General features: G+C 36.3%; 1 protein-coding gene across 3 annotated transcripts; it reads left to right on the forward strand.

Moving 5' to 3' along the window:
- The first annotated feature begins 689 nt into the window (after positions 1-689).
- On the forward strand, positions 690-48,036 carry LOC149784458 (uncharacterized). 3 transcript variants are annotated; one of them, XM_089932540.1, is made up of 8 exons: positions 690-899; positions 11,641-11,819; positions 16,911-17,004; positions 18,140-18,246; positions 20,025-21,343; positions 29,633-29,751; positions 34,193-34,295; positions 40,057-48,036. In XM_089932540.1, the coding sequence occupies exons 2-8, from the start codon at positions 11,710-11,712 to the stop codon at positions 40,767-40,769; spliced, it is 2,565 nt and encodes an 854-aa protein (XP_089788666.1). In that variant the 5' UTR covers positions 690-899; positions 11,641-11,709; the 3' UTR covers positions 40,770-48,036. The 3 variants fall into 3 exon arrangements, with proteins under 3 accessions (XP_089788666.1, XP_089788668.1, XP_089788667.1); XM_089932542.1 differs by having other exon boundaries at positions 18,143-18,246; XM_089932541.1 differs by lacking the exon at positions 690-899 and adding an exon at positions 6,148-6,444.
- The last annotated feature ends 18,465 nt before the right edge of the window (positions 48,037-66,501 follow it).

The raw sequence follows: 66,501 nt of genomic DNA on the forward strand, positions 1-66,501 counted from the left end.
ATTAAAAAATAACGACAATATAAACGGCGAATTACTTAGCATGAACAAAATTTTCTTTACTACTACTACTACTGTTTACTTTTCTTACGCAAGTAACACATTAAATTTTTTTTTTTACTCTTCTCGTCACAACGTATTTTCTTATGCTCATTTTCTATTTTGTCACTGAATTTTTAAAATGTTCACCTCCATCTCCGAGCAAATTTGCAACCCCATTACGTAGAGTAGACACGGCCTATGTGGGTGTGTGAGAAAGCTTGCCAGTAGCTTCTCGTGGGTCGGTGGTTCTTTCCGGAGTTTTCCCGGGTTCTTCCACCACCATTAATCCTGACCGCCATGTATAGCCTCTCTTGTGCTGAAAAACTGCGTTAAACCCCACAACAAGAACAACAGCAACAACAACAACGTTTAGTACACATTGGTCACTACCTTTTGTCTTTTGACACTATCCCAGGTGGAAATGTCTCATTCTGAGAGTTATTTCCCTTACACATAAACGGTTTGACACTTAGCCGGTATACTTCTTCGATTTTGCAGCAGCTTTCCATGGCAAAGAGTTACTGTAACTTAAATTAGTAAATATTAAATGTAGAAAATAAAGGTGTTCTATGACATGCGATTTCCAACATTTACTTTGAGAATTGGACATATCTTTTTGTTAGAGATTACATCAAGAGTTAACACTTCCGCTTTATGAATGATAACAATACATTGACGTACATAAATTAGTTCATATATTTGCTGTATTGATGTATGCAGTATCACGAATGTTTAATTAAGTTGTCACTATAATTTATTCAAAAGGGGAGAGTTCTTTGTTTGTGGATTTTATGACCCCGCCAAGTGTTCTATGACTTTTGTACAGTACAGTGCAGGTTGGATTAAAGAGCTATTTTGAGGTATGTAGGACTTGGAAGACTATTTGCTGTAGTAGCTAGCTAGTCACTTTTCAGAAAATGCCTGTTTCGGTGTTACATAGGCAAATGCTTGAACTTTGTTTTGGTTCTTCGCAAATCGTTGTATTTCTTTTTAAAGAAATACATTAATGCTGTATATAAACGAGCGTGTTTGAAATAACAATGTTATTAATATTTCAGATAATCGGAATGTACTTCTTTGTGGTCATGTAGGTTTAATATACTCAAATATTAATTGTTGTTCTAAGATTTAACACCAATAACGTTTAACCAACGTCAATTCAGTCCTGATTGTTGAATGCTTTGCACCTTAAGTATCATCAACAACAAAAAGTGATTGCTTACTACAGGCATTTACACTGGTGGCCAGGTACTAAACTGTATCAAGAAAAGAAGATATTAAGTCTAGCAAAACGAATCAGTTGGGGTTTCTGAGTGGATGAGTGGTCTAAAGCATGCACAATTACGAATCACTGCCATCTCACCTCTGTCTGTGTGGGTTTGAGTCTCGCGTTCAGCCAATGTGGGTATGTGAGAGAGCTTGCCAGTAGCTTCTCATGGGTCGGTGGTTCTTTCCGCAGTTTAATTGGGTTCTTCCTCCACCAATTATACTGGCCACCATGTATAGACTATCTTATGCAAAAAAGTGTCATTATACCCTACAACAACAATAATAGCAACAACAAATTAGTCAGGGTAGTATGAATTTGTGCAACTTTCATTTTGATATCACAAAGTGTGATATTCAATACAGTTCGTACCGGAGCACACCTTTAGATTGACCTCATCCAAAAATGTTCACATACTTTATCCCTGATTTTGCTGTATGTATTCCTATGTGCAAGTAAGTACCTTTCAAAGTAAAAATGTTAACAGTCAGGATGAATTATGTTAGAACAGTGTCATCTTTTTAGTGTTATCTTCATTTTGACATAATCATCTCACTGATGTAATTACTGTCTGGGGCCCTGAGTGGCCAAGTGGTCTAAAGCACTCTCTGTTATGGATCACTGCCATCTCACCTCTGTCTGCGTGGGTTCGAATCTCGGATTCAGCCAATGTAGGTATGTGAGAAAGCTTGCCAGTAGCTTCTCGTGGGTCGGTGGTTCTTTCCGGGGTTTTCCCCGGTTCTTCCTCCATCATTAATACTGGCCGCCATGTATAGCCTATCATGTGCTGAAAAATGGCATTAAACCCTACAACAACAACAAAAAAGTAATTACTGTCTAAAGGGATGCAATCAGAACATCTGCTTGAAATAAACAAACCACAAAGGGGTATAGTTTTTGCTATATATGGGCAGACTACTCAACAAATATCTATGGGCACATCTTCTACAGATCCAAATCCTGCACATTGACCAGTGGTTCACAATCAGTATCTCGTAGGTTAAAGGTCATTAGGAATATCAGGGTTGCATCTAGGCTATGCAGCTCAGATTGAAAATGGCTTCCAAAATTGTATAATTTGTGCCGATATAATCACACAAAAATAAGGGTTGAGCCATGTGAGTTTTATTTCCAAGAAATGTATTCAGAATATAACCAACGTCAAAATGTTTGTTTCAAAAGTGAGAGTTACCTGTTATGTGCAGTGTATTTTAGTCAATATCTAATATATTATAAATGGAATATAATTTGTAATAATGTTTTATTGGTAACAGAATGAGTTCAGTTAGAAATATATCTTCATCATAGATCAAGAAAACCAAAACAAACACAAGCTTCTTGGTTTCAGCTTTAATGTTGTGTATGCTTATTTTTCAGTCCAACATAAGCCAGTCAACTGTATACTTGCATTTACCGTAAATAACATGTGGGGCAGGGTGGGGGGAGCACACCCATCTCTGACCATTATAAGAGTTATTCATATTAACAACCCTTATGTGTGCCAACTCTATTTTATAACAGGTATGATGAGTATATTCAGGTTGATTTATGGTTATGATTAGACTTGAGAACTATTAGATTTTTTATTACACTTTGAATCATAATACATCACATACTTTTTGAAGAAGGCAAAAGTTACTGAGAATCACCTTAAATGTGTGTGGTACTATTTTTTTTGTATAAGCAAACTTCTTTTCCTGACCCACATTATACCATGGTAAAGTATTACTCATTTGTTTAATTGTTTTGATTCCAGCAATATTGATAGTGGTGATATATAAAATGCTGCGTTATTGAAAATTGATGAATAATTAATGATTTATTGATACGAAATAATTTGCTTGCAAATTTTCATGAACTTGAAAGCTCTTATCAAATGTAATAACTCTAAGGTGGTAATAATAGTTACTATTATCAGGTTATTAACAGCAATATGTGTGGAGGAAGAAATTCCAGAAAACATATCAGTATAAGGGAAAGTTAAAATGAGGAGTCAAGAAATCAATGGCATGATTTGGAAGAGGGGTCATACTCTCCTAAAATGCCGGCTCAGCATTTAGTAACTGAGTTTCTCTGTAGGCCCTGCCCTTCATTTCCACTTACCACAAGACATACCATTACCCACTCTTACATACAGAATATGATTAGGTAACCATTACAATTTGATGGGCTGGCCAACCTGGTTACTAAATGCTTTACCAGCCTTTTTACCATCAAATATTTATACTGATCATCTGAATGAAGCTCAAGTAGTTCTGATTTTCAGAAAAAAAAACAATCCTCCTGATAAAAGTAACAATAGATCTGTCAGTATTATATCCAAACTGCTTGAGAAATTGTTTGAGACCCACTTAGCATCATTTTTAACAATTATTTGGGTGCTTTTCTTGAGGGTAATGGATGCCAGACCATGCTGTTAAGTTTTCATGAAGAATGGAATAAGGCTCTTGATCAAAATAGCTGCAGGGATTTAATGAAGGCTTTTGACTCTATCCCTCATGGCATTCAAAGGACATATGGAACATGTATACATGTCAGAGGCTCACTAGGACTCGTACTGAGCTATATTTCAAATCGAAGCAGAAAATTAAGATGCAACGTGTCTTGAGTAACTGGACTGATATTCAAAAAGTGACCATTACTTCTATTGTTTTTATCGATGATTTGTTATTATATTAAACATGGCTCTTCATGATATTTATGTTGATGATAACACTTTCCAGACTTTGATTAACATACTTCATACAGGGTTCAACATTCTGATTAACTGATTAGCTGTGAACAAAATGCAAGCCACCCCTGACAAGTCCTGATTTCTTGAAGCCCATTTTAATCATATCCATTGTGATCCTTATGTGAAGATAATCCATGCCATGTTAAAAGGCTTAGGGAGATATATTTTTCAAGTCAATTCAGACCTTATCTGATAGAATCAGTGTGACCACTATCCTCCTGATTAATTCATTCATTAATCAGCAGGGACTATTTCCAAAGGCATAATTTGAGTTTTCTTTTTGGACAATTTTTTTAGATCAACCTGTGTCTGGAACAAAGGTATGATGTTATTTCCCTTAAATTAGGCAGCAGCCTCTCCCTGCCATGAGCTTTGAAAACATCAGAGAGTTGTATTGCCTTCCCTTCATACTGACTAATCAATAGTAGATGAGATCAGCATCATCTTTGATTCATATCACATATTTATACCACGCTTTATTAATTTGCCTTAAGCCTGTTGGATCAGAAATATATGGAACTGAATAGATGAATGATAGTATAACATTCAGAGATATATATAGAATCCAGGGATAGCACTTTCCATTCTTTCTGGTGTATGTATACATGTATTCACAATTCTCTATAATTAATCCTATATACCTCGATTTCTTTCATAGGAATCCGGAATGATGTTTTCTCCACTATACAAAATCACATTGCACCACTGAGTGCAAATATGTATAAGTTGGAAGAACTTCTTTGTGCCATGGATGTAAAATATAAAGCATGTAAAAAAATTCTGAAATTCTAGGTGTTGGAAATGGGTTAAGGAGGGAGCCTCATTGGATTTCCTGGGAAATCACAGTGTTTCACTGGTTAATGTTCCATTCTTGATAGCAGCAGAGTGTGGGTTGGAATCCTTTCCAGATCTTCATGGTCCATCTCTGGGCAAGGCACTTGATACCAGCAGAGTGTGGGTTTGAATCCTTTCCAGACCTTCATGGTCCATCTCTGGGCAAGGCACTTGATACCAGCAGAGTGTGGGTTTGAATCCTTTCCAGACCTTCATGGTCCATCTCTGGGCAAGGCACTTGATACCAGCAGAGTGTGGGTTTGAATCCTTTCCAGACCTTCATGGTCCATCTCTGGGCAAGGCACTTGATACCAGCAGAGTGTGGGTTTGAATCCTTTCCAGACCTTCATGGTCCATCTCTGGGCAAGGCATTTTACCACAATTGCCTTAGTATGATATAACCCTTTCATTTGTTGATGTGCCATTAAACACCAAATCAGTTATCATTAGGTTTCCTTTCACACCTGACCATTTCGGTGGCCTAAATGGTTAGAGCATCCACCTTGAATGCTGGAGGTTGCTGGTTCTAACCCCGACCAAGCCATACCAGAGACTTATTCAAATAAAACTAACAGCAGCCTACCTTGGCACTCAGCATTAAGAGGTTCATGTTAGGATTGGACGGCCTGGTGTGAGGATAATAGGACTGGGTGGGACAGGATGCTACATATCTGTGGCATGATGCCCAGTGCTAAAAACCACTATAAACTGCCACACTGTAGACATAGCAATATGACTGGAAAATTGTTAAATCTACTTTAAAAATTCAAAACACACACTACATTTGTAAATTACAAAGGTAAATACATTGCATTTTTTATCACTGCACTTTTTGATAAAATGGCAGGAATTGTGTCTTGCTCCTTGTCTGTACTTCCACTAGTAATGTGGATTATCTCCTGCTACATAGATGAATATACATATACATACTTGAGACTTTGGAATATAATGGGGCAGGGTGTCTGTAGATGTACACAACTGTTTAATATCATTTTTAAAAATGTAAATCTCATGTAAGTATTCTAAGTGTAGATCTGAAACCAGGAACTTTCATTAAGGCCAATGCAATAAAATATGCTACATGTTTTTGGGATTACTCTCTGTTTCAGGGATTTAATTCCTCATATGGACCCCTCGGTATATTAAGATTGAGTTTCTAGACTTGATTACAGTAAGAGTGGTGCACTTATATATGTTTACATGAGATGAACTAGTTTGATCTTCCTGGTTAAAAAATGTACGACATTGACCAGGAAGATAATGTCTAATGTTTACAAGTATATCTTGATTCAGATGTGTTTCACTCCAGTAGTAATACATCATACAGATATTCTGTAAAGAGTGACCCATGCTTGTAACGTGGTTTCTACAGGATGGCTGTAGTTTACACTACTTTTCATGTTAGAAATAATTCTGCTACTGTTGTACATATAAAACCAGGAAATTGTCATCATTAAGGCCAATGCAGTAAAATATGCAACATGTTTTTGGGATTGCTGTCTTTATCAGGGATTTAATTCCCCATATGGACCCCTCTGGATCTATCGTGGTTTAATAGGAAGTGTTCCAGGTAAGAATTTCTTACAGAGGAAAAGGGAAGGTGGGTACTTTGAATGAGGGGCACTTTTGTTGAAGGAAGGGACACTTTTTGGAGTGTTTTCCCATTGTTTGTATGACAAAAGGAATTGTAGTGGATGATTACATTTTAAATGTCATCTTTTTGGGAGTAGCAACTGACAAAAGAACAAATATATGTTTACCCTAAAGTAAATAACAGAAAAGTTTGTGGAGAAAAAAAATGTTAGAAACTGTTAGGAGGGATCTGAGGGCAGAGGGGAGGAAACTGAGGGCAGAGAGAGGAAGCGCCTTTCAGTTTCTGTCTGGCTGGATCACAATCTGATGTTACAAGTCTATGCTCATAAAATAAAAGAGTGAAGACAAGCTTTACAAAATTTAACAAATAATTTATTTCCATAGAATACAAAAAGTGAATTCAGCCAATGTGGGCATGTGAGAAAGCTTGCCAGTAGCTTCTCGTGGGTCGGTGGTTCTTTCCGGGGTTTTCCGGGTTCTTCCTCCACTATTAATACTGGCCGCCATGTATAGCGTATCGTGCTGAAAAATGGCGTTAAACCCCACAACAACAACAACAACAACAAGTGAAAAATGAGAAAAAAGAACTTACGGTATTGCAAATTAAATCTGAAAATAATCCAAGAATTAAAGACACAAGTCCTAGTAATAAATGTCTTGAATGAAACTCAGTTCAGGTCCTGAAGAGACTCAAAATTGAAGCCAATGACGTGTCTGTTATAGCCTACAGAGTGATGATGTATCAAGTCTCTTGTTGAATCACAGAAATATTATTCCAGGTTTGAATTCATTAAAATTCAAAACAAACTGGTCACGACATAATACAGCTTTAAAGTGCGAGGTGTTAAAGCACTTCTGGCAAAATCCTTACAGTCACAAGATAATATAGTTCTCATCTTGACCTCATGTCACATTAGTATTTTCTATTTTAAAAAAACATTACCTAATAAAAAATGCCCTTCTAGAATGATCAAATGAGCCTTGTTTACTTACAACACAATAACCTATAAAATTCACATGGGAATCTCCAAAAGCCTTGATCAACATATTTACCACTTCTTGTTTACTTGAATATGATAATTTGGTTAATAAGCTCATACACATAGAGAATAATAAAGCCATTATTAGTTGTTTACATAAATGAAATATAAATAAATGAAGTCAATCAGGTCAAGCAGAAATGAACTCAATTTTGGACAAGGTAAAGTCCTGTAAACATTGTTACATTACAATAACATGTAATGAAATACAATTTTTAAAAAAACTAACAGGCAAACAATTAAATATACATAACACTGATTAAAATCAGTTCTCCAGTATCCAGTGTGAAAATCTAAGGTGTCTAGATGATGATTGTTAAGTAAAGGGATAAAACAGGTGTTTACAAATCCTTCAGTTGTGAGTATCAATAAATCATTGGGGCCCGAGCCGAGTGGTCTAAAGCACTCACCATTACAGATCACTGCCATCTCGCTTCTGTCTGTATGTGTTCGAGTCTCAGGTTCGGCCGATGTGGGTATGTAAGAAAGCTTGCCAGTAGCTTCTTGTGTGTCAGTGGTGCTTTCCCAGGTTCTTCCTCCACCATTTATACTGGCTGCCATGTATAGCCTATCTTGAGCTGAAAAATGGCATTAAACCCAACAACAACAGCAATGACAAACATTACAAACAGTCTAGCTTTCATTATTATTGATGTAGTTCATGAGCTGAGTCTGCTATGTTATCTAGATAAAAGAAAGGAAACTTGATGAAGTATTTTACTCAAGTCAACCATTTTAAAGCAAAAATAACCAATATGAATCATGATGCTGTTAAACATGCAAGAAAGTTACTATCATGGCACATTGATTAGTATTCCTGGATAGAATAATGTTACTGTTGTGTAATTTTTGTTCATTTTAAGGTTTATTAACTAAACATACTAGTATATATATATGTATGTATACCCATAAAAGAAAGAAATTATCACGTGTTGTTTTCTCTTTCTCTCATCTGCCTTTAAACTTTTGTCATCATAAAATCTAAATACATGTACATGTATTTCAGACATGTGTTTGGATAACATTGGTATATGGTTTTAATATGCCACAAAAAATAAAAAGAAAACAAAACTTACAATAAATGCAATATACTTTCTTTAAAATACCCAAGGTTTTTATTTTATCTTGATTTCACACGTATTTATTTATTATGTTTGGGGCAAGCTCATATCTACATAATGGCTAGTTCAGGTTTTCAGTCAATTTGCTCTGGCCTGCAAGCTGACCTTTATTAGATTTTTAAGTCCATCCATCCATCCCCACATACATACATACATATATATGCACGCACGCACATGCAGACATGCATACATACATACATACATGCACATACATACACAGTGTTCATGTCGGTAATTGCATGTAGTATGTATGCAGTGTGCATGTGGGTAGTTGCATGTAGTATGTATAGTGTGCATGTGGGTAGTTGCATGTAGTATGTATACAGTGTGCATGTGGGTAGTTGCATGTAGTATGTATACAGTGTGCATTTGAGTAGATACATGGATATTTTCAATGTGCATGTGGGTAGATACATGTATATTTACAATGTGCATGTGGGTAGATATATGCTTATTTACAATATGCATATGGGTGTATATTTTCAGTTTGCATGTGTTTAGATACATGTTTATTTACAATGTGCAAATGGGTATATATTTTCAATATGGATGTGGATTGGTACATGTTTATTTACAATGTGCATGTGGGTAGATACCTGTTTATTTACAATGTGCATATGGGTGTATATTTTCAGTGTGCATGTATGTAGATACATGTATATTTACAATGTGCATGTGGGTAGATACATGTACATGTATATTTACAATGTACATGTGGGTAGATACATCTATATTTTCAATGTACGTGTGGTAGATACATGTATACCTGGTTTACAAAGTGCATGTGGGTAGATGCATATTGTATGCATATAGTGTTTGTGCATGTTGGTAGATGCATGTATTATATATACAATGTGCATATTGGAAGATGCATGCAGTATACACACATTGTTGGTACACACGTGCATCTGTTTTATCTTTCTATAATTAACTTCATCTTGAGATTTAGGGTGTAATTACAAGTTACTTTATTATTCTGTCTGTTACCAGAATTAGATACATGTATAAGACATTAAATTTTGTTAATTATTCATAGTGTTTCTATATTCTAGGTCAAGATTTAAAAATAAATGGTAGGTCAAGAAAAGTTATGATATCACAGGGCTCGAATTTAACACAAATTTCTTTGTAGCCAGAAGGACTAGTATATAGAGAAATGTACTAGTCCTGCCAAATCTTTACTAGTCCTGTTCACAAAACAATGTCACACAGCTTTCATGTACGTTTACCGATTCAATTTTAAACTGGATGTTTTCTGTTTGTTTTTGCGAATTGCATACACCAGTTACACCACATAACGTTCCTTTCCTTGTCATAATTCAGCCATTCCCTGTCTCTTGTCCATTTGTTCTGAAATTTTCCATTAGGTTTTTCTCTATCATAAGAATTATTCCTCATCATTCTCATTCAACTTTTGCTCTTTTTTTCCCAGTGGCTTAACACCTTCTATCAAATGCCACATTTTGCCTGTCTTATAATGAAGGAATTGTGCCTTGTTTTGAAATACGAAATGTTACAGTATAGCTGACGCGAATTATTTAAAGCAAGAAAAGGAATGGCACAGTGTCCTTTATATAAGAAAGTCAGAGCAAGAAACACGTTTGAAAACACGTGTCTTTGCCCCCTCCCACAATTAAATGGACTCTCCCTAACAAAGACTTAACTTCAGCAGATGTTCTGCATCATCAAAGCAGCGGCTATTGTAAACACTGCTATAAAATATTAGCATCAGAAGATAGTGTTAGTTTCAGTTGATATATGATTGGGTGGGGTCTAAAAATGCAAACTTTGTTTAATTTAGATTTATGCCCAGTGGGATGAGGATTGGAGACACTAATACACATATGACCCAGAGTGGCCAAGTGGTCTAAAGCACTCACCATTATGGATCAAGGCCATCTCACCTCTGTCTGCATAGGTTCGAGTCTCAGGTTACATGAGAAAGCTTGCCAGTAGCTTCTCGTGGGTTGGTGATTCTTTTGGGGGTTTCCCCAGGTTCTAAATCCACCATTTATACTGAGTGCCATGTATAGCCTATCTTGTGCTGAAAAATGGCTTAAGCACAACAACAACAAAGCGTCCACATCGGATGTGGAAGATGATGGGTTTGATCCTTAGCCAAGTCTTACCAAAGACTTACAAAAATGGTACTAACAGCTGCCTCGCTTTGTGCTCAGCATTAAGAGGTTAGTGTTACGACTGATCGGCTTGGTGTCAGGATAATGTGACTGGGTGGGACATCATGCTACATGTCTGTGGCATGATGCCCCACAGACTAGACATCACTACACACTGTCACACCGCAGACATCATAGCGATATGACTGAAAAATTGTTAAAGCTTTGTTAAAAATGCAGATCACACACACAACAACAACAACAACAATACACATATACTGGTATATGTAATGGTGGTACAAGAGTAGTGGAATCCGATAATGCTGGTTTGCTGTAGACTTCTTGTTGCAATGGTTTTGTTTGCTTTTTTGTAAAATTTTGGTGTCTTCAGTTTTTACCATTAGGTTGTGATCTGACTTTTCATATATTAATGAATCAGTTTGCTATTTCTGCCCAGAGTTCCTAACATTCCATCAACATCTCACATACAATAGACAACAGGCACATGGGTGCTTTTATAAATTACCAGTGGACATGGTTATTTTGTTAATTGTAGAAACTGTGTACATGTCTGGCACAGCAATTACTGATTCACAGTGTATGATATTGGGAAACTATTTTTCTTGCTGAAATTAATAAATCCACATCATATGCAGCATGAATCATGTTTTTGACTCATGACTTGTGGGTTTGACTCATGACCTGGGGCTCCTCAGCACATAACCAGCATAGTTAAACAAGTTGACATAAATACTGCCACTTAGATATAGAATTATATGAACAGACACTAATCTACAAAGAAATACCCTGAATATTTAGTCATAGATACATTTGAATTATTAATAATTGTAATTGGAAATGATAGATTAATAAATCCATTTTTCTTTTTATTTAGACCTGGGAAGCATACATTGTGACCATGAGTTAGTGCTGAATTAGAGTCAATTTCCAATGAGATGATGCCATGACAGCAGCATTAGAGTCAGCAGAGTTGTTTCCCCTGGCAGCCTTTGTGGCAGTCTTTGGAATCTTCTTGATGGTCTATGTTCTTTTCACCTGTGTCTGTGGATCCAAGTAAGCTCAATATTTGTCAGATTTGTTTTGGAAATATTTTATGTATTTCATATTTTGCTCTAATCGTCACAGGCTGGACAAATCCACTTGTACAATACCTAGCACGGCTCCCATTTGACTCAGGCAAGATTCTTGTCAGCTGACAAGTCACAAAAACAGAGAGCAAGATTGTTTTCATTTCATAATGCTTTATGTTCTGCAAGTTTTATCCTCCGGCAGGGTTTTCAATAGACATGTGCCATGGTGTTCTGATGCTTGGAATTTAAATTTCAGCCATTTTTGATGCATGGAAATACAGCCTTTCATGATGCACATTGATTTGAGTCAGAGCATCCATCTTAATATAACCTTGAACTGCCTCTTGCATAATTTCCTACTGAGGGTATGTGCCCATGATCACGTTTATTTGACTGTTCTTTCTACCATATCTGCCAAAAATTTCACATCTATGCAAAATCAGTATAGATGCTTCCCAATAAGGTCACTAGCAGATGATATTCTGTCCATTTTACCTGGACAATGGGCAGTTTCTTCTATATGATGCGATCATAAGATTTTACCATTTTTAACAAGGCATACTGAAGCAAAGTCAGCTTATAAATATTTAAGTACAGTTTATATGTTTTAGTTAAATTCATGTCAAAATACAGAAACTTCACCTTTTTCCCACTACTAAATAAATAATTAGGTAATTATAACATTAAATTTTTTAGTACCTCTTGTGTTCAACTTAGAAACATGTTCCTCAGGATGAACATAGCTTGGATGAGTATTGAAGAGCAGTCAGTAACCATAAAAATCCAGACACATGAAAACTAAAGTTTGAACTTTCTTGCCAATTGGCAAGGTTGTTTTGCCATTGCCATATTCATATGATTCAGAGAATACACTCTCATTTCATCATAAAATAATGTGATTCAGGGGGAAACCAGGACTAGAAAGCCTTAAGAGTATGAAACTTAATAATTACAGTCAGTGTCATCAGTGTTCTCAGTCAGTGATCTTGTTAAATAATAATGTTTGTAAATTGTATAAAATAAATAAATAAAAGATCCTTGTAATGAACTACAAAATATACACCTCTTCCTTTTTCACTGAATTGTCACTTTGTGGTCATGACTCAGAATCAGGTGACTTGAGATTTTAGTGTTGACTCTTGAGATTTTAGTGTTCACTCTTGAGATTTTAGTGTTGACTCTTGAGATTTTAGTGTTCACTCTTGAGATTTTAGTGTTGACTCTTGAGATTTTAGTGTTCACTCTTGAGATTTTAGTGTTCACTCTTGAGATTTTAGTGTTCACTCTTGATATTTTCATTTTGATTCTTGAGATTTGGGTATACAATGACCCATCAGTTTTTAAGTATGTTGAGAACCCAGCCCTGATACTTCACACAGTAAATATATCAGCACCTTTATTTAGCATTTATAAATACTGCAGGCATCTGTTAGTTTCATACATTGATTTATCCTTGATTACATGATACGGTCTTTGGTCCTTACTTATTGTATGGTAAATAATTTCTTTGATTCAGGTTTGTACATAAATAAATATAAAATCATTCTCATTTCCAAGGCAAATGCAGTTGTAGAGGTTAGTTAGTCTGTAGTGTGTCTGGGCTGATTAAAGATTCTTGACATAGTTTCCACAAAGAACCTGTTGCAATGAAAAACATCAAACATGGTATTACAAGCCGTGCAAGAAAGTTGCAGTCATCATAGATTAATGATCAACCCAAATGACATCACAGCTCTGCTGTAATGAACAGCAAAATTGTAACATATCTTTTATTATGTCATCAAAAAGAATGTTTTAGTATTATTCTTTCCTTTAGAGTCAGACAATTTCATTGTTTTTCATGCAGTAATAACTCTTGTAAATATTGTGGAGTAAACCATCATCAACTCTGAATGAGCCACATAAACTTATTATGTAGAGCCTGTAAGCAAAACTAGGTAAGCAAAAATAGGACAGGAAATCCACTTGATAGCTTTAAAGTTATTTGAAGGATGAAACTTGGTATGCTTATGCATCATCATTAGAAGAAATGTCAGTAATTTGAATTTTCCTTTAATTACCACTATACAAATTTGCTATTTGAGATTACAGGATGAAATTTTGTACACTTATTCATTATCTTTAGAACGTGTGTCATTGAGGGTTCTAGCTTCAATGGTTTAGGGTCATAAGTCATTAGTTCTAGTTTTCCATCACACTTTTCATTCAGCTTTATAACTTTGCTAGCTGTCAAGGGATGGAATTTGATATACTTTGACATCATTATTAGACATTTAAAAAAAAATGTATTTCATGTTTTCCATCATACTGTTCTTTAAATTTAGAGCCCTTTCAGTTTTATGGATTGAACTTGAAATATTTGGATCTTCAAGGTCAAAGTCACTTGTCAGGTCAGAACTTTAAATTTTCCAAAACACTTTACTTTCCAACCAGTTAATTCAAGCCATTTGATACTAATGGATGAAACTTATCATCAGAATATGCATAATGGAAATACTACCTACAAGGTCAAGGTCATGGGTCAGCAGTTTAAGTTTTCCATCTCATTTGTATCCCAAATGATCAGTGAGTACACATTGACTATTGGTAGTTTTCTATCATAATGAATATTTTTTATTGGTACTTGATTTTACTTAAATAATACACAGCTTCATTGGTACATATATTTGTGAACTTACATGTGCCAGATTAGGTGATTGTGACCTAATTTTATTGCTTGAGTGGTTTTTGAACACTACACATTTTGTTACTTGACAATGCAACATGCTATAGCTGGTGTAGATAAATGTTGAGTAGTTCAGTGAAATTTACTGGACCATTGTAATTCAGGCAGATCATAGTTCTTCTTCCATTGAATACTAATTTCATTCAGGATTATAGACTCAGATTGAGGTTTACCTAACAGTTACCTGATTACCTTGTGTATATGAGTCTGTCTTCATTGGCCAAAGAGCAGTTGTTTACCCATCGTGTCATAAATCTCACAGCACAGTGAAGCCCTGCCTGGCTGAATGTATAACACCCAGAAGTTACACTGTGAAGTGGAAGTTGTTGTTATTGTTGTAGGGTTTAATGCTGTTTTTAAGCACATGATAGGCTAAACATGGCGGCCAGTATAAATGGTGAAGGAAGAACCTGGGAAAACCCCGGAAAGAACCACCAGCCCACGAGAAGCTATTGGCAAGCTTTCTCACATACCCACATTGGCCAAACTGTGAAGTGGAAGTAAATTAAGCGACTCCTGAGCCAGTACAAGTGAAAGATGGCCATTATACTCAGTGTGTACTGTATTTTCAGCTCTCTGTTCATTACAGCCTCAATATCTAGGACTCTATTTTACCTACAATTATGACAATTTGTTATATTAATACATACAGAGGAGAGTAACTCGGCCATACCAAATGTAGGTAAATCTGACAAAATTTTATGCTTGAGTGATATTTATTCTGTCATCAGATCATTCACTATACCTTCAATATCTTGGACCCTCTTTCACCTACATTCATGAAAATTGATACCTGTATATGGATTCATCTCAAAAGATTAACTCAGACATACCAAAACTACTGGTAGGTCACTATGGATGCTTCTCAAAGAAGGTGCTAGTCATACCAAAGCTAGGTCACTGTAATCAAATTTTTATGCTTGCTTTTGTGTTTTAAGCTATTTGTAACATCTTCAGTTCCTTTAAACATATTATATCAGTGCTAATCAATCTTTTATTTGATCCCACTCAAATGGAATCATGTTCACATCCATCTTAATGGCTAGTGTATAACAGTAATATAGTTTATAACAGTAATATTTCTTCCATACATGGTTGCTCATTTGCTTAGAATAGATTCAGACCCACTGGATAGGGTTATGGAATTGGTTGGAATTCAGTTAAAACCAACCTGGGTAAGCTGTCATGGTGTATCTCTTGATAGGATATAATGCTTATTGCCTTGGCATTAATCCTTGATACTATTATATATATATATATATATATATATATATATATATATATATAGTCAGCTACTATTCATTCATGTGTTGAATTATAAACCCTGATTTTAAAACATTCATGATTTGTAGTAACCAAGAATAAAAGTGATTTGACAATAACTCTCCAGTGTGGGGCCCTGAGTGGTATAATGCGCTCTCCATCACGGATCACTGCCATCTCACCTCTGTCTGCATGGGTTTGAGTCTAGGATTCAGCCAGTGTTGGTATGTGAGAAAGCTTGCCAGTAGCTTCTTGAGGGTAGTTGGTTCTTTCCGGGGTTTTCCCAGGCTCTTCCTCCACCATTAATACTGGCTGCCATGTATAGCCTATCGAGTGCTGAAAAATGGCGTTAAACACTACCACCACAACAACAACTCTTCAGTATAACTAGATATTCTTATATATATATATATATATATATATATATATATATATATATATATATATATATATATATATATATATATATACACATACATACATACATACATACATGTATGTATCCTTTGTGGATACATTTATAAGCAGCTTTTGAGAAGATGTTGAACAAGTCATATCATGTAGTGACCCGCTTGAGTACATGAATGTAACACGAATGGATGATTGCTTTGACAAAATATTCTATTAGCCTCTCTTAGTCCCTGATATAAGACTTAAGTACGTCATAGCTTAGACACAATATCTGTTAGGCCCTCTGATAAAACATGAATAGATGATTGTTTAGACACAATATTTTTAGTCCCTGATACAAGACTTAAATGCATGATATTTAAACATAATATTATGTTAGTCCCTGTAATAAGACAAACAATATGATAGCTTAGACACAATTTTGTAGTAGTTCCTGGGATACGACAAGATTTTATCTCACCATAATATAATCTCAGACTTCAGCTGACATTTTAAAGTTATCGTGAAACTCATCAAATCTATGTAACCCAGTTGCTACAGACAGTTTGCGACTTGCTACAAGCAGCATGTGTCATATGCAGTTATTTAATTTGTGTCATAAATTTCAAATGTAATGAACACCTATGTTACATGTTAGAGTAGTAACCTTTATTAAATGGTTGATGTAATTCTCAGATCTTCTGACAAGGATGCAGATTTAATAAATGTCACAGCACACAACCCAGATGCCATTGTTACTCAAGCCTCATCCAGTCCTCAGAATGATCAGGTAATGTATGTTGTTAATTTTTGTTTTTCATTAAAAGGTCAATCACTGGAGCCACTGTTCACCCAGATCTGTTATTTTATTATGTGCAGGGAAATCAGGGTTCTGTAAATTAGGAATGTTTTGCATTGGATTAACTAATAAATATGCAAACATTTAACACACACACACACACACACACTTTTTTATTGTTATTGTCAATGCATGGACAAGTTAACAATTGTGCTGGTCAAACAAAATGTTATGCCACCTGCCCAGGATTTTATGTGGAATATGTAATGAAAATCAAATCTGGGCAAATGGTAATTTCAGGATTTTTTCATTGGTTTGTGAATTTGAGTTCTGCTACAAATAACATAAATGGTCATTGGTCATGAGTTTTAAATTATGCTAAATGTACAAGTTTTTTACATTCTTGCTAGATAGGGTCTAACAGTCAGTTTGTTAATATTTAAAATTGTATGCAGTTAGGAAGGTTTAACAGTGATTATGAGTGCAGACAGAGCTTAAATTAAATAGAGAAGCCATCACTTGCTTGAAACAGGTCATTGCTCTGAAAGTGAAAAAAATCAGATAATAGCATTTTGTGTGTGTGATTTTAATTTTAACATATCTTTAACAGTTTTTCAGTCATATTGCTACGATGTCTGCATTGTGGCGGTTTATAGTGATATCTAGCACTGCATCATCATGCCGCAGGCATGTGACATCCTGTCCCACCCAGTCACATTATCCTGACACCAGACCGACCAGTCTTAAACTTACATCTTAATGATGAGTGCCTAGGGAGGCAGCTGTTAATACCATTTTTATAAGACTTATGATTTGACCAGGGTTTGAACCCGTGACCTCCTACGTCTGAGGCAGACACTCTAACCACTTAGGCCACCAGAGTGGTCAATAATATTTTGTACATAATATTATCAGAAATCATATTGTTGCACAGTCATTGGGACAAGTAACTTGATTGCCTTTTTATCACTTAATTGTGACAGAGTTTTTTTAATTTCTTGTATTTGTTTTAAGTCAGAGGATAATTAAGAAGACAATAAAACTGATTTAATGGGAGAAAAACTTTGTATTAAGGCCATGCAGCAATTGGCCTTGTTCCATTCACCTTTTGCTTTTCTTGTTTCAGCAGCTAGGAACTTCTTCAGATGAAGTAGATCTCAACCTAACAAACCATAACCACAACATTCAGAATGGACGCATCAGCAAGGGAGAGAATCATGCTACAGACACAAAGTAATATATACTTTTTATCAGTATTTTCTTGATCCCCATGCTTTATTACAGTGAGAAAAAAGGAACTGATATTGTGGTAACCTTCATCAGTCCATTCAGCGGTATATATGTCTGTCCTTTAAACTATTACTTTATTTGATTACAGTCATTTCAGTTTAGTGCAGTATAGTTCATTTCATTTCAACTGAGTGAATGTAGTTCTCTTTATTTTAGTACAATATACCACTAGAACAGTTCTTTTTGGTTTAGTAGAGTGTAGTTCTGTTCATGTCAGTTTAGTACAGTGTAACACTGGTACAGTGTAACACTGGAACAATTCTTTACAGTTTGGTACAATGTAGTTCTTTTCATTTCAGTTTAGTAGAATGTAACACTGGAACAGTTCTTTTCAGTTTAGTACACTGTAGTTAGGTTCATTCCAGTGCAGTGTAGTTCTGTTCATTGAGGTGCAGTGTAGTTCTGTTCATTTCAGTGCATTGTAGTTCTGTACATTTCAGTTCACTGTTCTGTTCATTTAATTTAGTGCAGTGTATTTCTGTTCGTTTCAGTGCAATGTAGTTCTGTTCATTTCAGTTCACCGTAGTTCTGTTCATTTCAGTGCAATGTAGTTCATTTCATTTTAATACAATGTCGTTCTGTTCATTTCAGTTTAATACAATCTAGTTCTGTTCATTTCTTGTCAGTGCAGTGTGTTCATTTCAGCTCGGTGCTGAATTTATAACAACGGAACTTTTTGGTTTCTTTGTTTTTGTTAGCCATGTGCAGGAGAGGTATTTTTAGCTCTCTTCCCTGGGGTTCATTGTTTGGGTCAAATGGTACTTAAGTAACACTAACTGTTTCATATGCATTTTTGACAAATGATTTTAGTATGGAATTTGGAAGGACTTTTTATGACTCCACAGCAGTATCACTGTTCCATGGGTATCCAAGTTAGTTGTGGATTTAGGAAGGGATTGGTCTTGTCTGCACAGAAGTATCATTGTTCTGTGGCTATCCAGACTTGGTATGGATTGGGGAAAGGGTCTTGTTGTATGCAAGAGAGTAGAATTAATCCTAGAATCTCCATATTTGGTACAGATTTGGGCAGGGGTCATGTTGTCTCCATAGAATTATCACTGTCCCATCAGTGTCTGAAATTGGTAACACTTTAGGAAGGGGTATTGTTGTTAACCTTTTTCCGTGGGTGTCTAAATTTGTAGTTTGTAGCAAATATGAAATCCATGAAAAATCGATGCTCATAAAAGATATTGAATTCATAGCTTCATCAACCCTTGGTTTCATGATGTACAATTACTGTTCAGAAGACTTATACTAAAAACATAATTTAAAAATGCACCATTGGCTTGTCATAGCCCTTAAATTTTAAGGGGGTGGAGATGGGGTGAGGTATGAAGGGAGAGGGACAGTGCAAGAAAATAGGTGAGGTAAATGGTGTGTTAGATGCTGAAAATAATGTTTAATTATTTTGAGAAAACTTGACTTTTCTACATTTTAAAAAGAGAACCACAACAATTAATTATTAAATACTGTGATATAAAATGCATACAGAATATAATTAAACCTGGAAGGATAGAGAAGTATGAATGCTGCTGTTAATTTTCAAGATCCTGGACATCTTTGTAAGGAGTTTGTCCATAACAAGTGGATTGGTTACTATAAATTATGTTCTTGTCATTTGAGAAATATTTGCAAAATACTAAAAGTTTAAAAAAATTGAATTAGACTAAATAAGGATACACTTCTTTGTGTTAACTCGAATCTAACATATCTGTACCTAGGACTGAGAGAAATGGCAATACCAGTTCTGGCTCATCACCTTGCTCAACAGGTGTTCGTGGATTACCAGAACCTCCAAAAAGTCAATCATCAAAGGAAAAGGGTCGCATTGGGCAGTTGCCAGAAATTCCTGTTGATTCCAAGACCTCTCCTCGTAGATCATTAGAGAGTTCCAGGGGGAGTAACTCTGGAGGAAGCTCAGTTGTCAGAACCCATTCATCAGATCCAGCATCAGTCAAGGTAGAGAAGCATGATCAGAAGCCAAAGGTCAGCAATACTGATACAGACTATGACCACATTGAGGATGATGTCACCAAGAAAATGGTCAAAAGACAATCAAATTATGACCATGTTGTTCTTGTAGGAGATACACCAAAGGTTATTCTAGCAAAAACCTCAAGGAAGGTTGATGACCAAAATCTGGAAAACATCTATGCAGGAGTGGATGATGATGTTGAAGTTGTCAAAGCCTCACCTAATACTCAAGAACGTCACCATGTAATTACAGGAGCCAAAACTGATAAATACAAACAGCTTGAGACAGATCTGTATGATAAAGTTGAAAATGATACATATTGTAAAGTAAATGACATTGACCAATATAACAAGGACACGGATCCATACAACAAGGTCATTGAAGTTGATGCCTGCAAGAAAGTTGAGGAGAACAAAGATTATAATGAAGTAAAACCTGTCATGGCTGATGTTGAAGATGACTATGCTCATCTGGTTGAGGAACCTATGACTGATGAAAGAAATGTATCCAATCAGAGTGATCCATATGCCAGAGTAAAGGATGACTCTCCTTATGCCAGGGTGAAGGATGACCCATTAATTAAAGATATTGAAGACGATCCCTATAATAAATTGCAGGATTCCAATGAGGAAGGAGATGTTGGAATGGTAGTGCCAGAGTCAGCTGCTGATTATGCAAAAGAGAAAAAAGGGTGTGATGAATATCAGACAGTGAAGAAAGGGTGTGATGAGTATCAAACAGTGAAGAAAAACAGATTAGGACCAACCTTTGGGATTGCTAGTCCAGGGCCCCAGTTGCAGCCATCTGCTACTGAGCTAAGTAGTGAATATGCTGTTGTATCCAAGGTTCGGAAACCAAGTGATACAACTGCTCCTGACAGAAATAGTGGGGCAAGTCCCAGGAGTTCTGTTGAGATTGCCAGCTCACCATTGGCCCCTCCAGAGCCACCTAGAGACTATGATGATGGTGCAAGAGAAGATAACTTAGTGGATTTGGAAGGAGACACTCCTATAACCTATATTGATGCAACTACTGGACATGTTGTAGAAGGTACACAGGCAGAAGGTAATACACACAAACACACACACACACACACTTTGCTGGCATTGCTTAATTGACTTACTGGCTTTATCATTTTCAGCAGAAAACCTTTTTATTAGCTGTACATGTCAGAAACTCAAAACATCCACAGTCTTGAACTAAAATTATGGACCTACAGTGCTAAGAATTTTGAAAATATGACAGTAAAAACATTTACATTATTCAGTAGAGTACTTATTATCTTGATGACCAGTTGTCCAGATTGTTCACTTGTATGGAATCCCACAATGTCCCCAAAAATAAAACCAGTTTTACCAGTTCATTTGATTGGGTATCATGATGACCTTGTGAACTTGTGGAGATTTGTATCCTTATCAGTCAAACATTTAAATTCCCATTTATTTGGTAATAATTTGCCATATGAATGATCCTGCACTTGGTTAACTTGTATTAAGTCTGCCAAATATTGCATCCCCATTTATTTGATATTGATTAACCTGACAAATGATCCTCCAGATTTGTTCACTTGTATAACTCTCACACTGTCCCCCAAACATTCAAATATCCATTTGTTTAATATATATTAGTTTGATGACAAAATCTTTGACTCATACTGTGTCTGGATAACCTTCAGTTTACTGTATACAGCATGACTGTGTCTGGGTAATCTGCAGTTTACTGTATACAGCATGACTGTGTCTGGGTAATCAGCAGTTTATTGTATATAGCATGACTGTCTGGGTAATCAGCAGTTTATTGTATACAGCATGACTGTCTGGGTAATCAGCAGTTTACTGTATACAGCATAAATGTGTCTGGGTAATCAGCAGTTTACTGTATACAGCATGACTGTCTGGGTATTTATTGTATACAGCATGACTGTGTCTGGGTAATCAGCAGTTTATTGTTTATGGCATGACTGTGTCAGGATAATCAGCAATTTACTGTATACAGCATGACTGTGTCTGGATAATAGCAATTTATTGTACACAGCATGACTGTGTCTGGGTAATCAGCAGTTTATTGTACATGGCATGACTGTGTCAGGATAATCAGCAATTTACTATATATACAGCATGACTGTGTCTGGGTAATCAGCAGTTTACTGTATACAGCATGACTGTGTCTGGATAATCAACAGTTTACTGTATACAGCATGACTATGTCTGGATAATCAGCAGTTTACAGTATATAGCATGACTGTGTCTGGATAACCTTCATTTTACTGTATTTGGCGTGACTGTCTGGATAATCAGCAATCTACTTTATTCAGCTGGACTGTGTCTAGAATCATCAGTTTACTTGATACAGCCTATCTGTCTATATATAATCAGCAATTTACTGTGTACAGCATGACTGTCTGGATAATCAGCAATTTACTGTATACTTCATGATTGATATCAAAGCTTTGAAACAATGAGAGAAGAAAAACAAATGAAAAACTTATTCAGCAAAAACAAAAAATGCTGACATTCAGGTTTAATTACAGATTTTGAAACAATTTTTATGAAACTTTCAGTTTCTTAATGTAAATAACAACATTTGGTAATTAAGATATTTATTTTCTCACCTTTTTTTCATGTGTAGATGGTCTCTATATGAGTAGGACTGTATGAATGCCTTAAAATTATGTGAATTTGTTGAAGGTTCCATATATACTTTTAAGGCAGTCCTGTTTTCTGATTGGTATCTTGTTTCATTGTCCCTTTTGTGCCTCACTATCTCACCCATCCATCTATTTGTCCATCCTGAGTGCAGTTTTTCATTGGTGTTTTGCCTTTGTGGATCATCTGTTATTAATACTTGTTTTTCTTTCAGATTAATTGGAATATTTTTATATTTAATTTACGGGCAGGGGACAATTTTTATGCACAAATTTAATGCTGCTTTCACCTGCCTAGTATAAAAAAAATCACAAAAAATAAAATACACAAGTGAGGTGAAAAAGTTCCCTATTTTTGATAGTTTGTGCACACCATCCCCAAATTTAACCCGGCATTTTTCACATCTGAAGGTAAATGTTGACACCATATGGTGCTCACAGTGTAAACACAAGCCCTTTTTCTAGATGATAATTCTGCAAAATAGTGTGTACTAAACAGGTTGATGCAATTGAAAATAGTTGTCATTCAAGCCATTTATGAGATATTCTACTTGCCCCAAACCCATGTATTTACTGCTATGTGAGGCTAGCTCTTCTTTCTAGCCAACTATTGGTATTTTACTATCAACGTACTGCAGAGTAACTATGGAAGATGTATATGCCTGACATCAGTTTCCAGAACAACACAAGCCCAAAACACCTAAATATATCCATATCTTTAATTAGTAAACAATAATAGCTGAAAAAGTCGCACCATAGCCTTAAGTTAAGAAATTTGACATGGTCCAATTTGTGAAACTATCCCCTGCCACCTTAGTTCAAAGACCAGTCAGATTATGTATAAATGAACAAACTGAAATTATAATCTCTGGAAGATTAATCAGAGTTGTTACCGACCTTGTTATAAGTGATAGTTTCTCTGCTTGCACTGTACATTTTTATACTGTCTGGTTATTCATTGGGTTTGATTTTTAAAGAAATTGAAATTTCTCAGGTTGTCTTCGCTGCATGCATGCATGTATGCCTCTCTGTTTATGAAAGATCTGGTATATCTTGGGTATTGTTAAAAGAACTTTTCATTTCCTTTATTTTGTTGTATGATTGATAGGTGTAATTTTGGTTATAGTGTCTACAGCTTGGCTTTATCTGTCATAGTGTATGATTTTCTCAATAAAACGGTACATGAATACTGATGTTATGTTTGAAAGTAAGCTAATTATACATATTTTGCTGCCATTTATACAGTATGCCAGTATTGTGTATGAAATGGCCTTAATTATGGGGAAACCAAAAGTCCTAGAACACAGAAGTAAAATCAGCTTGAATTAATACTGTTGGATTAAGGGAAAGAAAAATACAGCAAAAATATTTACTTTCGTTCATTTGTAATACAGTTAAATCTGTCTTGAGAGACCACCCCTTCTGTCCCAAAAATGGTCTCTCAAGTCAGGTGAGCTATCATAACAGGTTTTTTCTGAAAGACCAGTTTCTATATCAGATATCAACACGATATTATAAATAATAACCACAATCACAAATATTGTATGAATTTATCTGAAAACAAAATTATTTAACAATGAAGATATACAAATGTCATGAAAAATGAATGACATGTATAATTTAAGATCACAAGTACATGTATTAGCATATGAAACCATTTCTAATTTACTCCTTGTCCTTTATAACACCCTACATTTATTTTACTAACATTTAAACCAATATTTTGCATCTGTTCTCTTTTTTTTCTTCTCACTTCTTTTAATTACAATAATTATTTTGTCCAGTGCTAAAAATTTTCTCTTTTTGTTGGCAGTTCTTTTATCGTTATTAAGGTGATAGGTGACCATTATATACTTGTAGCAGCCATGACAATGGAAAAGCCCTTGTCCTTGTCAGTAAGCACCACAGATAATGTCTTCCATGTTGCAAGAGGAACCAGTTTTGTAGAGTACATATTCTATAACCCGATACCAACAAAATGAATTTGACAAAGTTATGGAGGATACATCACTATGAGACTGACATCTGAATTGGACCACATGAGATCCATAATAGTTGGACCACATGAGATCCATAACAAAACTGAACCAGACTATTATGTTGAGTTATGGACCAGCTTACATTGATCAACATGCTGTATGCCATCCTTGCATCCAACTGACCCCATGACCAGTTGTGCCACAGTATCTACTTGATATGGGCACTTATCGAGGGAAACTGTCCTGAAATTAAAAGCCAGGGTTTTTGAGAATCAATGTGAATAAAAGCACAAGAAGGGGATCCTTCTATCATAATTTCTCTCTATGCTGCCCATCAGATATAGATCAGACAGTCAGCCCAATATGGCTGAGGGGACTGTTTACAGTGATCTAACATTACATGTACTTATTTCGTCCCCATATCTGCAGACAGACCAACAGTAGGGAAAGACATCCAGTTCGTGGAGACATACTCATATAGTACCATGATGGTTCCATGCCACTCCAACATCAGTTAGTGCCTTGTGCCTAGTTCCTGTTTTGGACCCAGAGCTGCTGATAACTTAAATTCTTTCAAAGAACCTTCTCTCAGCTTGAGAGTCCCTAGCCACTAGGGTTTACTCTATGCAACATCATTTGACATCGCTGTCCTAGGTTTTTATACATTGATACTGTTGTCCTAGTGGAATCTGAAACTTTGCTACTCAAAACAGAGTTCCTAACTCAGGAATGGAAAATCCTCATTTGGATTATGTTGGAAGGTTCTGTTCAAGTTCAACCTACAAGTTGACAGTTGATACAGATGTGAGCACAATGGGCTGGGATGCACATCTCTTTCTATCATTCCAAGAGGCCTGTGGACAGGACTCACCCAGGATTGTCTTTTACATATCAATATCCTAGAGATGTAAGCCTTATGGTAAGTATTCAACTGATGGCAGGAGAATCTACATGGAAGGGTATTCTCATTCTGTGGTGAATTATATTAGAAGGCAAGGTGAATTAAGTTTCCAGGGAATTCTAACCTGATGTCATCAACAACAGATCCATGCACAAGTTCATATTCCAGACTGGCATCGGGTATTAGCAGACTTGCTGTCCAAGAAGAATCAACTAAGACAAGCAGAATGGTCACTTCATGCCTCATCTTTCACTCACATATTTCCTTGCTGCGATTGATCCAACAAAAATCCCAACCTTTATATAGATTGGAACAGTTTGGATGTATACGCTTACCCCATAACAGATCTGTTTACAAATCTGATTAAAAATAATAAAAAGAATTTGAGTGTCTCTGAATCCTGATTGCTCCACTCAGGTGGGAAAAATTTGTCCAACAATGACCTCATCTAAATAGTGGCCGAAATCCCCAAGAGAAAAGAGGTGTTTCCTCACCTGCTCAAGTAACCATGAGACCAAGCATTTCATCCCAATCCAGTTGTTGAACCTGCATGTCTGCATCATATTAAACAAGTTCCCATGAACAAACAGTTGTCCCAACAAGTTATTAGAGGAAAAAACTTGGGTGAGACAGCCCATTACCTGAAGTGTATGAGGGAAAAGGAGAATCTTGCACAATGGTGTGAACACAAACACACTGCACTGCTGATCACATCTATACCTTAATTGCTAACTTACTACTTTTGCTCTTTGACGAGGCACTTTTTGTACCAGTCACGCTAAAGGCTACTGTTACACGATCTCCTACATGCTGAGTCATAATGGCAGATAAGACATCAAAGACAAGACCTATCTGATCTGTCAAATATCGAGTTCACATGTTCAAAGACATTGGCTTTGTGCCCAAAGTGGATCTCTCATGGGTGCTAACCTCACTGAATAAGACACTGTTTGGTTCACCTCTCATCTTCTTCACTAGCCAAGGTTTCAATATGATAACCCTACCTACACCTTGGCAGATCAAGCAGATATTTCTGTGCTTTGGGTCTGTGGATTTCATTGGATGTGGTGGCAAGCACACCATATTCAATCAAAATTAAGTTGTTCATATTTGAACACTATTCCTACATGATTGAGACAAAGGGAGCACACATTTGAATGGACTGATAAATAAGCTGTTTTCCACTGCCATTCCATGTTTTACAAATACCTTTCACTCAAACACACCTACCGGTATAATGGTTTCCATCTGGTACATAGTTATACTTTCGATATAAAATTTAAAAAATATCCTTTTGAAGTAAATTGCCTCCAGCATTCCCAGCAGATGTACAATGCACCACTGTTACACGCTATTGGTTATTTGATAGTACATACTAAGGGAGGCAACTCATGAAATCCAATAGATATTGCTAGGACAAAGCACTAAAATATCTGTTCAGTCTGCCAAGATGTAGATAGGGTTATCATATTGATACCTTGGCTAGCAAAGATCGCCACTCATATAAGACCTGCTTCCTACTTGGATTGGTGACAGCAGGCAGAATTAGCAAGAGACATGCTTTATCAGTTGACCTGAACTGCCAGTACTTACAGTTCTGACAGAATGGGACAGAATAACTCATGATGACCTCTGCTTTCATGGACTTCCATTTATGAAGAATCAGAGTGTTGTAGTTTAATACCTGTCTATTCTGGACACTTCATCTCAAGGTCATCTATAGGACCCAGTGTGAGCTCTGAAGTGGTACTTAAAATGACTGAATCTGTGTGTTGAGGAAGATCATGCCTCTTCATACCCCACAAAGAGGGAAAGGATGACATATCAGCACAGACACGTTCATCCTGGATAAAATGGGTTATTCATTCTGCATATCAGGAAATTTCAGCTCACAAAGTTAGGGTAGTCATCGCAAGCATTGCATTTGAGCCAAACTGCTACCTAACTGACATTATCCATGCCATAGGATGCCATTCAGAGTCGACTTTCTTCAGCTTTTATCTCAGAGATATTTCATCACAAAAGGTTCAGCTTGGTGTGGTAGGACCCATGGCTATGGTGCAACAGGATATCTTCCTGGGTCATTCAACAGCTTCCTAAGACCACAACTACATGACTTCCATTGGATTTGTGGGAGGAAAATGAAGTCTATTGCCCATTTGGGTTATCTAGAAGCTGTCTCATATGTGGTAGGGGCCCATAGATGGCCTCTGCTGGATAATGGAATGTAACTTTCTCCACCCCTTACCTGTTCTCCTAAGATATTATGATTGAGTAATGTATTCAAAGAAGAAACAATTTTTTTATAGTAAAGTATTAAATAATATTTACCTGATCATAATACACCTGCACCCAAGCAGCCTCCATGCAGTAGTATGGAGATCCAGTAGTAATGGAAGTATTCATGGGATTTGGCGCCAATCTCTATATCGAGGTTAGATCACTCTAACTGCCACACAGGTGGGCAGGTAATTTTCAGCTTTTTAGCTACAGTGTTTTAGCCTTTGAGGGCTGGATTTGTGAGGTGGTAGTAGTAGTTCTCGTAAGGTATTATGATCATATTATTGAAGAAACATATTTTAGTAGAAAAAATATTGGTTTTATACTTTGTATATGGTTTGATTTGTAAAGAAGAATAAATTCCCCAGGTTTTCTTTGCTGGTTATCCATGTTATTTAAAAAAAAAATCTTGTAATTATTGTTAAAAGAAATTTTGATTTCCTTTGTTTTGATGTATGATTGCTGGGTTCACTTTTGGTTATAGATTATACAGCTTGGCCTAACTACAGATGTGCAGATATAAAAATACCGTTACCTCCAATTGTTCATTTTCAATTCCTTGAAGTCGAATGTAAAATGATCCTGTAAAAATTTTTTGACTTCCTTGCTGTAGTTCATTTGTTGAACTTTCAAAGCTAGTATTGCTTACTCTTGCAAAATTCATTATCCTTATTTTAGTACCTACAAAAGTTAGTGTACTTTAGGTTAATACTGGCTGATTTTTGAACACGTGGGAGCAGCCATTTTAATCGACTGTGTGCTTTGATCATATTTTCCACAAGTACAACTGGTAATGAATTTCAGCCACAGTATGTGAAAGTAGCATAGAGATTTGCAGACATTCTCGCCAGTGTGCATGTTGCAAATGTAAACAGCTTCACATTACATCTTTCACAGATATCTGTAGATTACACTTCACATCACGTCTGTCACACATATCTGTAGATTACACTTCACATTACGTCTGTCACACATATCTGTATATTACACTTCACATTACGTCTGTCACACATATCTGTAGATTACACTTCACATTACATCTGTCACACATATCTGTAGATTACACTTCACATTATGTCTGTGACATATCTGTAGATTACACTTCACATTACGTCTGTCACACATATCTGTACATTACACTTCACATTACGTCTGTCACACATATCTGTAGATTACAACATATGTAGCATTTCAATGGTAATTGCATGAATATATTTACAAAAAAATGTTATGGATTTTTTTTGTCATTTAAGAAAGAAAGATATGACAAGACATAATACATTTATTATTAAGATTGGTTGGATTTAGAGAGATATTGGTATTGTTTATGATCCTAGGAAAGGGACATGATTATAAATTTATCTTGCAAGTTATTTTAATAATATTGATTTTGTTTAATGTAGTACCCTATACCCTTTTGATATTTCTCAATACTTTGAGTTTCTTTACAGCCAGTATAAGAAATCACCATCTACATAAAATGTGAATATAGTTTGTAATTATTTTCTTGTCTTGAAGTATATTTTTCAATTATTTATTTTATTCCTCAGGAAAAAAGGAGCCACCATACACCAAAGTAACAGCAAGGGAATCCCTTGCAAGTATGAATGCACGTGTTGCCCAGAACACGTATGAAGTCCTACCTGATGCAGACAACTTGTATGCTACAGTAGGTTTCCATAAACATGTTATTTAATATTGATGCTATGTAAAGGGTATTTTGTTATAAACATGTTATTTAATATTGATGCTATGTAAAGGGTATTTTGTCATTCACTGCAAATTTTTGTTTTGTCATCTTAGTATATTGTGATAGCATCTACCTGTCCATCAGTCATATCTGCCACTGTTTGGCCATCTGTTCTTCTCGGTTTGTCTCTTTCCAAATGGTTTGGTGCAACTTCACTAAGCTGTACAGTACATGCATTGTGGATTTAGGAAAATCCAGATTTCTTTAGTGGAAATTAGTCGGCTCACGCTGCTGTCCATCATGAATTTAGCATAGTGGTCATCATAAATGTTCATCATGACCTAGCATAGTGGTCATCATGGATATCCATCATGGACCTAGCTCAATGGTCATCATGCTATTGTCCATCATGGAACTTTGTACAGTGGTCATCATGCTGTTGTCCATTATGGACCTAACATAGTGGTCATCATGAATGTCCATGTCGTTGCTTGTAGTGACCAAATTATGCTTTGATTGCCCCCATTGTAAAGTTGCTGCCATATAGTCATGTAATAATGGATGTCCACTTCATTGTGTGAAACTTATTTGTCATCTGAGCTACAGTATATAATTCAGATGTTATTTGTAAGTGGTACAATGCTTTTGAATATTCAAAGATTTACATTTACATAATAAAATACATTAGCATGACATGTATTACTAGAGATAAAAATTAAATTATAGAGCTAAGAATCTCATGAGAATATTCAAAAATGTGAAAATTTAAAGGTACAGTGATTTTAATCACTCCGTCTCAATGAGGAGCAAGACAGACATGTGATTCACTGTATACTTACTGTTTATAAGAAGACTACCAAATGCTCATTGCTGAATTCTTTTGTTAACAGTTCAGTCAAGTATAATTGTGGGTTTTGGTCATCTGTCAAATTTAATAGTACCAAGTTTAAAGTAAAATTGATGAAAAAGCAAAATGATTGAAATACTTTTGGTAGGAATTAAGCTTGTATACTTCTTACTTTGAGGTAGAAACAGTTTTATGTAATGCAGTACATTCTTTCAGTCCACATGACACATACTGCAGAACTGTTCCCAAGTTTCAAGAAAATATCATTTAAGTTACATGAGTTCCACTGATTTGTTATATTTTGACAAAACTATCCTTGCAAAGAAGTTGGAATGAGTACAAAGGAAACAGTTCATTCCCCCTACCTCCATGAAACACCATTTACAACATTTATTTTGATAGGGGTTGTCATTTATTCCAACAGAATGAAATTACTGAGACAGAATCTATAATTGCCCAAATGACATTAAATCTTTGGGAACCAAAACTAAGTTTTAAGTCATTTGAACAAACTGTGGACACCAAAGTAGAATAAAAAACAAATAATATCCAGGGAGGAAATGCATACATGTACATAGTACAGAAAAAAGGGTGGTCCAGTTAGTAAATGTGGAAAACGTTTTCTCCTTTCCAACTGGTGGATAATCAGATAAGCTCAATTGCTAATAAATAACACAGTAGAAGATAACTTACTATGATAGCAGTTCTCCTCAACATGCATCTGCATGTACGTGTCTCTCTTTCTCACACATTCATTTCTCATACAGGAATGGTTGGCAGTTGTAAAAGGTGGTTGACATTTCATGTAAATGTAAGCACATGTATTGTTATTAGTGTGTAACTAAAAAGCAGATTTCATCTCAAGTATAGCAGCAAGGACAAAAACCTATTTTATTATATGCTCATTTTTTTCTCTGTTATCTTTACATTGTCAGAATCATTCTGTATTTTACGATATTGCACACCCTCATATTGCATTCAGAATATACTTTCTTAGTAATGGAAATCCGAATTACATGAGCCATGTCATAGGTTCTCAGTCTTGATTACACATTACTTATGTCAACATGCTTCTCCCTCGCTTTTTCAGTCTGATGTATTTAATGTGGAATTGTCACATATAAATCCAGCCCTTAATTACAGAATTTCATAGAATCGACAAAAATACCAAAATCTGTTCATTCTAGATCAAATGGAAAACTTGCTGCAGTACGCATTCATTCACAATATGACTCCAAATTTCAATTTTAAGTAGACAAAAATGCCATTTTCTTTTGAAACTTATGTCTAGCATGTGAATAAGTTCAAATTTTCTGGCTGGAGTTATGTGTGCATTAATAATGTTATAATTATGAATCTGCGCTTATGTATTTAGGATCTACTACATGAATGTACATGATTTGTTTTACAAAGTAGTACCTAATACACTATTGGGCACACATGTCATGCACATGAGTGTAATATGAACGTATGCAATATTGTAAAATATTGCACAATTCTTACAATGTAAAGTTAACAGGGACAAAAATGAGTATATAATAATACATATTACTGTTTTCACAACAGAATATAGCATATAGTTTCATTACATCACTTTAGTTTTAGTCTAACAGTGGAATGTTGTATTAATAGGTTTTAGCTCACCTGGCCTAGTGTTAGGACTGGTCGGCCTGGTGTCAGGATAATGTGACTGGGTGGGACATCATGCTACAGGCATGATGCCCCAGTGCTAGACATCACTTTAAACTGCCACACTGCAGACATCATAGCAGTATGACTGAAAAATTGTTAAAGCTACGTTAAAAACCCTAATCACACACACACATGCTTTTTAGTGTCTTTTGTTCAAAACATGGCCACACAGTGGGTGCCAAATGTAAGAGGAAAGGAAAAATTAACTTATAAATTTTATCTACTCCATAGCTTATCAACTTTTAAAAATTCAACATTTTCTTTAATAATTTAATTTAAAATTAGAACATCAATGATTTTGGACATGTATAGTTGAAATTTTGCCATATTTAGACACAAAAACAAATTTATAGGAAGAAATTTTTTTATATGTTGTATAATTGAATAGTTTAAGTGTCTGAGTTGTCCCTGTTTGGCAGTCTTAGGCTCAGACTAACAACAGACAAGTGTATGAATTGTCCCAGTTTAGGGTCTCAGTTTTAGACTAATAACAGTCAGTTTTATGAGTTGTTCCTGTTTGGCAGTCTCAGGTTCATACTAACAACAGTCAAGCATCTGTGTTGTCCCTGATTGGTAGTCTCAGTTCACACTAACAACAGTCTAAGTTTCTGAGTTGTCCCTGTTTGGTAGTCACAGGTTCAGACTAACAACAGACAAAGAGAAAATTATGCAAGGCTTGTTTGCCCTTGTGGATCACTGGTTAGCCATAGCTGATTGACAGTTGTTGATAGATTGATTCTCCATCAGACCAGAAATGAGATTCCCAGCCTTTCCTTCTCCATAGTAATGGGTGTTAAGATTTAATGAGTTTCACTTCTATAAAAAATAAACTCTTGTGGTTCAGGTAAACTATAGAAATCAGAATAAAAATGTTGTATAAACGGTAATTCAGCTGTACATTATTAGCAGAATGGTATTTTATAAGTTTTGTTACATTCATGAGTTGCAAAATATATGCATCCCTTTTCTACCAGCAGTGCCATCATTGTCAACATTAAGGTTTCTTTTTGAAGCTGTTGGAAGTAATATTATCTATAGTAGTTGCTGTATTTAACTGAAACCTTTGTGTAGTATTAATGTATTCCTTCAATTTTCTTTTTAATACTGTGGACTCCTGTATAATAATAAGGTTTCCTACTTAGATTTCCTGTTTAATACTAAGGTTTCCTGTCTAGTACTTAGATTTCCTAATACTAAGGTTTCCAATTTAATACTAAGGTTTGCTGTCTAATACTAATGTTTTCAGTCTGTTATTAAGATTTCTGTTGAATACTTAGGTTTCCTGTTTCAAACTAAGATCTCCTCTCTTGCTGCATTTGCAGTATTATGTTTAGATTCTTTGTTAAAATATTTTGATATGATTTTACTTTCCAAAAATTTGTACTCTGATACACTGAAGTTTCCTGTCTAATACTAAGGTTTTCTACCTAAATTTTGTTCTCTGATATACTTCGGTTTTCTGTCTCTCATAGACAGCACTCTTTGTTCCATGGAATCCTTGTTTAATAGTACTGATATTGTTTGTTTTTTGTTTGTTTTCATAACTTCATTAATTCAATGAAAATTGTTTTCACATTATGAGCTTCCACTCCTACCTGTACTTTGTATTTTGTTGCTGATGTAATTTTGGCTGTATATTGGTTACATTTGGTAGGGTAACAATTTTCATACATTACATGGTTACTCAAAACCAGTTTCAAGATCCAACATTATTTGTATGGAAACAATAGAATTCCTTATGTGGAAACAATAGAATTCCTTCTGTGGAAATAATGGAACTCCTTCTTTGATCCACATATTTTATTTACTAGTTAAAATGTCATTTTCACAAAACAATGCAAATTGATACCCAGAAGGAATTCAGAATTAATTTTTTTCCAGGTGGAGGGAGGGTCAGGGGATGGAGTAGTGAGAAGATCTGTAGTGAAACAGGACGTGACGCAGAATGCAAGCAGTGACCATTATACAGAAATAAAGGCAGGAGGTACTGTAAGAGAGTAATGTTTTGTTCAAGGTGAAAATTTGTTGAAAAATGCTGAAGTAATAATAAATGGAATTTGTACATCATATATAGTTAAAATTGTTGGACCATCAATGTTCTTTTTATACAAACTTAGCTCCTTAGGTATAATTACACTCAATAATACATTGATTGACATTAGTTTGGGTGCAATTACACACAATAACACATTGATTTACTTTAGATTGGGTGTAATTACACACAATAACACATTGATTTACTTTAGATTGGGTGTAATTACACACGATAACACATTGATTTACTTTAGATTGGGTGTAATCACACACAATAACACATTGATTGACTTTAGATTGGGTGTAATTACACACAATCACACATTGATTGACTTTAGATTGGGTGTAATCACACACAATAACACATTGATTGACTTTAGATTGGGTGTAATTACACACAATAACACATTGATTGACTATAGATTGGGTGTAATTACACAAAATCACACATTGATTGTATTTAGATTGGGCAGCACATCTTATCAATTAGAAATAAAAAATGATTCAGTGACAACAGGTACTAAAAAAATGCCTTCCAAATGTAGACCCAAAACACATAGTTTTGAAAAATCTTGCTGTGACTCAAATTCCACTTGCCCCAAAGATCCATCCTTTTTTTTGCTATTATTTTGACACATTATGAAATTAAAAACTGCTTTTGATTAACTCATTTTCTGCATTTATTTCCTCACAAAATAATGTATTTCAGAAAAAATTGTAACCTTGTATTTTAAAATTTTGATTTGATTTTGTTTCCTTAAAAACATTGTTTACGGCATGATTGTCTTGTATTCCATACCAAAATTGTTTATGCTATACAGTGTTTTCAAAATTTATTTACATCTGACTTTATTTTTTTTTTAAATTTTGATTCCATTTGACCTAAAACAATATTTTCTTTGAGGCTGTGATGTCAATATTTGTCCATTTGCACTGTTAATGTCAGTCCGAGTTTCCTTTGACCCTTGCCACCCCATTTTTGATATTTGGACATTTATGTTGGGTTGTAGGGTCAGAGTCCATTCCCTATTGAAAAATTGGAATTCGCTGACACCATTTGATGTCGGCATGGTGTAGCTACTTACTAGCTGGCCTAGCAAACTTGAACGACCTTACATCGAGGTATACCTGCATCAGATTGATAGGAATATGATTTATTTTCTCAGAAATTGCAGTCATAGCATTCGTTATGTCTTTAATCCGCTGACAGACAAGACGAAAGTACATCGTTGATGAAATTTGACCTGGATCTGGCCATTTGCATTCCTAGTCACATGACTACACAACTCTCACAACCTACATGTCAATGACATCAGAGGTCATACAGTCACATGATAGCAACAATACACCATTTCTAGTGTTGCTGTAGGAAAACAAATTGAACATATAATTGAAAGTCACATAATTTTTATAGAAAAATGAAAAAACAAACTTCTCAAAATATTTATTGTGAAAACAATGACCGAAAATCTGTAAATGTTGCAGCAATTTGAAGAAAACCTGATTCACTACACAGAAAGCACATGTCATTGTGGCTGTCACATGACACCAACAAAAACATTGCTGACACGTGTTCGGTACTTCTTGAAAATGGTTTTCTCCACCCTGCTGCGATACCGACAGGTTTGTGGTCGTTGTTCTCAGAATAAATATGTTGAGAATTAAGTATGCATTATATTTATTTACAGACATTAAGTGACATCTATGTAATATGTCCAGATTCTATGTACAACAACTTTGGAAATTTGTTTATTGTCGATATCACGTGACTTTATGACCTAAATGGTGTTGGCAGATTCCAACTTTTCGATAGGGAATGGACTCTGACCCTACACCCCAACATAAATTTCCAAATATCAAAAATGGGGTGACATGGGTCAGAGGAAACTTAGACTATGTTAATGTCCACCTTACTGGCTGAAGCTGAGGTTCCTAAGTATTTGATGTGTTTTGGTTTCTTTTATGCTTTTGATATTGTTCATGAGTGTGAACCCCCCTCATTTGCATTGATCTGTAGAGGAGTTGATGCCTAACATAACCGCTCCAGTGGTCTAGTGGTTAGAGCATCCACCTCAGATGCAGGAGGTCACAGGTTCAAACCCCAGCCAAGTCATACCAAAAACTTATAAAAGTGGTGCTAGCAGCTGCCTCGCTTGGTGCATCAACTTACAATTAATGCATGTTCAGGCATGGTATTCTTAATAATTTTAGCATATACCATTGCTTTTGGGATCTCAGTCTTCAGTTTTGCACTCAGGTCAGTTTTTCATTGCTGTCAACAGGAAAATCTATTCAGGAGACTTGAAGCAGTTTAGTTTTCTAAAGCTGCAAAAATCATCTCATGTTGCATGATTGAAGTTGAGAACAGAAATGAAATTGCAGAGCCATGCTATTTTAATATGAATTAGTTAAAAGAACAGACTCGGGTTTTGTAGTTAGTTAAGATACAGTGGCTGCATCACAATTACAGAAAACACCTGATTAATATATCAACAGAATCAGCAGCCACCATATTTTAATAAAAAGGATTAAAATACAAGGCAGTCACTGTGCCCTTAAAGTGAAAGACATTGTCATGGATGCTTTTATAAGTCACTAGTCCCATAGCTTTGGTTAATTGTCAAACATTTGCATAGGTACCACTGAATATATTTAACCAGTGATGCATTACCCTGTAAGCATGAGCAAAGGACATCTCATTATTATTCATAAATGACAGTACACAAACCTTGTAACTTCATTAAGCAGATAAACTTCATAAGGTGAGTAAGCTTTAAAGAAAGCCTCAGCAGGGGGAAGAATATTAATAATATAATTTTGTCCTTCAAGAACTTCACAATAAAAATGATACATTTCATTGGCTATCCAGATTTTGTTAGGCTAATTAATTAACATTTTACTTTTGACAAATCTAAGAATCAGCTCACTTAGAATATGGGGGAGGCCTCATCTAGATATGGATGGAAATTTGGACATTGGGCTATCCTATTTTTTAGTACAAGTGCAGAGTCCAAAAATGGGTAATTTAACCAGTAAAACCAAATTGGAAAGAACAATTAATGCAAAGAGAATGCAGAATGAATGCATTTTGAAGAAATGGCACAAGTGTAAACTCAGAATGCAGAATAGTAAATGATACATAATAAGTCACATGACTTTAAATTGAGCATAACTTCATAGGAGTTTAAAATAAATGATTATCAGCTGGTGATAGGTACAAACCTTCAAATGAGCAATTTTACAAGTAAAACAAAAATGGAATGCAAACAACATACAAAATGAATGCAAATGAAATGAATGCAGTTTGAAGAAAGCACAAATACAGAATGATGAATGATAAATATTGACAGAATGAAGTATCAATGTTAGTGGAAAGATATGTTAAGGCAGTTCTCGTATTTCACTTCATGGGTACTAATTCCATTCGATATTTTAGACCTAGTTTGGGATCAACCTAGCCATCAACTAAATTGCTATGTGTATTGTACTTGATGCTGAAAGGCCTTACAGTGAGTGCTTACCCAATAATTAGGTAACAGCCACAACAATATAAGGGAAAGATGGTTAGCACACTCTGTCTTTCCAATTTATTACTATCTGCATTATCTCTACAACCATTTTAATAAATGTATGTGGTACATGTATTTGATTGTCAAATTTAGTCACAATATGAAAAAAATTGGGAAAAATTCATATAACAGGAAAGCATTATCTCAATCTGTTAATCCAATAACTTAAGCTAGTTGTTCAGGTTCTTAACATTACAAAAGTGCATGCTGTTCTTTTTGTGGAAATTTTTGTGGTGGTGCAAAAATTATATTATCTTATGTCTTTACATGTGAAATATTAAGTATGCTGGGGGGGACTAATGTTTGGACAGAATTATCACTGGTTGTATTAAGTCTGTATCTAGCAACAAGCCAAAACACAGGTTTTATGTCTTTAAAATACGTGGTTAGCAACAAGCCAGAACACAGGTTGTATGTCTTTATATCTGTGGTTAGCAGCAAACCAAAAACACAGGATGTATGTCTTTAAATATGTGGTTAGCAGTAAGCCAAAACACAGGTTTTATGTCTTTAAATATGTGGTTAGCAGCAAACCAAAACACAGGATGTATGTCTTTAAATGTGTGGTTAGCAGTAAGCCAAAACACAGGTTTTATGTCTTTAAATATGTGGTTAGCAGCAAACCAAAACACAGGATGTATGTCTTTAAATCTGTGGATAACAGCAAGCCAAAAACTTAGGATGTTTGCCTTTAAATCTGTGGCTAGTAGCAAGCCAAAAACACAGGCTGTATGCCTTTAAATCTGTGGATAACAGCAAGCCAAAAACACAGGCTGTATGCCTTTAAATCTGTGGTTAGTAGCAAGCCAAAAACACAGGCTGTATGCCTTTAAATCTGTGGCTAGTAGCAAGCCAAACACACAGGCTGTATGCCTTTAAATCTGTGGATAACAGCAAGCCAAAAACACAGGCTGTATGCCTTTAAATCTGTGGTTAGTAGCAAGCCAAAAACACAGGCTGTATGCCTTTAAATCTGTGGCTAGTAGCAAGCCAAACACACAGGCTGTATGCCTTTAAATCTGTGGCTAGTAGCAAACCAAAACCACAGGTTGTATGTCTTTAAATCTGTGGCTAGTAGCAAGCCAAAACCACAGGCTGAATGCCTTTAAATCTGTGGCTAGTAGCAAGCAAAAAAAACTGGCTGTATACCTTTAAATCTGTGGATAACAGCAAGCCAAAAACACAGGTTGTATGCCTTCAAATATATGGTTAGTAGCAAGCCAAAACCACAGGTTGTATGTCTTTAAATCTGTGCTAGTAGCAAGCAAAAAACACAGGCTGTATGCCTTTAAATCTGTGGTTAGTAGCAGGTCAAAAGCAGAGGCTGTATGCCTTTAAATATGTGGCTAGCAGCATGCCAAAAACACAGGCTGTATGCCTTTAAAACTGGCTAGCAGCTAGTCAAAATATAGGCTGTATATCTTTAAACCTGTGGCAAGCAGTTAGCTAATACCACAGATTGTATGCCTTTAAAACTGTGGATAACAGCAAGCCAAAAACACAAGTTGTATATATTTAAATCTGTAGTTTGAAGCAAGCCCAAACTTGGTACCCAGTGAAAAATTGTGAATATATGATGATTTTACCTCTAAATTTGTATCTTGCATATCACAATATGGTGTGGCAATTTGATGTTGCCATAAGCCAAAATAAGTGTGTTGTATTATAGTATGGTTCTAAAGTACAATGCATCAATTTTAATCTTATAAAGGACTTTTTACAAAACATTTGATTAATGTGAGCCATGTATATCACAAGCTTTGAAGAACTTTATTTATTTGATCTTTACCTTTTATTCTCTGTACCTTTGACAGAAATTTATTGTCTTTTATATTTTAGCTTGTTATACTTTATGTTAACATTATTTGGATATCAAAGCAGCACATTGAAAGAAAACCTGGGTATTCAGCTTTATTTTCCAAAAGTGTTTGTGCAATTCTTCATTTTTTATCTTTTTTTAAGACTTTAATTTGCATTATTTAGCCATTTTTGAACTGAGAATCCATTAAATACTGATGCACACAGTCACTTCGGCCAAAAAACAGCATAAAAATAAAATTACACTTCTAAAATTTGATTTTACCAAAATTTACCTATGCTGTAATAATTGATGTACAGTAATTATTATTATTATTATTATAGCTCCAGCTCCACCATCACTAGATAGTCTACATATGATGGCACGAGTTCATCAAGGGGAGATAACCAAGCGATTCACTGAAAGAAAACCTGGAGATTCAGGTGGCTATTACAATGTCAGTCCCAGTTCGCCAGTCAGCCCCCATATGACTCACTCACGGACACCCTCAGGGGGTGATTTTATGGTTGCTTCAGCAACCCCAAATGAGGGTGCCTGTATGGCAGCATCATTTGATCCTGATTATCAGTCTGTGGTGGTTAGCAGTTCTTTGGAGGAATCAGAGTTTGATCCTAATTATGAAAGTGTAGATGAAGCTAAAGCTAAAACAAAATACCAAAGTATTGATGAAAGTAAAAATAAAAATTCTTCCGACATGAGGAAAGTTCGAGGTCATGTTTATGAGGAAGTGACTGTTCCTGATGAGACGGCATTTGCAAAACAACATGCTCTTAATAAACATACTTATGAAGATATTAAGGATGTACATGGAAAATGGAGAGAGGAAGGGTCAGTGCAAAATTCTGGCGATGTTCAAAGAGGGTTTCTTGGACACATAAGAAAATTATCAGGTGACCACAGTAAAGTTGTAAAAAGAAAGTCAAATGATTTCAAAGAAAAGGACAAGAAAAGGGAATCAAAACGTAAAGTTTCAGAAAGCAAAGAATCCAAAAAATCAGATGCAAAAAAGAAATCAGGGGAACTGGATAAAAAATAATCAAGGTTTTTCATCTGAAGAAGATTGATTTATGTTAATTTCCATATGTAATTAGCATAATTGGTTTGTCATGACTATTGTAATAGTCACTGGTATATTTGCCATTACTTTTTAAACTGTTGTATGTTTAATTTTAAAGGGGGACAACACCTAGTTGATAATGGAGCTTGTTTACAGAATGAAAGGTACAGAAAACTATTTTTAATAATGTTACTTGAAAACCTATACTTCATCAGTCATGCTTAATTCTCCAGAGATAATCCTTGTAATACTTTATTCTCCAGATATAATCTTTGTAATGCTTAATTCTCCAGAGATAATCCTTGTAATGCTTAATTCTCCAGAGATAATCTTTGTAATGCTTAATTCTCCAGAGATAATCCTGTGTTACTTGATAAGCGTGTCTATTGTTTTTCTGAAAATTTGTAAATGTTTTCAAATATAGGTGACAACTGGGTTGCTGTTTGCATTTTCTCAGTTTGACAACAGTACACACAAGGTGGATTGACCATGCTACACTTGTTCTGGTTAAGAGTTACTGTATTTGCCAGCATATAAGACTATACTTTTTGACCAGAAAATCTTAGCTTCGTCGTATACTCTGAATAGATTTATATATGGATTATGTCATCCAAATCACTTCATTGTATTTTTCGTATGGAAAATAATTCTCCAAAGGTATAAAAAAATAGTGTGTAAAATATATATGTCATTTTGGGGAAGAGATCATATATGAAAAAATATAGGATCTGACATTGAGTGTTTTGAATAATTACATGATCGCCAGCATTAAAAATTAACATTGATCAGATGTAACTGTGCTAAAGCAGCATGCACGAGTAATGTATGTTGTTTGTTATGTACATTGTTTAAATTTGATGACATATATGTGCATTGCAATTGACAAGTTAGAAGATGAATAACCATGACAGAGACATATTCCATCACAATTTTCTTCTTGCACCTAATGTTTAAATAAAACATATGCCCTATTGAGAAAGAGAGACAGATAGACAGATGTCTTCACGATTGTAAATCTATATTGTTCACTTACCTGATGACCGATCTTACTCATGTACAAGTGCAGTACTATATTCCCTTATCTATTAATACCACTAGGTAAGCAATTCCTTTTAGTTTTTAATGCCACTTCCATTATTACATGAATCACATGGTTTTGAAGTGGTCTCTACATGCTAATTAAATATGCTACAGCTGTAGTCAGGTTTTCCAAGATAACACCTGTTTGAAGTCAAGATTCGGCAGACCAGATCAGATTAGCAAGGCTACCAGTTGGGAAATGAGGCTACCAATGGGTATTGTGAATATGTACCATATAATGAAAGGAAATGTCAGGTGGTTTACTCATGTAAATTTCTCAGCCAGTGACATTTTTGAACATGCTAACAGAAGGACAGCAATTTAAAGTACATCTAGCATGAGCAAAGATCAAAAACAATTGCTGCCTAAGTACAGGAAGATCACATGCACTTTAAAAAAATCTTATTTGTTGCGAATGGAGAGGTTGTTATACTTGCAAGGAAAATTAGACAGCATGCTAAATGGTCATTCTTGGGATTGAACCTTATGGAGTCTTTATAGATGTAACTACAGTGAATATTTAAACCATGAAGGAGTATGGTATGTAGTTTCATAGTTTACATTTACTGTTTCATTTGTTAATGTTGTTTCTTTTTGACAAAAGCTTCAGCAACACGGGGGCAATGAGGTAAAAAAAAACACATGAAGAGCTGAACTTTCTCTCTCTCTCTCTCTTGTGGATCAGACCATATTTTATTTTGATCATGAGGTGCAAGAAGAAAAATGTGATGGAATACATATGCATTCTACTCTCTGTATCTCTTTTTCCCCCATCCCCCACAAGACAAACTGGAAAAAGCATTTTAGTATTAATGATGCAATTTCCCTATTGCTGGTAATCCAAAATAGCATACAGTGATACTTTTAATAATTATGAAACCAGAAGTTATTATAATTTAATTCCACACAGCTTCGCAAGTTTTTATCCTCTCTGTAGCTGGGGCCCCGAGTGGTCTAAAGCGCTCTCCATTATGGATCACTGCCATCTCACCTCTGTCTGTGTGGGTTCGAGTCTTGGATTCAGCCAATGTGGGTATGTGAGAAAGCTTGCCAGTAGCTTCTCGTGGGTCAGTGGTTCTTTCCGGGGTTTTTCCGGGTTCATCCTCCACCATTAATACTGGCTGCCATGTATAGCCTATCATGTGCTGAAAAATGGCGTTAAACCCTACAACAACAACAAATCCTCTCTTATTATAATTTAATTCCACACAGCTTTGCGAGTTTTATCCTCTCTGTAACTCAATAAATTTTCAGATTAGCATCATTATATATAGCTACATAATACATTTAAAACAGTTTATGTGAAACAAATTAGGTACTTTTAGTTACATTAAATGATTCTGACTGGAAAGGTTACTTAGTTAAAGATAAGATAAAATTCGCGATGCTGTGTGGAACAAGGTGAAAAACACAACCCGAGGTATTTATCTGGCCTCGTCTTATACTCAGCATTGACTTATATATGGATGAAGAATGGAAAATTTGCCAAATTTATTGATTTGACTTATATTTCGCATCGACTTACAGGCTGGCTAATACAGTATGTTCAGTTTAGTTCATTGACATACTAAAATAATTCAAACATATCTTTTACTTCACTCAGCAGGTACCAATATCACTAGACAATACCAATCGAATTAGGGGTCTGCCAGGCCATTTAATGGATTATACCTTATGTATTTGAGATCCATCTTCCAAGGCCCGACATCAGTTGTTTACCCAGCCTGACATAAATCTATAACAAGTTAATACTCACACTACAGTGGATTGCAGGTCTAATTTGACATGTAACACCTTGATGTCACACCATGATGTGGGTATAATTAAATGACTACTGCAAGTGGAAGATGGTCAGTACACTCTGCACATAATATGGTCACAATTATATAGGGAAATGCAAGGCAAAACTGTTTGACATCATATATGGAAATGCTAAGTAAAGCTGTCTGACATGCCTGTAATTAAGATTGTCATAGTTATATAGAGGAATGCAAGATAAAGCTGTTTGACATGCCTGTAATCAAGAGTGTCATAGTTACATAGGGAAATGCAAGATAAAGCTGTTTGACATGCCTGTAATCAAGATTGTCATAGTTATATAGGGAAATGCAAGATAAAGCTGTTTGACATGCCTGTAATCAAGAGTGTGATAGTTATATAGGGAAATGCAAGATAAAGCTGTTTGACATGCTTTAATTAAGATTGTCATAGTTATATAGGGAAATGCAAGATAAAGCTGTTTGACATACCTGTAATTAAGATTGTCATGGCAGTGCACCTAAAGCTAGATTTTTCCATCACATTTTATATGAAATCTTAAGCAAGTAACATTAAATCTTACTTGCCCAGAGAAATGTATTACTTGTCCAGGGCTGCCAGACATATTTCTTTTCTTGATTCAATACATTCAGCATGATGCCAGGGAAAATAAAATTTGTGATTTTCTCCTTGGCAGTATGTGTTGACACACACACACACACATACACACACACACACACACTAACTGAGGTGTTGTTTACTGAAACTGTATGCTTCATTAGGTAATATATTTGGTGAATGAATATAAAATTACTATGGGGACCATTGTACTTAAAATACAGTGGCTATGAGGCTACCCATTGTGTAATGAAAATGTGGCCTTATAAAGGGATTTCTCAAGAGGGAAACTACTGCACTAATGATCAAAACACTAAAAGTTGTAAAAGTTTGATCCATGGTGTTTATCATTGAAGCTTACAGTAATATTTTAATCCAGTTTTTAAGTGAGATAATAATTGGTAAGAGAGATAACAGTTGGTAAGTATTTAGTAAAAGGATTAGGAATTAAATAACTTTAGGTCAAAGAAAAACTTTTTAAAAACTAATCCAAGTTTCCACAGAATTATCACATTCCATGACAAATGTTTTGACAGTTCTGCTGGGGTCATAAGCTAGAGTGCATTTCATATCCAAAGCATGAAATTCATTACAGCCATATGGCAGTGAATATGGTAGTTGCCAAATACAGAGACTAACTATACTTGCATGAAATTGATAAGTAGCATAAGGAATGGAGAATACAGTTGGAACTTCCAACCATAGATTGCTACGAAAAAAAAACATAATTTGATGGGATGGTAAAGAAAATGTTGGACTATTTTATAAGCCTAATATTAGAAGCACATATCTGCATAGCAGTCAAACGTTTGAAAAGCAACACACCAAATTCAGATAATGGAGATTCAGAAATTTATCCCTAGCTTTGCATTAATGTCAGTTATAGCATGTACATCATTTTCTAATGGCACACATGATGCAAAAAATCTGCTCATTTTTTGGGACTTGGCTTATTTCATATCATTCGAAGCCCATCCTATGATGTATATTGTAAATAGCTCTAAGAAATGAGTATATTGTACATAGATCTAATGACCTTAATTGGTTAGGCAAGCTTATGTCATGGGACAGAAATCAAACTCTTACCTTCAAAGAAAGTACCTCCCGTTATTCTAGTTTCCCAGGTAATGGATTCATGCTGAACAATGCATAATCATGTCAGTATAAAGACATTTATAGCCGGACATATTTTGTGATATAAATTGTTTATAAAAAGTTACATGATTTTTAAAATATTTTTAATGTAGATTCTTAAGAGCATTGCAAATATGTGCTTGCAATTAGAGCTTGGAGAATGAGTATTAATTTTTCTCAACTTGTGTTCATTCCTTTTACCCAGTTTAATGACAGTAAGAACTTGAAGCCATCGACATTCTGATCACTTTGTTTTATCATTTAACTGTCATCAGAAGCCATCAATGTCAACATTATTTCTGTAGCAGCTTTATTTTTAATATGTTGTTAATTATAGCCTTATTCAACATAAATATATGCTTTACATATAACTGGAATCATTTCACATTGTTTAATTTATTTACTAGTTTGCATAATATGCAGTAGGTTTTTCATGGAATCACAGAATGCTTAGTGAAAAGATATTCTGCAGTGTGAGGCCTCAGTTAAATTCTCACTTTTGTCATTCCTATCTACATTTATAAAAGATGAGTTTCCTTAAAAATGGCTGCACAAATGAGCATTTAAAAAACGTATGGGTCTGAAAATAGGAAAATATTTTATATGTTAATCATCATCAGAAAATAATCATTGTTCTGTTACAAACCAGTTGCTAAAACTTATTTAAATTTAGCCTTATATTTACCTTTTAAGGGATCACCACTAATTCAGTGAACATTCCATGCCATCAGCATACTGTTATTTCTTATGGACAAGATTTAGCAAGCTTCATGAAAAAGAAGGAAATTGTATATAAAATGAGTGCAGCCTACAGCTGTTTTTTTTCAACACCCCCATCTGTATTAATAAGACTGATATACAGTATGTAATGTTATGTACATTATGACTGTCTTTCAGTACGCATTTTCATTTTCAAACTGTTTGGCAAGTTATTTTGTAACTTGATGAATGTATCAAGCAAGTGGTTTTAGAGGCACATGCATTTTCCATATTCAATATATTTTATGCTGCCTTGGATACAAAGTAAAGCATAAGTAATAAATATATAGTATATAATTCATAAATGGCGAGTGATGGACAATAGGTAACTTCATGGGAGTCTTTGCATATATATATGTTATTTACTAACATTTGTACCAATTGCATAGAAACATGTCATATAGATCATGTTTTTATTATGTTGGTCAGAAAATGATTAGGTACATAAAAAAACTGACAGACTGATTACACAACTAGTGTTAAGCTAACCTCAACACTTTCAGGACTTAGTGGCATACACAAACACATAACAGAACAAACAATAAATGCAGAAAGAAAGAAATGAAAATACATAAATTTCTATGATGCTTTTTACAAAAGAGAAAGAAAAAGTTGAAATAATTTGTCTGATTTGTAAATTTGCATGTTACATTTTAGATACAGTGATTAAACGATGAAACAATAGCCTACCCAAGGGCAATGTATTCTGATTAGGAGTACAAATTTATGTGGAGTGTAGACTTGATAGATTTTTATTTTTGATGGGTCACTGGCTTAATGGTCTTTTCTTTGTGCTGCTACATAATAATAATAAAACAAAAGAAGTATTTGTGGTGGTAGCAGCAGTAGTAGTGGTAGTGATGATAACAATTGTATGCTAATTGGCTATACATTCAGTGCATTATTTTAACAGGAATTGCCCACAGCCTCAACTAAAACCAAGACAGTAGGAATGAAAAGAATCCTATCAGATCCAGCACCTCCAAAACTAAAACCCAATGGCATAAAGCAGGAGGAATCAAAATGGGCATCTTTTTACACATAAATGATGATTCGAATTGTCACATGGGAATCAAAATGGGCATCTCCACACATAAATGATGATCCTAATTGACACATTATTATTTATTATATAATTTTTTTTGTAATGTTGAAATGTATTAGTACTCCAGCTATTATTATTATCATTATTAGTATTTTGATTGTTATTGCTGTTGTTAATGTTTTGATGGTGTTGGTTTTTGCTGTTATTTGCTCCACAGAGCAAAGAATGCTAACACATTGATCATTGTATATGTAGAAAAGCAACATGCATATTTTCAGAGTATGACAGTTTGTTTCAACTTTTGCTTTCTTTTTTGTAAATATGTATAGATAATTAAGCATGATGTAGAATTGTGTATTATTATTTCTTTGTTTCGGTATTCATCACAGTAAGCCATAATAACAGAGATACTGCAGTTATGGTAAGTTTGGACTGAATGCTTAAGTAAAACACATTGTAATAAAGATATAATGAATTATGGATATAATATTCATTTTTGTGGCCTCCTCTAGAAGTTTGTTAATAGTACATACATACATACATACATACATACATACATACATACATACATACATACAGTTTTCATTCTTAAATGACATGTAAAAAAGAACAAAAAACTTTTGATTGTCAAAATATGTTTTGACATATCAAATAATTGTATATATGTCATTCATTGTTTAATTAGCTTTCATATTTTATAAGTATGTCAGTATTTTTTTAATTTGAATTTCAGTATGTTTTGTAATTGTATTTTAGATTATAATTTTCTTTTTGTATAGATTTGAAAGCTTTTTGTATTTATAAAATAATTCGTGTTCCATTGTATATATCCATTAAAATAAATTTAATTGCTGTTTGATCCCCTTTCTTTTTATCCCAGGTCCTGTGAAATTTGCAGGGGACCTAGAAATGGGTTCCACATAGCTGCCAACCCTCACGAATTTGGTGTGAATTTCACGACTTTTTCAGCGATTCTCGGATTCACGCCACAAACCAAAAATTCACAGATTCTCCAATCCTCAATTATTTTAAATGTTTAATAAAATAACCGATTTCCCGTTAAGCGCTAGTCGTGATATTTGCAGTTGCCGAAACGGTCCAGTACTGCTGGTCGCGATATTAGTAGATCTACAGCCGATTAGTGATGCGGGAGGTCGTGGGTTCGATCCCCGGCCAAGTCATACCAAAGACTTACAAAAACGGTACTAACAGCTGCCTCGCTTGGCGCTCAGCATTAAGAGGTTAGTGTTAGGACTGGTCGGCCCGGTGTCAGGATAATGTGACTGGGTGGGACATCATGCTACATGTCTGCGGCATGATGCCCCAGTGCTAGACATCAGTATAAACTGCCACATTGCAGACATCGTAGCGATATGACTGAAAAATTGTTAAAGCTACATTAAAAATCTAAATCACACACACACACAGCCGATTAGTACAGTTGGCCCGGTAGCAAGCATTTTAGCCTATTTTAATCTGTATGTATAAGAGTAGTTTTACAAATGCTTTTGAGAGAAACGGGGGCCTAACTGGAATTTTTCTCCGCTCATGCGTCACCAACACTGATTTGAGTTACGGTTCAGCATTGCATGTACGATTTTGAAAACATCTTCACCACTAGGAAAAAAGAACTCTATTACTCAAAAAGTGAAGTTTAATTTGGAATATATAAAAAATTGGCCGTGCATTGTGACATTAAACATTGATATTCATCATGCTTTTTGCACTCAATGCGCCATTGCAGAGACAATGTGAGGAAGCACGTCGGTTGCAAAACACACGTAGAAGATGGGAAAATTAAGAATTCGCAGATTTCAGCTCCAGAATATTTTAAACAATTGGCGGAAGAAATGCAGGCTACCAACGCTGAAGTATTATTTGTGAGTTTTCTTGTCGAACACAATCTACCTTTATCAGCTGGAGACCATGCTAAACATTTGTTCTGACAAATGTTGCCGGACTCGAAAATCGATTCCAAATTTTCCTCTGGAAGGACCAAAAGTGCTGCAGCTTCTGTGCATTCCTCACAGCAACAGTGCAAGCGAAAGTGTATTTTCTCTTGTGAGGAAAGATAAGACTTTAGGGCCTCTTTAGCTGCAGAAAATTTATCATTAATTTTAGTCACCAAGATCAACCAGCCGGCAAGAAGTCTGAACTGTTTAGAAAACAAATTTACGATCAAGCAGTTGAGGAAGTTCAAGTCTGCCACAGTATCATGTCTTGATAAATAAATATTTCTGCATATATGGAGAGTTTTAGTTTTATATTGCGAACTTGATATAGTGTAGTATTGACGGTCGGAGTGGTCAGAGTGGATGGAGTTATTGTCATGGTATTTTTCACGAATTCTTGTCCAAATTCACAACGTTTTATCCCTATTTTCACTAATTGTGAGCCTGGAAGGTTGGCAGCTATGGCTCCATTTGTCTGTCTTTTATAGTAATGTTTCTGGGGCCTAAAATCCAAAACCATGCAAGATATTTCTATGAAACTGATGCGTTTAATCAACTTGTGGTCCAGATGTTTGTATTGGAAATCACAGTACCTACGTTTAGTACTTTTGTTCATTTGCCTGTCCATGCATTTATCAATTCTCCATACTTTAATTTTGGGGTTAAACTCCTAAACATTTTGAGACATCTCTATGAAATTTGGTACACCTATATTACACTAGTGATGTAGACATGAAATTTGGTACACCTATATTACACTAGTGATGTAGACTTGAAATTTGGTACACATATATCAGTGGTAAGACATGACGTTTGGTGCACATATATTACATCAGTGTTGAAGACATGACATTTGGTACACATATATTACACCAGTGTGTAGATGTGCCTTTAGCATTTTGCAGTTGTTGTAATACTTTTTTTAATGCTTTTCCCATTTCTCTATCCATACATCCATCATTCTTGCTTTTGACTTTGAAAATTCAAACAATCAGAATCTGAATGAACCCCTCAACCCTCAGCACTGAGATTTTGAAATATTACTGTAATATTAATGAAAATTTAATCAGTATTTTGTGTGCAATTTAAGGCTCTAATTAAAGATTCTTCCAATCTTCAACCAGCATTCCAGTATTAGATACATTGTGGACACTGCAAGGTACAAATTGGGTATGTTTTGCACTCCCCAAACTCATTTGTATGAATAGTAGTTTTAGACACACCTAAATACTTTTTGCCAGTTATATTGCATAATCTAGTATCTAGTAAATTCATAACCCCATACTTCTGATCCATAACAAGCAGTTGAATTTGTCATAGTATACATTATTTTAAAATGTCTACACTAAAAATTTTAATGATTCAGAATGTCTTTGTTGGCTTGAGCTGCTAGTACTTGTTGTATTTTCCCTGCTTTGTGAAAACCAGTTTTTGAGCTGAAAATAAACCCATATATTGTAATAAGGTACTCATACATCTTTCTTTGAAAAACCAAACTTAACTTGGTTTAAGATATCATCCATTTGTAAAAACACTGATTTTAGCTTTTCTCCATACACTTTACTGGTCATAGGTATGAGCTTTTGGCATGGCATGTTGTCCATCATCTGTCTTCTTACATCCATCTGCCTGCTAGCACAAGGCCATCTGTGTGCTAGCACAATGTTTTTCTTACTGCTTCTAAACTATTTGGATGATTGTCATAAAACTGTACACACACACACACACATTATCCCTGTGGTCTTGTTCATCCTAATAGAAAATGATGCATTTCTGACTTCCAATATGGCTACCACAGCAGCTGTCTTTAAAATCTTATTCTCTCTACTCATGAATGGATGGTCACTGATGGGGTTTTCACTGAAATCTGTGTATGATGTCTTGTTGGTTCTAAATAAAGACTATGTCAATCTGATATCTAATATGGCTACCACAGACAGCCTCTTAATCTTATCACTATGGCTACCACAGACATCATCTTAATCTTATCACTATGACCACCACAGATATCATCTTAATCTTATCACTATGACTACCACAGACATCATCTTAATCTTATCACTATGGCTACCACAGACATTATCTTAATCTTATCACTATGACCACCACAGACATCATCTTAATCTTATCACTATGGCTACCACAGACATCATCTTAATCATATCACTATGACCACCACTGACGTCATCTTATTCTTATCACTATGGCTACCACAGACATCATCTTAATCTTATCCCTATGGCCACCACAGACATCCTCTTAATCTTATCACTATGACCACCACAGACATCATCTTAATCTTATCACTATGGCTACCACAGACATCATCTTAATCTTATCACTATGGCTACCAGACATCATCTTAATCTTATCACTATGGCTACCACAGACATCATCTTAATCTTATCACTATGGCTGCCACAGACATCATCTTAATCTTATCACTATTCTATCTGGGTGGAAATCAATATTGACATTGGGTCTTACCTAGAGGATATATTTTGAAGTTGGGTTGGTACTAAATAAAAATTTTGCCATTCTGACATCCAGTATGGCCATCATGACAACCATCTTGAAAATCATACTCCTCCTAAATTGGGTTTTTCTCATGAAGAGTAATCATTAGTTCTCCCGGTATATGGAATAAATCTGTTGTCCCTTGTTTGCCTGTTTGTTAGCATAAGTTTGTTATTGCTACTCCTAAACACGTTACATAGTCCAGTTGGTCTTAAATGAAAATGGTGCTGCTTGGACATCCGTCTTAAAAATCATGTCACTGCTACTCCTCGTGAATAGATGGTTATCATCATGGGGTTTCATCTTTAAATGCTTCCCAATCATAATACCTTAGGAGAACTACTACTGCCTCACACATACAGCCCTCCCAGATACTTTTAGTGAAAGGGAGCTAAAAGTTGTCTGCCAATGATGGCTGTCAGGAAGAGTGAGCTTCCCTTAAGGATAAGGCTTCGTTGGCAGAACTCTTGCTACAATTATCTAAGACTTTGTCACTGCCACACATTTAAGTACTTGCATGGAGAGCCTAATAGATTTCACATTATGTTCGGGATTTAATTAAATTATGTACATGCATGGCTCTAGTGGATATAGAAAACTCCTGATATATGTGTAATTCCATTATGAACCGGTACATATTGGCAAGTTTCCATACCAAGGCATTCATAGCGTTCGGGTGCTAAGCTTCAATGATTTTACTTGTACAGGTGGTATGTGGATCTTTTTCCCTTCAAGTAAAATTGTCTCATAATAAAGATTGTCATACACACCTTTCAGTTCTTTGTTATGGGCAGGTTTTTTGTGAGTAATGTAGACACTTGTGTACATTTCTGTATTACTTCCACTCTGGTCAGACAAGTACAGGAATATGACTAATGTTATGGCTCTATTATTGTTTCTTAGTCTTTTATATCAATGTTGTTTACCTGAAAAATTACTTATTCCTACCGTAACATCCAAAGTTGAATCAATCTTATTTAATTTTTTTATTTTGAGTGGACTTAGTTGTTTGAATTATTCACTGGAATTACAAAATGCTCATTAATACTTCATGAACTTAACCGTTTATTTGTTGTTGTTGTTGTTGGGTTTAACGCCATTTTTAAGACACGATATACTATTCATGGCGGCCAGTATTAATGGTAGAGAAAGAACCCGGGAAGAACCACCGACCCACGAGAAGCTACTGGCAAGCTTTCTCACATATTCACATTGGCTGAATCCTAGACTCGAACCCACGGAGACAGAGGTGAGATGTCAGTGATCCGTAACGGAGAGCGCTTTAGACCACTCGACCCCCCACCTTTTTTTTGTAATTCCAGTGAATTCAGTAAAGGAAATTTTGGATTACATTGTTGTGATACCTCAAAAGACTATTAACATATCGCCACATTCCATGGCATTGGCATATTTGCACATTCGAGACTACGTGCACATCAACACATTCAATATTGGAACATAATTGGGACACCACTAGAATTAGTTTGGAACTCTTGAGATTTGGACTCGTGATAGAACTTTTACGACTATTTGGGATCTAAAATGTATACTTTGTATTATATGGAAATAAATTATTCGTTGAATTTTACAAACTTTGGTGGTTTCCGCTCGTTTCTTTTACTTAGTTTAGGACTATATAGTCGTAACAAGGGATTCTTTGTCTTTCCAGATTTTTTAATCTCTTTACTGACATTTCTAATGGTTGCAATTTGTCCATACACAAGGCAGGTACAAAGAAGCAATTCCATTGTCTTTCATTTCAGCAAGTGTAATCGCACTTTTACTTTTGGTATAATTCAGTGATTGCTATCATCAGCTGATTGCAGGGAGCAAGGGGCAGTTGGACACATATTTGGTTCACACGTGGAACGATGACATTATTGACAGAGCTTGAATCTTACCACCCTTAAATAAGTGTTGATGCCATGGTAGTCAGAAGCCACTGTATGTACTGTAAGTGAAAGACTATATAGATATGATTCAGTGGCATATCAGCTTGGTATTATTGAGTACTTAATGCGAATGATTGATTCAGTGACATATTAGCTTGGTATTGTTGAGTACTTTATGCGAGTGATCGATTCAGTGACATATCAGCTTGGTATTGTTGAGTACTTCATGCGAGTGATTGATTCAGTGACATATCAGCTTGATATTGTTGAGTACTTCATGCGAGTGATTGATTCAGTGACATATCAGCTTGGTATTGTTGAGTACTTTATGCGAGTGATTGATTCATTGACATATCAGCTTGGTATTGTTGAGTACTTCATGCGAGTGATTGATTCAGTGACATATCAGCTTGGTATTGTTGAGTACTTCATGCGAGTGATTGATTCAGTGACATATCAGCTTGGTATTGTTGAGTACTTAAAGCGAGTGATCGATTCAGTGACATATCAGCTTGGTATTGTTGAGTACTTTATGCGAGTGATTGATTCAGTGACATATCAGCTTGGTATTGTTGAGTACTTCATGCTAGTGATTGCTCTTAACCGGTGTATGAATTGTGTTTATACTGTACTGACGATTGTTTTGACCTCCATTCAAAATCACCCTTTTTGTGGGCATTTTATTATTGTTTTTTTTGTTGTTGTTATTTTGTTTCAGTATTTTGAGTTAATTAATGAAATTATATACTTGTCCATATGGGCTTTGATATATGCAAATCCTTGAGTTTAAGAACCTAAAAATGTCCTTTTCAAAAATAAAACTATGAAAATTGATTGCCATGAAATAAATGAAACATTGGTAATTAGCTCTTATAAAAATATTTGCTAGAGTATGTATATATATATATATATATATATATATATATATATATATATATATATATATATATATATATATATATATATCAATTGATAAAAATATCAATATTAAATTTTAAGTAAGAAAGGAGATGTCGCCTGAATATCACAAAAAGAAAGGTATGTACTAGATTTACGCAGTAACAAAAATATTGTCATAAAAATGCCGATAAAGGCTGTGCTGTTGGAATTATAAATAATGTCCTCCAACAAACCAAAATATCATCTCTCCAATCAGAATATCTTAGTCCCATTAAAACCGGTACTACACTGCAATAATTTTTTTAACCTTCGTTGACTCATATTACCTACGAATGGGCGGCACTGCTATGGGAACCAAAGTGGCCCCATCATATACCAAAGTGGCCCCATCATATGCCAAACTGACCCCATCATATACCAAAGTGGTCCCATCATATGCCAAAGTGGCCCCATCATATACCAAAGTGGCCCAGTCATATACCAAATTTGCCCCATAATATGCCAAAATGGCCCCATCATATACTAAAGTGACCCCATCATATACCAGTTACCCCATCATATCCCAAAGTAGCCCCATAATATGCCAAAATGGCCCCATCATATGCCAAAGTGGCCCCATCATATACCATAGTAGCCCCATGATATGCCAAAATGGCCCCATCATATGCCACTTTCTTTATGGATGATCTAGAACTGAAACTGCTCAACTCCGCGTCATACATACCTTTTATTTATCTAAGCCAGTGCTGTCCAACCCGAGGCCCGCGGGCTGATTTTAAATGGTCTGCCAGAGCTTGAGCAGCTATTTAGTCGTTGCTTTTCAGTTTTCTGCTGCGGCCATTGGCTTCAAGAAAAACTTTTTTTTTTCAGTGGCCCATGGTGTCAAAACGGTTGGACAGCACTGATCTAAGCTTTATAGATGATATATTTTTTATGATCCGGACTGGATTCCAATCTGAATTTAAAAAATATAGCGTAATGACTATCAAAAAACTATTAAATTTACAAAGGAATACTCCAAGAAGAAAATTGCTTGATGCTACGATATTCTGCGAAAATAATAAAATATTGTAAAATTTTTACTGTAACCCGACATTTAAATGTTGATATTTACATAATGATCCCTACCATCCCTGTCATTGCAGGAAATCAAGTTCGATCAGTCAACTCTTATGAATTAAACACAACTGTATTAAAGAAACGAATTTTGAGAAACATGCTTGAAATCTTCAGTTTTATGATAGAAAAGGCTACCCAACTCGTACGTTAACAGAAGCTTTAACTAAAAAATAGCAGAAAACCCGTTGAGACCTACTTATTTCTACCCAGAAGGTTACAAAATCTAGTAGTGTCATACCAGCAATCTATACATATGAGAAAGATAATTATTTTCTCCTAATTGCAATCAAATATCTTTGGACAATTTTCAACCTAACTGACAGACATTTTCCTACATAAACCAATCTCTTTGCACGGAGAATTGGTTCTAAATTAAGGAATCAATTAATAAAAGAGCTAAGTTTTGAAGTAACGATAGGTATACCGTTCGGAAACGACGTACTCAATTGCGAGACAGTTTAATCAAAATGGATAAATCTAAAATAGTTAGAAGCAGGTTTACAAACCTCAGACACATCAAAGTTACGAGGGTATTGTATTATAATGTCATTTACTTACTTACGTACCATGTTTGTGACCGCTCCGGTGGCCTAGTGGTTAGAGCGTCCGCCTCGGATGCGGGAGGTCGTGGGTTCGATCCCAAGCCGAGTCATACCAAAGACTTACAAACATGGCACTAACAGCTGCTTCGCTTGGCGTTCAGCATTAAGATGTTAGTGTTAGGACTGGTCGGCCTGGTGTCAGGATAATGTGACTGGGTGGGATATCATGCTACATGTCTGCGGCATGATGCCACAGTGCTAGATATCACTATAAACTGCCACATTGCAGACATCGTAGCGATATGACTGAAAAATTGTTAAAGCTACGTAAAAAAACGAAATCACAACAACAACCATGTTTGTGGCAAACACTATATCGGTGAGACTTCAAGGGAATTCAAAGTGAGAATCAAAGAACACCTCAGAGATAACTGTACAAAAAATGAAACCCCAGTGTATACACACTTTAACCAATCTGACCACAACATAAAATATGGTCAGTATCAGATAACAGAAATCATCCAATCTGACCACAACATAAACTGTGTTCAGTATCAGGTCATATAAATCATCCAATCTAACCACAAAAATAAACTGTGGTCAATATCAGATAATATAAATCATGCAATCTGACCACAACATAAACTGTGGTCAGTATCATATAATATAAATCATCCAATCTGACCACAACATAAACTGTGGTCAGTATCAGATAATAGAAATCATCCAATCTGACCACAACATAAACTGTGGTCAGTATCAGATAATAGAAATCATCCAAGCTGACGACAACATAAACTGTGTTAAGTATCAGATAATATAAATTATCCAATCTGACCACATAAACCGTGTTCAGTATCAGATAACAATCTGACTACAACATAAAGTGTCATGAGTATCAGATAACAGAAATCACGCAATCTGACCACAACGTAAACTGTGTTCAGTATCAGATATTAGAAATCATGCAATCTGACCACAACATAAACAGTGTTCAGTATCGGATAACAGAAATTATGCAATCTGACCACAACATTAACTGTGCTCAGTATCAGATAACAGAAATCATCCAATCTGACAACAACATAAAGTGTATTCAGTATCAGATAACAGAAATCATACAATCTGACCACAACATAAACTGTGGTCAGTATCAGATAATATAAATCATCCAATCTGACCGCAACATAAACTGTGTTTAGTATCAGATAATAGAAATCATCCAATCTGACCACAACATAAACTGTGTTTAGTATCAGATAATAGAACTCATCCAATCTGACCACAGCCTAAAGTATGGTCAGTATCAGATGACAGAAATCATCCAATCTGACCACAACATAAACTGTGGTCAGTATCAGATAATAGAAATCATCCAATGTGACCGCAACATAAACTGTGGTCAGTATCAGATAATAGAAATCATCCAATCCGACCACAACATAAACCGTGTTAAGTATCAGATAACAGAAATTATGCAATCTGACCACAACATTAACTGTGCTCAGTATCAGAAGTAGTGAAGGGGGACGATTCAGGGACAATGAGACTTATCATTAAAAACACCCCTGGGACGATATAGGGACTATGTAAATTTAACATGGGGAAAAATCGTGGGACGATATAGGGACAAGGGGAATTAACATGGGGAAAAATCGTGGGACGGTATAGGGACAAGGGGAATTAACATGGGGAATAAATCGTGGGACTGTCTAGGGACAAGGGAAATTTAACATGGGAGAAAAAAGCAATTCTAGGGACAAGGGGAATTGAACATGGGAAAAAATGGGGTAGGCAATTGAAACTCTATCTCTTTTCGAGAAATGTGGGTGGCCCTGAAAAGGGCCTTTGGGCTTCTTCTTCTTCTAACTCCTCCACTTCTTTATCCATTCCCTTATTTTTTCCATCATTCCTTTCTTCTTCTTCTTTTCATTTTCCGGTATCCAGTCCGGGTGACCCATCGCTCGGAACTTCTGTTGGATTTTTATCCAGTTAGCGTTCAGTTTCTCTAGTTCTTCCTTTTTCTTTCTATTTTCTTCTTCTTTTCTATCTTTTGCCCACCTGTCCTTTATTTTCTCCACTTCTTCATCTATCACCTTTCTCATCTTTTCTTCCCCTTTTTTCAATCTTTCAACACTCCTTTTGACAAAGGGCCACTCTGACCTTTTTTCTATCTCTTACAAAAACGTTCTTACTTCTTCTACCTTCTCCAGGGCCTCTTTTAATGTCCCCACTCTGACATAAAGGGGATTTATTAGCCCTCTCAGTCTCTTCACTTCTTCTTCAATTAATCCTTCTATCATCTCCCTGGCTAATTTTAGTTCGTTCACGTAGTGCACACTGGTTCTTAATCTCCAATCTCTTTCAATCCTTTCAACTCCATATTCACCATCCACCATCCAAAAATAAACATGCCTTAAATCATTAAACAGTTGAGACACTTCCATCTTCTTTTTTTATTCCTTAGAATGGTGCGAACGACGAATTTTGTGGGTTCTTATAGTTAAAGCGCGGACGTGATGGAAAACATCCCTTTAAAACAAAATTGATCTTACGTAGATCATTACTTAAAACGCGCGGACGTGAAGGAAAACATCCCCTACTTTTCTCATTTCATATGATCTACTATTCACATACGCTAACCAACAATAAACTAACCCAAAATCTACCATCCACACACCCAAATCATTAAAATCAAATCCCAATAATCTACTATCCACACTAACCTATGCTAGCGCTTATTAACACACAATCATATACATAAACTTATACACTCACACTAGGAAAAAGAGTCAGTGTTTATATTTACACTACTCTACATACACACATTGGCAAATCGATTACTATTTCTTTTCTAGAGTATTGGGTAGCCCTGAAAAGGGCTGTTTGTTTTTGAACTCCAGTGACACCTGGTTAATGATGGCACCTTCCAGGCCTGGCACCACACACACATCTTCTTCCCCAGTCTCCTTTTACTTTTTTTCTTGAGAGCGCAGAGGGAGGATGATTGGCTTCAGCACCCCAATCCTCTGTCTCTGGTATCTTGTAAGCCAACCTCTCTCCTATTTTCTTTTCCTCCTCTTCCCTCTGTCTTCTCTCCTCCTCTTCCTTCTTTATTCTTTCCTCTTCTACTATGGCCTCCGCGGCCAGTTCATTTAACAGGCGCCTGACATATTCCAGATGTATCTGGAGTTCAAGAAGTTTGCTTATTCTGGTATTCATTGTCTTGTTAACGAATGAACAGGGTAGCTAGACTGCCAAGCGAGTTTCAATTTATACTAAAAGCGCGGACGTGAACGAAAACATCCCTTAAAACAAAATTAATCTTACCTAGATCATGACCAAACAAACGCGCGGACCTAAAAGAAACACTCACTCACTTTTTTATACTACCCATTACTAATTTAAAAATTTTCATTGATCACTTCAATATACTATCCACATACGCAAAGCAATCAAACCCCAAATCTACTCTCCCTACACGTCTAACAGCAAGAAAAACAAACAAAAACAACATGATCATAATCTACTATCCACACAAACTTACGTGAGCACTTACAAACACACAATCATATACACAAACACATACACTCACACTATAAAAAAGAGTCAGTGTTTATATTCACACTACTCTACATACACACATTGGCAAATCGATTGTTATTTCTTTTTCTAGAGTATTTGGTAGCACTGAAAAGGGCTGTTTTTTTGTTTGCTATAGCAATCTTTTAGTTTCTAAGAATGCGACGTCCTCTGAGGATAGACTCTCTGACGATAGGTCTGCTTCTTCGGAAAGAGAAGAAAAACTCTTTGGTGTCGATACGACAATCGACAAAGCCTCTGTCAGGTTCAGGTTGCTGCTGCTGCTGCTGCTGTTGTTGCTGTTGATGCTGTCTCTGAAGTCTGTACTTCTCTGTCCATTCTTCTTTCTCCCTGTTCACTTCTTCTCTGAAGAGCTCTTCTATCAGGTCTTCAGTGACTTTTAACATTCTCACATTTTCTGTCTCTTCTGGCTTCGGTATCAGACTGTGTCTGACCCTATGCAAATTCACGTAGGCTTCGTGTAGCTTAGCTAGTTTGGAGCACATCTTCGTAGGAGGATGAGTCGACAATGGATGGTTAGACTGGAAACTACCCCGGTTCTTAAAGTCAAAGCGCGGACGTGAAGGAAAACATCCCTCCACGATTTTCGACCCGCAACGTTCAATGAGTGTCATGAGAGGGATAGTAAGAAGTCAAAGAGCATAAATCAAGATTCCTATAACCAAACAAAAGACAAAGGCATTTTTTTTCAAAACACATTTTTTTTATTCAAAATCACTTAATACTAAAAAACAACTCTAACATTTTTAACAATAATCCAACAATATAACATCAAACATTTTTTTTTCAAATCTCAAACTTTTTTTTTCAATTAACTCTCTACTTTAAACAGGGCTGACAACGTTGTGAATGAAATTGTGATTTCCACTGTTGGAAGTCATTAGGCCATTGATGGACACTACGTTTCCTAGCTTGAGACAAAAGATAAGCATAATGGTCACAAAACCATTGATCTACTTTCACATCATTTCTAGAAGAAGAACGAGGATCAAAATGAGTCACTAAATATTCTAAGGAATAGCCCAGGCTGCGATGATGCAGAAAATACACACAATATTGTCCACACACCAAGGAATCTATGCCTTGTAATTTCACATTATTGAATCGGGTGGTCTGAGCATTTCTTCTCATAAAGTCAATGATATCGTCCTCCAAAGGGGGCAATCCGTACGAATCGAAATATTCCACACATCCTTCTTGAGGAAAGTAAACGGCTACCCAGTGGGTTCCTGGGAGATGACTGTCGTCCGTGTTGATCATATAAGCTAGATGGTCTTGAGGTTTGCGATGAGGGAGTTCATCTTTAGCACAGACGACAGGATTCCAAGAAGCCGTATACGAACTGTGGGTTCAAAAGGTAATAAAGTTCCCAGGTATCCATGTTTTGTTTTTTTCTTCTTCACAGGTAATAATAAGTGATCATTTCGATCCTGACTTTTTGCTTGAAAATGTCTGACAAATAACCGTTTCTTTGTTTCGTCTCCTCACTCTGATTCAGGAGAGCTTCGATACGATCGATCTCTTGAGTGGTTAATGGTGGACAAGAATGTTCACGCAAGTCTTTATACCACTGATGCAACACGACTTCGTCCGAGATGAGACTCCAAGCTTCGTCCAGATACTCGTCCAATTTTTCTTCTTGACTCAGCATTAGGCATTTATCGTGTTGAATTTGACTGGGATGATCGTTTTGTCATCCATAGCAATCTTTCTTGATCAATTCCGTCATTTTTTCGACCAAGTGTTTGGCAAAACAGGAGACTAAATGCGCTTCTTGTTCTGGCCATCTTGACTTCATCATGATAACTTCTTCTTCCACAGTCTCCTCACATTCCATGTCCAAAGTTTCTCCACTAGGTAAAGAGGGATAACAGTTTTCCATAGCTTCTAATAATCTAGAATGACTTCTCTCAAACTGTTGATTTCTATGGTATTATCAAATTCTGCATACAGGAGGACGTTCACCGTCTCTGTTAGATTTGTAGTAAACTGAATTTCCACACGAATCTGGCCAGATTTTATAGATTGGAAATGTCCCTCGTCGCTGCCTTGGTGTGGAGTGAAATCAAAATCCCACAAAGCATAGACCTCCTGCATAATCCTCGTACGTAATACCGTGACTGGTGTTGGTTCCTAACTGACCAGTGGCTTCGTACAGGGACAAGTACGATCTCAAATAATTCCTGTCACCAAACTTAGGTTCGAAGGGTCGGGTACACAAGGTCTTGCCATCGCGACTGACTTCGATCTTGGACACGTTAAAGTGATGAAAGTAGAAAGGAGTTTTAGCCAAAGCTCCGTTGAAGGCTGCATTCTCGACGATACCAAGGATCAAACGTTTGGGTTGCTGGCCTTGGAACAGATGATCTTCGATCATGGATCGTTGCCCCGTAGGAATGGTGAAGGTTTTCACTTCCACGCGTCGTATCGGATACTTAGCGGTCGTTCTGCTCAACGTCTGACTGATGTCGTTACCCACTTTAGGTAACACTTCGACGCGTCGTACGTAGAGCCTGGCTTCCTCGATGACAGTTTTGCAAGCAGTAGTACCTATCAAATGGAAAGCGGCACTGCTACGATTCAGTCTCAGGCGAACATTCACCCCATTCAGCAAATATTTCTCTTGCAACCACATGTCCAAATGCAAACGATCCATCAGTTCTAAAATCTGTCCGTCTTTGATTTTGGCTCTTCGTTCTAGAAATTCCTCATTTTTTGGTTTAGTTTTATCCTTTGTATCAGTTTCGAATGTTTCAAACTTGTTAGCTTCGTCAGCTTCCCATACCACACAGGCATTGAGATGAGTGTTCTTGGCGTCTATTCCGTACGTCAAGAGATTTTCCAGGTACGCTCGATAAGGGTAAGTATCCATGCTGCTGCTGACTAGTTTGTTATTCAAGTACAAGTCCACTCCACTGAACAAGGAATGCATGAAATTGTTGACGGGAGCTATTACCTCATCACCATCCAGGGGCGAATTGTACTCATCGACAACTTTGACTTTCAGGTACAAGTAACTGCTATTCAGATCGATGTAATCTTCAAACTCGATGGGAGCTGAGGCTGTCAAAGAGGAGACGGGGTGAAATTCCACCCACTGGGATTCTTGCATGGTCATCATGGTGGGGGGCATGGCAAACAGATCCAGTTCCGACCTGGAACAAGCGCAAGATTCTCGGTGCATCATTTTTCTGTGTCTCAATACTTTAATAATCGAAAATGTCTAAGTCTCTGACGGTTCTTCTTTTCTTTGTCTTTCTAGCTTTAGACATTTTTGCCTGCCCTCATGAAGGCTTCTTTAGGGTTTTGTTTGTCGATGATGACATTTTGGAGAAATTCTTTGCCTTGCGTCAGTGCGGCATCTTTCAAGGCGTGCAATCCTCGTGTCACCATCGGTTTCAAGACTGGGGCCACCGAACGAAAGGCCGATTTTAACATATCTCCTAAACCGTGTCCTCGCTGTCGAGCAACCCCTCGGTACACTGGATAGATGACTTACGAGTCGTGAGAGAACCGTTTTCGAAAATGGAGTTTTACCGTGACTTTTCCTTTGGTGAATGAAATATTTTGTCCCAGATCTCCTTTTATAGCAATGTTGACCGTGTCCAAATACGACTTACTGACGGTCAAATAGTGAGGATGTACAAATTCGCGGTGGACGTGATAGGTGTTTCCACCTTCCTGGTCACTGGTCGTGGCACTATCCACTTTGAAAGGAATGACACGCAGTAACGGTACGGAGGTGTGTCCCACCGCGTTATACTCCACCACATCGGAATACACAAAGACTCCACCACATCGGAATACACAAAGATCAAATTCAGTCCTTGGTTCAGTTCTACAGGGAATCGAAAAAAACTTGTAAAATTCGATATTGCTGTTGATCTTCGGTTTAAAATTTGGAGCCATTTTTGTGTCTCCACCTAAAATATCAAACAAGTCACGATTAAAACTGATGGACAACGTTTGGGTATCCTGAAATTTCATCGATAAGCGACGAGCCACTTTATGGTACTCCAGGGTGACACTTTTTTTTATTCTGTTCAGGGCTTTGCCAAAGGCTAAGTCGAACCTGGAAGCAATGGTATCCACCAAATGTTGGCCACTAAAATAAAACCCTGCCGGAATTTTCAAGATGTAGATACTGAAGAGTGTATTGTTGGTTGGTTTTACGTCGCCTGAAAACCCGATTTCATTCATGGTTTCTTGCAATTGTTGGTTCAGGATTTCGACCTCAAAAGTGTTTTGCTTTCAGTGATGTTTTGGATTTGTGTAGGGTGAATCATTTCTACCAAAGCCACTTCCCAATGGGCTTCGTGATCTAATGGGATGGCTTGAAGTAATTTGGCCGTGTAACAGCACAACGCGTTCTTGGGAAACACCTCCATGGAACTGTCACTGGGTAAGGTTAAGTAAAATTGGTTTTGGTGACTCATAATTCCAGAGTTCTGTGGCTGTCCGAGGGGTTACTGGACGTCAGAGGCGTGTCTCCACCCAAAATGGGGTTCTGGCTGTGGTTGTTGTTGGAGTGGTGATTGGCACTGGCACTGGACACAAGGTTTCCGTGGTTCCCGTTCGAGGAGAATTTCAGGGAGGGATTGGGAAGCAGGTAACCGATGCAACTGCTCAATAAAATGGTCCACAATTGTTTGTCTCCTTGTTGCAAACTCAAATTGGTAATGGCTGCCCCGATGACACAATACACCACAAAGATTTGGCAGAAAAAGACGATTTGCATTTTAGGCACACGTTCTCCACACCACACCCACAAGGGTTGCTTTTGTAAATCTTGCAGAGAAGAACTGGGTGAAGGAGTGGTCGACGTAGCTGTGTCTGTGTGAAAGGGCATGATGGTCACTTCTTTTTATAGTCGATGACTTGCGAAGCGTCGATCCAAGAATCAAAACTGGGTGGATATCCTTTCCAACGTACTTTGACTTCTTTGACACGTCGTTTGCCCACTTTACGGGTTCTGCGTTCGAGAATGCTTTCGATGTCGTACACGTCGTCTTCTTTTTTGGTGACACGTTGTAACTCGGGTAAGTAAAACGTTCCTTTGAGCACTTCTCCGTTCATGTCTTCCAATTTATAGACGGCAGGATGACGGCCATGCACTCGTCCAGTGACACGAAACAATTCGGTCGTCCAGTTAGGTAAGTAACCTTTGTCGAAAGTGCGTTTGGTTTTGCCAATGCGCACCCAATCTCCTACGGTCAACTCTCCACTTTTCTTGGGGACAGCCCTCGTCGGGGACGTACCAAACAGGCGCTCAAACACCATCACTTCGATGTCGGGAGTCACTTCTTGCGGGGCACGTCCAATGCTTCGATGGTAAGATTGGTTGTACGCTTGCACCAGGTGCGGTAAGATGTCGATGTACTTCAGAGTGTGGTGATGCGTAAAATATTTCCACATACGTTCTTTCATAGTGCGTTGAAAACGTTCCACGATGCTGGCTTTGGTTTCGGGATTCTCGGTGGTAAAAAAATGAATGTCACGTTTCTTTAATTCTTTTTGGAAAGCTTGGTTCAGAAATTCGGTGCCTTTGTCCGTTTGCCATCGAAGAGGGTGACGACCGCTTTGTTTAAACACCCGTTGCAGGGCTCGCACTAACTCGCTGCTCGATTTGGAAGTCAAGGGCACGACCCATGCAAATTTGGAAAAGACGTCGATGACACAAAACAAATATTTATAGCCGCGATTGTAGCTGGCCAAATGAAAGACATCGGCTAAATCGGCTTGCCATTGATGATCGATGCCTTCAACTCGGGTGCGACTTCTGGCAAACTTGCGTCGAATGGGTTTGTGCAAAGTGTAGGTAGCTTGTTCTTGTAACCATCGTTGCACTTGAGGTAAACGGAGACTTTTCAGTCGAGTTTTGGCAGCACGATACAATTTTTGAACTCCTGCGTAACCTGCAGGATGGGAGGGATCGTAGTAAATGCTGGCTAACACCTTCTCCATTTTTTGGTGTGTTAATAAGTCACCCACTCTTCCGTGATGCTACTTTGGGTGGGACGAAAGGGTGGTTTAGAAACGGATTTACGTGTCCGATGGGCTACGGGAGTAGAAGTCGAAGGTAGTGGTGGAGGTGGCAATAGAATGGCTTTGGTCTTCTTTTCTTTTTTCACTTCTGGTTTCCCTTCTTTCTTTTTCACTTCTGTCGAAGGAGGAGCGGACATCATCCTTTTAACCCAAGCTTTCATTTCTTCTCGTTGGGGTGTGGGGGACGGGGTCAACAAGGATGTTGCAATCTTACTTGAAATGGGAGCTGCTGACGGTGTTTGAAACACTTCTCGCATCTCTTCTTCCTCAGGTCTTCGTGGGGTAGCATCTCTGGTGACCCCTGGGGATGGTAGTAGTGGTGGTGGTGGTGGTGGTAGTGATGATGGTGCTGGACTTTTCATGAAGGTCTTAAAATCTTTCAGAGTGGGTAGAGCTGTTTCGTCTAAAGCTTTCTGGTGAAAGAGTTGCAGTCGTTGCAAGAGTTGACCGTACTTTTGCGATTTTTCTGTTTCGGACAAATCTTGGCGATCCATCAAGGACTGCAATTCGTGTTGTAACTGGGACATCTCGCTCAAATTGGGATTGGGAGGTAAATGCGGGGTGCGTTGTTCTTGCCAACGATGGTATTCCATCCATCGTTTGTAAGGCACTAAAGCTAGTTTTCGTCCTTCCATGGGGTTGTCAGGGGTCGATTCTGAGATCTTGGGACTTCCGAGGGCCTTTTTATCTTGCTCCCACCAGTCCTCCCAACATGGTTCTCAAGACTCCTTTCAGTAAGGGGCCTAA

The sequence above is a fragment of the Sinohyriopsis cumingii genome, chromosome 14 (genome assembly GCF_028554795.1).
Source record: "Sinohyriopsis cumingii isolate HCF-2022 chromosome 14, ASM2855479v2, whole genome shotgun sequence".
Taxonomy (NCBI): domain Eukaryota; kingdom Metazoa; phylum Mollusca; class Bivalvia; order Unionida; family Unionidae; genus Sinohyriopsis; species Sinohyriopsis cumingii.

What these genes read in the sequence shown, in the direction of transcription:
- LOC149784458 (XM_089932540.1), top strand. Translation starts at nt 11,710, where the DNA reads ATGACAGCAGCATTAGAGTCAGCAGAGTTGTTTCCCCTGGCAGCCTTT. An exon ending in ACCTGTGTCTGTGGATCCAA is followed by an intron (nt 11,820 to 16,910) that starts GTAAGCTCAATA and finishes TGTAATTCTCAG; the next exon opens with ATCTTCTGACAAGGATGCAG. An exon ending in CAGACAACTTGTATGCTACA is followed by an intron (nt 29,752 to 34,192) that starts GTAGGTTTCCAT and finishes ATTTTTTTCCAG; the next exon opens with GTGGAGGGAGGGTCAGGGGA.